The sequence below is a fragment of the Neovison vison genome, chromosome 1, assembly GCF_020171115.1.
Source record: "Neovison vison isolate M4711 chromosome 1, ASM_NN_V1, whole genome shotgun sequence".
Lineage (NCBI taxonomy): Eukaryota > Metazoa > Chordata > Mammalia > Carnivora > Mustelidae > Neogale > Neogale vison.
The window spans coordinates 130,010,175-130,081,770 of record NC_058091.1 but is presented as its reverse complement, the minus strand read 5'-3'; the positions used below and the strand labels follow the sequence as shown (position 1 = coordinate 130,081,770).

At 47.3% G+C, this 71,596-nt stretch overlaps 2 long non-coding RNA genes across 2 annotated transcripts; one reads left to right on the top strand and one right to left on the bottom strand.

The window, feature by feature from the left end:
• Positions 1-38,654: 38,654 nt before the first annotated feature.
• LOC122912528 lies at positions 38,655-55,017 on the bottom strand. Its single transcript, XR_006385647.1, has 4 exons — positions 54,819-55,017; positions 39,801-39,869; positions 39,345-39,475; positions 38,655-38,766 (listed from the first exon to the last, which is right to left on the bottom strand). It is a non-coding gene; the product is annotated as an uncharacterized LOC122912528 (long non-coding RNA).
• Positions 41,447-47,041, top strand: LOC122912527. Its single transcript, XR_006385646.1, has 3 exons — positions 41,447-41,693; positions 45,798-46,096; positions 46,630-47,041. It is a non-coding gene; the product is annotated as an uncharacterized LOC122912527 (long non-coding RNA).
• Positions 55,018-71,596: the final 16,579 nt, after the last annotated feature.

Below are 71,596 nucleotides of genomic sequence, written 5' to 3'. Positions count from 1 at the left end.
GTTTTCTCGGTCTCCCTGATAAGAAGTCTAGTATAAGGAAGTGCATTTACTTTTAGAATAATCCTTTTAATGGTCCTCTTGATGTTTCAATTAGCAATAATCGCGCCTCAGATAACCTCCATTGGCTACGATACTGTCCCTAGTCCTCTGGATGTTCTAGAGTCTTCCCACAACTATTATTTCATTAGATCCTTACCAAAACCCCCAGAATCACATAAGTGAAATTATACCTCAACTGAATTCTTCAGGCGAAGACTGAGAAATTAGAGGACCATGTTGGATACCATACTGGGGCTTCCAACTGGGTATAAAAGGAGTTGTCAAGGTATGTCTTGCTCTATATTAATATATCAAATCTCCCTGTATGTATGAGTCTAGAAAAAAAAGAAGACTTATGTAAGCCTCATATTATATATAAACTATAAAACATTAGATTTATTTGGCATTTTCCTTCAGTACATCCAAATAAGCTACCTAATATTATTCTTTATATTATCTTTTCGTAATAGGTGACCAGGTCCTACTGTTTTAATTTAATTCCTCATTCTTGCCTGGTCTTCAGTTTGTCAACTACCATGAATATATTGCCATCATTTTGCTTTAAAACTGTATTGACAGCTACTGTCTAAGGCTGACATGTTTAAGCTTATTCTTCTTAGTGAGAAAGAAGACATAACAGAACTCCCCATCGTTCTTGCCTTTTCCACATAATTTCTTCTTCTTTTTCTCCTTTAAACTGAGTCATTGGCCACAGCTTTTGTAGGAACACCCCTCCCTGTTGGGTGGGCCATGCTCTTGTGAGATTTTTTTTTTTTTAAAGATTTTATTTATTTATTTGAGAGAGAGAGAGACAGTGAGAGAGAGCACGAGCGAGGAGAAGGTCAGAGAGCGAAGCAGACTCCCCATGGAGCTGGGAGCCCGATGCGGGACTCGATCCCGGGACTCCAGGATCACGCCCTGAGCCGAAGGCAGTCGTCCAACCAACTGAGCCACCCAGGCGTCCCAACTCTTGTGAGATTTGAGGGGAGATAAAGGGAAGGACCTCTGGGCTGGCCATGCTGTTTCCTCAGGGAAAATAGGGGAGTTTATGAAAAGTAGAAGTGTTTTTGAGTCCACCCTTTCCTCGTGGTGGGAAGAGAGGACTTGGTGTGGCTAGAGAATCGAAGAATACATTCATTCCTCTAAGACCCAGGGACTAGATTGTGATGGCGTCCCATCCCTCCCTTGGAACAAGATGAGTGCCTTTGTCATTGGAAGGTACCAGTAGTGTTGAGGTTTCCATGGAGACCGCATTTGCTATCCCTAGCTCTAGACGTTCTTCCCTCAGATGGTGCGAAATTTACCAGCAGACTTTTCAGACATGGACACCTCCTCCCCTAGGTTCAAAGCATCAGTGAGCTCTGGAGGCAAGACCCCCCCAGTCACAGGAACCAGCCCATTCTATGGACACTTTAAAGGGTTCTCTGAATTTTGGGGTCTTCCAGGTCCTATGTAGGGCCTCCCTCATACTAGGAGGAGTTACTCCTGATCTCCTTTGACATAGCAGCTCTAGTTTAAGTTCTTAGAGCAGAGAGAAAAAGCATAAAGTGTTATCGCTGGGGAAAAAAATCTAGAGATCTTTAATGGGAACTAGATTTTCTATATTTTAAATGTCAGGTTTCCTTTCATTGTCAAAAACATTCCTGTGTGATAGTACTTGAGCCTTATTCATTCTGGACTAAAGCTGTCTAGTAGAAAACGTGTGGGAGTTGAAGGCAGGATCTTGAAGAGAGATTTGTACATAGGGGTTCATAGCGACTTTATTCACAATAGTCAAAAATTGGAAGCAACCCAAGTGTCCAATGACAGATGAGTGGACAAACAAAATGTGGTCTGTACATACAATGGGATATGATTCAGCCTTAGGAAGGAGCATCTGACACAGGCTACGACATGGATAGACCTTGAGAACATTATGCTCCATGAAATAAGCCAGTCACAAAAGGACAAATACTGTGTGATTCCACTTATGTGAGGTCCCTAGAGTAGGCAAGTTCATCGAGACCGAAAGTAGAAGGGTGGTTGCCAAGGGCAGTGGGGGTGGGAGGGATGGGAAGTTCGTGTTGAATGGGTACAGAGTTTCAGTTTGGGATATTGAAAAAAATTCTGGAGATGGGTGGAGGTCGTGTTTGCACAACAGTGTGGCTGAACTTAATGCCACTGACCTGCACTTCAGAAAGGCTAAGAGGATAAATTTTATGTTATGTGTATTTTGTAACAATACAGAAGGAACCGGTGAAAATATTTTTTTTTAAAGATTTTATTTATTTGACACACACACACACACAGAGATCTCAAGTAGGCAGAGAGGCAGGCAGACACAGAGGAGGAAGCAGGCTCCCTGCTGAGCAGAGTTTCCCAACTCGGGGCTCCATCCCAGGACCCTGAGGCCATGACCTGAGCTGAAGGCAGTGGCTTAACGCACTGAGCCACTCAGGCGCCCGGTGAGAATAATTTTAATACTATATCTCCTTTTACCCAACAGGACCAAATAACATCAGTTCACATGTAATGGATACTAAAAAATTATTGAGATAGTTTTTATTCTTTTTTTATATGAAGTCTTAGAAAGCACTTCCAGCATATCGCAATGGCCACATGCCAAGTAGTCACGTGTGGTTAGTGGCTGGCATATTGAATATTTTGCTTTAGACAGTATTTGGTGAGAATATGGCTTCAAGAACCCCTTATAGTCACTCACAGACCCCTAGGATTCCTTAAAGCAGGGGCTGGGACCTTACTGACTGTCACACTTCAGGCGTCTTTCTCCTCCACAAAGAAGGAGACAGAGAAACAGATTGTAACCCCGTGTGGGGGATAGCCAGGTGCTCAGCCTGGACTGGGCTGGCTCCTGAATGATCACCCCCAGATGTGGTTTAGTGACTAAGGTTGCTGATATATGAGCAGACAGAAAGAAAGTCCTTGAGAATTGGAAATCAGAAGGCAAAGGATTTGATTTGGGGATAATCAGGGCTTGATAGGAAAAGTCGCATGCAATCGGACATCCTTACCACTGTTAAAGAAAAAATTCTATTATGATCCTTCCTGGATAGCTTAATGAGTCAGTTTCTTTTTTCCCTTCTCTCCCTCCTTCCCTCCATCTTCTCCCTTCCCCCATCCATCCAACCCTTCCTACCCTCTCTCTTTCCCTCCCTCCTTCCCTTTTGAGTGTTCTTGTCTGGGCCTCTCTGACAGGTGTCTCTTTCTCTGGAAGTCTGATAAGAGCTGTTGCCCTACTTTCCCCCCCAGCCCCTTCCCTTTTGTTCCTCAGGCCCGGTAGGCAGAGAACATGGTATGTCTCCAAAGCAGAGCGCCGCAGATCTCTGCACAGTCACCCCGCTGCTGTGGGGAGGCTGTTGGGTTTTGGGAGAGTGCTCACTGAGAATGCTAAGCCTCCTCCCAGACTTTCTGGCTTCTCGCTGGGGGGTGTGGAGGGTCTGCCTGAAGCCTAATCCACCACCCGCAAATTCCTGTGCTTCCAGAAACCACTCCCTCACCTGCGAGAGACTCCAAGGGCCAGGGAAGACAAAGTGGAGCATTGCCACCTGGCCCAGTGAGGGAGCCTCCTGTTAAGCCTGCCTGCCAAGTCCTAGGATGAGCACCGGATTTGATTAAAAGCGGGTTTTCTCACACATAGCCCCACTGATTCCCTAGCCAGCCAAAGTGCAGATGAGCGCCACGCGTGCAGGACGAACGTCCTTGGGAGGGGCGCGCGAGGCTTTGTCCAACCAGCCTCGGCTGGGCGAGTGATGCCACGGAGGTGGGGGTGCGTTTGCGCATGCGCACGTTTGCAGATACGCAGGGTGTGAGGCCGAGGCAGAGAAGGGCCAGTTTCAGTTCCTATCATGGTTTTACGACCTCAGAGTTAATTTCCTCCTCCAGAAAGTCAAGTGAACAGCTGTCACCAGCCATGCACAGCCCCATGGCCTCGGTGTGTTGGCTACTAAAGGCCGCTTGGTGAGCACAGATGCAAGGCTTAGATTTCTCAAGCTCGAGAGGGAACCAGTTGCCAGGAGGGGAAAAGGCGTGGCTGAGGGCCCAGAGGGTCTGCCCCTTCCGAAATCCGTCCACCCCTCTACCCGCCTCCTTGGAATTGCAAAACGCATCCTCCTTGGTGAGGCCTTCCTTGGGCTCCTTGGTCCCCCTGGGTTTTCCACAACACAGCTTGGTTCGGCTGCATGGGCTCCAGAAAGAACCCCTGGGATGATTTGACACCAGAATTCGGGGAAACCAGTGACCTGGTGATTCAGAAAAGTAGTCGAAGGAGCCCTATGGCCCCAGCTCTGTGCTGATCAGAGTACACCCTTTCCCAGGTCGGGCTCTGGGGACCGGGCTCTGTGCAGTGTCCCGACGCTGGGCTGAGGCTGGGAGTCAGAGGTAGCGGGCCGCCCGGCCTCCCTGCCCTCTGACAGCGGTGGAGGACTCTTCGCTCTGCCCACCAGTCTCAGGCCTCATTCGGACAGGTTCTCAACACCCAGGCAGCAGCGTGCCATGACGCGGACACCCCAAAGCAAATAAGGATAATGGTCCCTGCGCTGCTTGGGTTCCCCTTGGGATTAATGTCACATGAATAAACAGTCCACAAAGCCTATATTCATAGAAACGCTTAGGGCGTAGAACTGAAGGCAGACTGGTGCCTGTGGACAGCCTGGGACAGGGGGACATGGAGGACTGGGTGGTCCTCGAGAGGGGCAGAAAGCAGGGGCCTGCCTGCCCAGGGACTGGGAAGGGCCTGAGTGGTGCATAGCCTTGGTAGGCAGGACGTGAGACCAAGCAGGGAGCTCATGTCACAACATCAGTCCCAAGAGCTGAGCCTGGACTAGACGACTAGCCGCTCACAGCCCAGAGACCAGGAAAAATAAACAATACTCATTAACTGAGCTGTCCTGCGGGAATGAGCTGGGCTTTCTTTCATGTTGTATTTGCTCCAGTACTCGTGGCCCTGAAAATCCCTTCAGGGAACTGCCTTGTGCTAGGTTGAGTGATTGCATTTTTTTTTTTTTTTAAAGTCTGAAGCAAATATGGCAACATGAGAAAGTGAATTAACTGGTGGGTACCTGGGGGCTCAGCTATATTATTTCTATACTTTTCTGTGTATTTTGATTATTTTGTGACCAAGAAAGCATATATTTAAAAGGAAGGAACTGGGCATTCTTGCTTTTATCCAGCAGACACTGTTCTGAGATGTGACAGACACTCTCCCTTCTCACCTCTTTTGTGAGGATTCCAGGGGACGCCTGGGTGGCTCAGTTGGCTAAGCGTCTGCCTTCGGCTCTGATCATGATCCCTGGGTCCTGGGATCGAGTCCCATCTGCCCCTCCCCTCACTCATGCACACTCTCTCTCTCTCTCAAAAAAAAAAAAAAAAGATTCCAGGCAGGACCAGGTGTTCTGAACTCACAGGCAGTTATGTTTTATACCCTGCCCCCTGCAACTCCCTCCCACCCCCACCCGAGCAGGACAGGGTCACCGTCCTGGAGCTGGGGCTGGTACACCAGGAAATCCTGGTCCTGGTATCCCCACATCCTTTGAGCTCAGCTGATCCCAAGCCATGTGCTGAAGGGAGGCACCATACCGGCTCCGTTGGGCTCTGTGGCTGGCTGGAAACACCTATGATGATTTATCGGGAGTCAGTAGTAATCTCCTCTGTTTCGCAAAGAGGGGGGGAATGGCAGCACCCCGGGGTGACCTGCCTGAAGCCTCAGAGGGAAGATAGATAACTAGGAGGACACACTGCAGCTGAAAAGCTCTGGCTGAGATGTAAGGCCTGAGGCTCATGAGTTGTTCTGGGAAGGGCTTGGCTCTCCAAGCGAAGGGCCTGTGTGATGCGACCATGGGTCTCCGTGGAGTCCTGCCCATTCGGTGGCTTCTCCAGGCCATGGCGTCTACCACTGTCCGGGCATGCAGAGTTGCCCTCTGGCACAGATCCTTGCCAGTTCCCTGCAGGCCAGCTCCTAGGAGAGGGGCCCACGGTCCAGACAGTTAAAGAAGGTGGCTGGCAGCTCAGAAACTGGTAAGACTGGTTTTCAGTGCTGACAGTCACTAGGCAATGCCAGGAGGACAGGGGGAGGAGAAGCACTTGGGGTGAGCAGAGCTGCTGCTAGCAATTTAAAGGAGACTAGAAAAGCTTCTGGAATTTCCAATTCTACTGGCCATCGCCCCTGGGCATTCTATCCCTAGGACGTGATACTGTAATATGCTGACCTCTTTGTTAAACCGTAGGGGAATAAATTGTGTTGGAAGTAAATTCCAAGGGCCTGGCCTCCCCTTAGAGAATAACCCGGGATCTGATTTTACCCTAAACCACTTGCTTTCATCTCAGAAAAAGTTAAGACCACAAAGTATTTTTAAACAGAGAGTGTGGCTTGGATTAAAAGCCTTCCTTTTATAGTGCCTGACTGGCTCACTTGGTGGAGCATGTGACTCCTGATCTCCAGGTGGCGAGTTCAAGCCCCAGGTCAGGCAGAGAGCTTACTTACAAAAAAAAAAAAAAAAAAAAGGGAAGAGAAAAAGTTCCTTTTATAGAGGAATTTTATTTTTGTTTTCGAGTTATTTACTTTTTAAGTCCAGACTTGAAGTGTAGTTAGTCTAGCATCTTACATAAAATGTTTTCTTTGAGTGTGCTTGTTTCTGGCCCTTGGAAACCAGTGTCATCACTGAGGACGTCACGACTGGAACGGCCTCCCGTTCTCTGAGGGTGTTTAAGGAGTTAGCTGTTTGCTACTCCAGAATGACAGGCATCCCATATTTTTTAGGAGACGCAAAGCTTCATTAGTCTGGACTATTTATCGGTGGTTTTTTAAAATTTTTTTTATTTTTATCGGTGGTTTTTAAAGACAGGGAAATGTTTATTTTATGAGAACATTTGTCCCACCTTAATTTGCAAGGGATTAAAAAAGAAGTCACTGCCACGAAACATAATAGGAAACTATTTGGTTCTTGTGAAACCCATTCGTGTTTGTGATAGAATTTCTTCTACATAAAAACACCCTGGAAATCATCTTCCTATCGTCCCACCTTCCATGTTGTCTTGGCATCGGGGTTTCTCAAGGCCATCAGAGGGGCAACGTTGCAGGTATGGAGGAATCCCACAGTCCCCTTCCCTTGCCTCGCGGAGCTCGAACGATCTGCTGCCTCATTGCGTTGTTCTCGGCTTCCTTGCCCAGAGGAAAGTCCCCATGGCCCATTTTCTGGGCAGTGCTTTTCCACTCTTTCATAATCTATTATTGTGACCTTGAGATGCAAAGAGGAGGCTTTGGCAGGGTGTGCCTCACGTGGGGCCAGCTCTGCTGGCAGCCGGGCCCTGGTCCCACACGCCCATTGCTGTGGCTGCCCTGTGCTCCCTAGAGGACATGCCTCTGCCTGTCGTCCTGCGTCCTGGCACCCCAGTCAGGGGCTGCAGGATCCCGGAGGCCAAAAGGACTCATCATGTTCCCTGAGAAGTACTGTGCTCTTGGGGGGCTGGGTCAGCAAAGAACGTGGGAGAAGGGGAGGGGTTTGTGTGTGTGTGTGTGTGTGTGTGTGTGACAGACAGAGACAAAACAGAGACAGAGAGACAGAACTAAGAGAGAGCTCAAAAATCTACTTCAAAGGTAGATTACAAGTTATTTTTTCCCCCTAGGATTGTCTCTGATGGATTTGATTCTTATCTAAATCAGTCATAGCTATAAGTATAAGCAATAGCTTATAAAAGCTATACACTCGCATTCTTCAGTGAAGACACGAGCCTCAGAGAAGAACGCCGGGCAGCAGGAGGAAGCATGCCGGAGCCCAGGAAGCAGGACAAGGAGGCACAGTGCAGAGGAAAGTGCTGGAAACCCCAGCTGCCCACAGCGCCGGGCTCCACACCGGGTCCCCCGCTCTCTGCCCACAGCTCCGAGCCTCGTCCTTCTCTTCACCCTGGTCCGAGCTGGCAGATGCTCCTGCCAAAGCTGACTTCATCAGATGAAATGAAGGGGAAATCTGATTTGCCACTAATTGGACTTACTGTAGGCAATTAAGGTTAAGCTGACATGAAGGAACTATCAGACAGTGGGATTTTCAGTGTTTTTCTTCATATTCCTGGGAACTTTTTCCAGAATCTAAGTGATGATAAACTGAGATACTGAATGCAGTATCAGGATTTTAAATCCTGGAAATAGCCAGTGTGTGCATCACCATTCTATAAATTAACATATACTGTGTGTGCATAGGGCTCACATAAAGTATATGGGGTGTGTGCGTGTGTGCGTGTGTGCGTGTGTGTGTGTGTGTAGTATGTGATAAATACACGCAGTGTATGTATAAAACCTGGGGTGTATCTATGTGTAGTAGGGGAGACGGATTGCTCCCTCTCTCTAGGTAAACAAGAGCATTTAATAATAAATGCACAGGCTGCTTCCCTTTTATTTTCTAAAATAGCCTAGTCTTTAATTCCTGTCATAATCAGTCATTCTCAGAAGAAGAGGGCCAGGACACACTGTTCCGGGGCATTCCAATTCCTTCCTTCGGATGAATTTACCCTCGGCATTAACCTTCCAAATGTTTTCGACCATCACTTCCCTGAACACTTCCAGTGAAATTTCGGCCACGCCACTTGTCTAGTCTTAGACCTTGTTCTCAAAAGCAGATGCATTTGTCCCCCCGACTGATCCACTCAGTCATTTAATCCTTCATTAAATGAATTAAATCCTTACTCAACAAACACTGACCGGCGGCCCTCTCTGGGCTGCTCATGAGGTGACACACAGACGCACACACACATTCCGCGTAAGTGCCGATTTCGACTCCCCAGTTCTTGGGCCACGTAAGTAATTCCTTAGACCGTGTCCCCCCCAGGTCAGCGCCAGCCACCTCCTCTCATTGCACCACCTGCCATTTGTGTTTCCATTTCTGATGCCCAGGGACCCTCCCCGAACAGAGCTGCGAGGAGAAGGGGATGTGGACACCTCGTCCTCGTCGGCTGGATGAACTCTGCCGGACTGCAGAGAGGGGCGTCTCCAGGGGAGGTGGCAGTGATGGGGGACCGGGACGCTGCGGGACACACATACGCGCTACCCACCCCCAACACACAAGGTTTCTCCTGACAGACGCTGTCTCCTCTGCTCTCTGTGATCCCTTCTGGACACTTCTAGGGGAACGCACATCTTGTAGGGCAAAGCACTGTCTGCATGAGCCTGGTCCGCAACTGGCTGGGGTCTGTGACCCGCCATTGTGCACGCGGTGGGTTGGGGGTGGGGGGCTGCACCTTATTTTTGGAGCTGTGGTCAGAACTTTGCTCCCGTCATCACTCCCAGGCTGCTATGCAAGACCTCTGAAAGTGGCCCAGGTGTGATCAAGGCATCATGGGAATATGTGGGCTAGTGAGTGACGGGGACCGAGAGGCTTGGGAACCCCTCATGGCCTCTTCAGCTCTCTGGGTCCCAGTTTATTCCTCTGACTCAAAGGTTTTGATTAGTGCAGCCCTGGGCCTCCAGCCTTGACCTGTACGGCTCAGCAGAGCACAGTCGCCTTCCTTCTATTCAGCGAAGGTGAGGCCTTCCTCTGGGCCCCGGGCAAGCCCGTGGGTCGGTCTTGCGTGGTCCAACCTGGACAGAGGCCTTGTCAGCCTAGATAATCTGTGCAGGAATGTCCTCGGTTTATAACTGCTGAAGAGGACTGTAAGGAAGAAATGGCCTTCACTGAAAAACCAGGAATACTCCCTGAGCCTCTGCTGGGAGCAGTGCACATTGTGGGGGACACGGGGGAGGGCAGGCTCGGCCCTCCAGGGCTTCCAGCCTAATGGAGCGGCTCCTTGTCCGGCCCTTCCTTGCTCTCTTCCAAGGAGGTGGATCAGCAGAATTTGTCTACACTCCTGTTTCTGGCACCAAGAGAAGCACGGAGGCAGACAGGGGCTTTTCAGCCATTAGCTTTGCTGTGCTAGACCTCCTGTACCCTGTCCTGTGACAGCCCACGTGCTGCTGGGCGCCAACGGCATCCTTCCTTTCCTTCCCACGGCCCCTGGATTCGGGTCTTCCAGACTCACCATCCAAGTGGCCTCTCTCGGTCTTTCTGTTTTCAACCTCCATGACAGCTCTGCCTACACCTTGCTTTTCATAAGACCTAACTTTCTGCTGCCTGTCTCCCATCTGGGGTCATTCACCCACCACACCCAAATTTAGGGTGTTGAGTCATATCACTGCTCATCTTTACCAGATTCTGAATACCATCGGTATGTTTCTTTATTACCCAGTGGTAGCCGATCCAACCAGGGGTAGGAAACAGAATTTAAAGCCATGTAAGGAAAGGGATCACAGATTCCAAGCCTTCATATTTAAAATCAGTGGTTTATCATAACTTGTTAGGATTGCCTCCCTTCCTTCCTGCCTCCCTGCCTTTCTTCCTCCCTCCCCCCCTTCCTTCCTTCCTTCCTTCCTTCCTCCTTCCCTGGCACACCAATTAATGGAGCTCCTGATGGTATTTTAGATTTGCTGGAATATTGCATGTGGGAGCCTGGAGAAATCCTGAACCAGTATTAATGGTTTTAATAACTCCCTTCTCAGAAAGGTAGAGGACACAGACATCCTATTAAAAAACAAACTAACTAAAGGCTTCTCTGCTCTCAGTTCAGGAATCTTCCAAGTTCTGTCTTCCACTCTCCACCAAACTTACCTGACTGTTTTGGCGGCTGTGGCTTCTGTCCTTCTGCCTCTTCCCTTGGTGTGTGTTTCCTGCCTGGGTTTCCACTTATCTGTGTGAGGTCTGTCTGTCCATCTGAATGCTGGTGTTACCACCAGCCTCTGTCCTCTGCTGGCTCTTGGCTCTGTGCTCTGCACCCTGCAGTCACTCTTGCCCCTACGTGCCCAGCTGGGTCTCCCAGACCCTGGTCCAGCAGGGACTGAGGCGGCTTCTGGCTGAGGTGGGGAGTTCTGAAGGAGAGCTCAGACTGTACTTTTTACTTTTCTATCCTCAGAGCTTTGCAGTTACTGGCACATAGTAAGTGCTCAATAAACATTTATACACTAAATCCACAAAATAAGGCATTCATTGTTTTGATCTACATGTGACCTATAGGTACAGAATGTCTACTTCTTGCACACTTTTCCCTTTTTCCCCTGATAAGGTGGGGCTCTTGCACAGAGTCACTCCCAGCATGGCTGAGGCATCTGCGTTCAAGACGTCATTTAGAGGGGGTGGTTTTGTCTTTTTTCTGCCCCTTTGGCTGGGATGGGGGATGGTTAGCTTTGTTGTGGTGGGTGAGAATAGGAATCTGTACCTTATCTGCCTGCATGGCCTCATACCTTGCCTAGCCCTGAAATTTCTAGTTTATCTGGGGCAGGTCCAAGTTGAGGCTGGACCTGGAACCAGATAAGGCTTCAAGGGCCTCTGCTTTCCAGCTCAGACTAGATGAAGGCTGTTTGCATCTTCAGCTGCATGGGATTCAGTCCTGGTGCCTTACAGGGGTCACATCTGGCTTTGACCTAACTCTTTGGTGAAGGTGTGGCTGTTCAGCTGATTACCTCGTTCACCAAGGGCAGCCATCCATCTATTAGAGTGACCGAGCTTTCCTGTGAATCTTTCTGACCATTCTGGAGGGCAAAGGAACATTAAAGAGGTGAGAAACTCTCCCCAAATCCCGAGCTCAGCCCCGTGCGAAGCAGGCTGGGCCATGGAACGTACTTCTCCTGTTGTGAACTGGTTTCGTCATGGTGCTTAGGGAGTCTTCTTTACCAATACCCACCTTGTCCAGATTTTGGTGTACTATTTCAGGTTTCTTTCAGAAAGCGGGTCTGCTGGGGGATGTTCATTTTCTCTACTCAGAGTTCATAACAGGAGGTCAGGTCGCAACCCCCCTGAGATGGGCATGATGGGGAGGCATTTGGCAATGGTGTGCTGCGTGGATTCCTGTGAGCTGATTTGTAATGATTCAGAAGGGTCGCTAGCTGGTCACCCAGGGTAGAAGCATTTTCGCCAGAGGAATGGGCAAGTGCCACCCCAGGGCTCTCTCCTCCTTCCCTCGTGGAATCACTTAACTCATGCTGACTCTGAACGGAGCATCCTGGCCTGTTATGGCTGATTATCTTACTTTCTTGTTTTGTTTGCTTGTTTGTTTTTTAGCTGTGACTCATCAAGGCACTGGTATTCCTAGTGCAACGAGGGGAGTGGCATACGATGAATGTAGAAAACAGTCCACAGTGAGACGAAGCCTCGAGCTGTGAAAAGTGCACCAGCCTCACGATGGGAGTCTGGTACCCAGGTCCTGCAGGAGGTGTTCTTGGGGCGTCCGTTGAAATTCTCCCTCCAACTGCACCCATTCCCTGCTTCTGTGAGCCATGAGCTAACTTTCTTCTACAACCTTCTCCAGAGATTTGCCCTTGACTGAAGTGGGCCTGCTGGCAGCCCCTCCTCCCGTTCCTAAGTCCGCTGTTACTACCTGCTTCCCCCAGGTGAGGTAGCCGCATAAGAGTTATTAGCTCCCAGTGTTGAAGACATTAATGTCTTCCAGTTTTTTTTTTTCATTAAAGACAATCAAGAAAAAGCTCGAGGATAAAAGAAGCCATCAGCGTTCTAGTGAAACCAGACAGTTTGGATGTTTTTCCTTCTGTGTCTTCTGTGGAGCGAACCGAGGAGCACTCATTTCAGGAAGGGAGCTGAAAGCAAAGAAGAGGTATCTCCCCACCTCTTCTGCCAATGCTCAGCGGACAGATCTTGGTATGAGGAAAGGAGAGTTCTTCACACTTTCTTAGCTATTATGATTATGATGATGAGGAGTTCTTTAGCTGATGCGAATTCCATGCTCAAGCCAGACTTGCACCGAATGAGGGGCTCCCCTAGAAAAGTGAGGTAGGGATTGGGACCTTGGGGAGATGACAATGACTTAGGAAGAAACTTCCTCAGCTCACAGGAGGCATGGAAGGAAGGTCCAGTGACAGCCCGCAGTGATGGGATGAGGGCCTATGGGGGACTACCAGAGGAGGCCGGAGACATCTAGGCCCTCACCCCCAGCTCTGTGAACTCTGGCCCACCAAGGTGAGCAGTTTAGGGTGGTTTAAGAAAAAATTATTTATTTGAGACACAGAGAGAGAGAGTGAGCAGAGAGGGAGAGTGAGAGGGAGAAGCAGGCTCCCCACTGGGCAAAGAACCCGGCATGGGACTCCATCCCTGGACCCTGAGATCAGAACCTGAGCCAAAGGCAGATTCTTAAGTACCTGGGCCACCCAGGCGCCCCTAGGTCCTTCCTAAGTATAAAAACCCTCAGGTCCTTTACCTTGATTAGGCAACCACCAATCTAAGTGATGTTCTGGAGGACCTCAGGGCATCCTGACTCACATTTTTCTTCATGTGAGTGACTAAAACTGGTATTTCCTAACACATATGAGAAATGGATCACTCAGATGAATAGTACAAAATGCCACCTGCATGTTACCCTCCCTGGCAACCTGCTCACACATCCAAAAGAGCTCAGGATCTATACAATTGCAACATTCCAGCAAATCACTGTGGTTGAAGTAAATGTGGCAGGACTCCCTCTCTCAGACCCACCCAACCTTGCCTCTCTTAGGCACATCCCTGAAACTGACCCTGAACCTGAAATCTCAGTGTTCCAAGTTCACCATCAGTTCAAAATGGCGCCCAAGTATCAGGTCCATCTGAGGCGAATCCTAGGGTGGCAGGGACACGGCGAGGAGCAAGGAGCATTGCCCTGTCAAGCGGGGTTATTCTCCCCAGCTGGCCAAAGCGAAGATGCAAAACAGAGTTTGTCTTTGAGGCTCCCAGCCTCTGGAAATGGGAGTCTCCCCCAAAAAGGTTGGTTTGATCTAGATGAATTGATTGAGAATGTCTGAAGGAATTGTACTCATCGATTCACTCAGTGGTTGCTGATGAAGTCAGACAATTTTAGGTAATTTTTTTCTATTCATTTTATCCTCTCTTCCATCAGAATTGCTTATCAAATGCCCCCACCCATGCAGTACTATTCCGTACTAGGGAGATATCGTAAAAGATAAACTTTTCTAGGTCAGAGCCAGTAATGGACTGGTGAGCGTTTATTAGCATGTTGATAAAGGGTCGTACAACTCTCAGGAGTATTACCTAACACTTCAAGGATGATCTCTGGCCGAGGGGCCTCCGATATGAAATCACTCTGGCCTGCCGGAGGAAAGAGTCCTTATGTGAGTTCTTGAGAACTGAGGCCAAGAGGCCAGCCCCTAAAAAATCTTGGACATTGTTTTCATGAGATTCACTGTTAGTCTGGAGGTTTTCGAGACCCAGAGAAGAATTTTAAGTCAAAGAATGACATAACACACATTTTGTAAAATATGGCTCTTCCTGTGACTGGAGGAAGTGGGGTGAGGGGTTTAGTTATCATTGTTGTACTATGAATTGCTTCAAAATAGAGTGGCTTAGGACAACAGTACATTTTCTTTTGGGTCAGGAATTCTGGAGGTGCTAAGCTGAGACCTTCTGGCTCAGGGTCTTCTGTGAGTTGCTGTTACGATGCTGGCTGAGGCTATAGGTACTGCACGCCAAGCTGGCTGACTGTCATGGCTGCCAATTTGGTGCTTGACATTGACAGACTGTCGTTTCCTCTCCACGTCAACCTTGCCACAGGCCCTGTCAGTGTCCTTGTGACATGGCTGTGGGCTTACCCCAGAACTGGTGATCCAGGGGAGTGAAGCCAACGTGGGGTCATGAACTGCCTACTTGTGTTTCCCTCAAGTTTACATGTTGTGACCCCCAACTCCCCATGTTATGCTATTTGGAGATGGGGATTGGAAGGTAATTGAAGTTAAGCGAAGTTATGAGCGTGGGACCCTCATCTGACAGGACTGGTGCCTTTCTTTATAAGAGGAAGGGACCAGAGCCCTTTCTCTCTCTGCCATGTGAGGACACAGGGAGAGGGCAGCCATCATACAAGCCAGGAAGAGAGCTCTCACTAAACACCGAATCTACTGGCACCTTAGTCTTGGGCTGCCCGGCCTCCAGAACTGTGAGAAATAAAGTTATATTATTTAAGCCACCTGGTCTATGGTATTTTGTGATAGCAGCCTGAGCCAACTAAATAGTGGCAATGTCTTCCATGACCTGACCTCAAACTATCACTTCAGGCACATTCTATTTGCTGGGAGCAAGCTACTCAGTCTAGCCACTCAGTCTAGTAAAGGAGTTAGATCCTGTCTTTTAAAGGAAGGTATGTTACAGAACATGGGGATATACTTTTGCTATCCCTTTGTGAAGGTTTTACAATAAGAGGTTATTTTGTGACCCAGATGAGAAAGGACAGTGGACTGTCGTCTAGCTCCAAAGCAGGGAGAACAAGGCACAGACTCAGAGATGGTACATTAGTAGGACTAACAGAATTTGGAAATGTACTGTAATGAGACTGAGCTGGTACAATGAAGGGACATGATGTGGAGGAGGAATTGTGGAGTCAGGACATGCTAAATGTGAGATGCTTGGGGTATGGTGAGATGGATGTTTCAAATAGGCAGTTGTGCTTATGGGTCTGGGGCATTAATCTGGGGACTGTAAGCATGAAGCCTGTGGATATAGATGAGATCACCTAGGCAAAGAGCATAAAATCAAGGAGGCAAAGGGCCCAGGGCAGAGCTCATGTAACTCCTACATGTGGGGTTCTTCTGGCCAAGGGGATGGAGAATGGGGAGATCAGAGAGAGGGGAGAAAATCCAGAAACTATGGCCTCAGGGAATCAAGAGGAGACAGTGGGTTCCTGCATCGAACACAGCTAAGAGGCCTGGTGGGTGGCTGGAATCAGTGATATGGGGACCGTCAGTGACCTTGGCCTAAATGTCTTAGTGAAGTAAGAGTAGTCAAGTTGGATTGGGTTGAGGAATGAATATTCAGAAGGTGAGAAAGTAAACCAACGGTGCTGATATCTTTCAAGAAGGTTGGCTTAATAGAAGAGGGCAGTACACTACATGGCATTTATACAAAATGTGTGTGTGAACACCTCTGGGAGGGCTGCATTGGAGACAGAGTGGTCAGTGAGGTCCTTGAGAAGTTACCTGCCTTTGATCTTTGGTGGAACACTTTCTTCTTCCTCATTGGAAGATGGGACTGGGTGCCCATGACAAGTACTTCTAAAGTTGGGGTTTCCCTTGGATAAGGCACCCAATTAACGTTGTTTGTCTGATGACAAATAAGTCTAGGTTAGGGGTATTCAACTTTGGTCATGCATTAGAATCACCTGGGGGAGCTGTTAAGTGTCTTTTATGTGCAAGCTCACCTCTCAGACCTGTGACATCAGAACCTCTGGTTTGGAGAGTGGCGTCAGTAGTTTTATAAGTTCCCCATGTGAGACAAGAGTGCGGCCCTGGGGGTGCAGGGTCACTGCTGAAGGTGAACTTGGGGGGTATATATAGGGATGGCGGTGAGTGGTCATGAGATTAAACTGTGGGAGCAGACACCAGTCCTGCCAGGCAACACGAGGCCCTTTTGAGGTAGGAGACTCTGCATCTTCATGGTGACTGTCCACCTGGCTATGTGGTTACCTCTAGCATGACTACCTGCTTGGTTTCAGGTTTGCTGACGGGAGGAGGTAGCCGACTTTAACTTTTGTACCTCTGTTTCCTCATCAGAGAAACGGACATAGTAGTACCCACCTTCTAGGATTGATGTAGGATGAAGGGAGATAAGGAGAACTCATAGCATATAGTAAGTGCTCAACAAAAGGCCACTATTAACATTAGCAAATAACACTCTTGATTCGAATTTTTCCTGGGAGTGGGAGAGTAGCAAGAGCTATAAAAAGCAAATTTGTAGAGAAGAGCTTGTTTCATAGGCCCTGAGGACTTCACAGGAGCTTTGAGCTAGGGTGGCTTATCGTGTGCTTTGGGAATCTTGGAGAGAGCGGATTGGAGACCTGTGGGCAGAAGTGGCTGCTTTGGTGGTCCTTATGAGGCTACGGTGCTGTGTTCAGCTTAGATTTTGTTTTGCTTGCTTTCTGTCCTGCCCCATTTGGGCCAGCGCCTAGTTTGAGATGATGATTACTGCTCCCATCAATGCATCTGAACAAGCAGAGCCATACGTTCCGATTAGAGAGTGGGAGACCCACTGGCTCTGTTCACTGCAGGGGCCTTTCTTCAAGGGGACCTGTCTCTGGTTGCTCTGATCGTCCTCCTGGCATATTACCTTGACTGCTATGGATTGCTCGGGCAAGGAGGGGTGCATTTTTCTTTTTCTTTTTTTTTATTTAAGAATTTATTTATTTATTTGACAGGCAGAGATCACAAGTAGGCAGGGAGGCGGGCAGAGAGAGAGGAGGAAGCAGACTCCCCGCTGAGTCTGAGCAGAGAGCCCAATGCGGGGCTTGATCCCAGGACTTTGGGATCATGACCTGAGCTGAAGGCAGAGGCTTTAACCCACTGAGCCATCCAAGCACCCCAGGGCGGTGCATTTTTCTAAACTGGCTCCAGTGTGGCATTCTCCATCAGATGAAAGGAAAGTCCATTGTCGTGAGGCGGGTGCTGCTTGAGCCAGGTTGGATAGGAGATAAGCAACAACCAGAAAGATGCATGCAGCAAATCAGAGTGGCTCCTTATCTTTGGCTTACATTCTCCCAGTGTGACCTTTGAGCCACCATGGTTATCATTATTTGGGTAGGTCCTGTCCCAGATTATGGTGATAAGTGGTGAAAAGGAGCTTTATAACCTGTGCTATGACCTGCAGACTACAAGTCCCATCATGCATTGCACATGAGTCCTGGCTATAGCCCCCTTTCACAGGGAGGCCCCGGAGGCTCTCCCTCGCTTCTCCCAGAAATGTCCTTCCTCGTTTTCCCGCAAGCTGGCAGGTTGCCACCGGAGTCTTGATTCCAGCAAATGCTTTCTTTCAATGCAGCGGTGGTGATCTTTTCATTTCTGGTAGTTTCTTTACACCATGATGAGACAGGAAAAGCAAGACGTCTAGCTGAATGCCACCTCACTGCTCATTCATTCAGCCAGCGACCAGAACCCTGGCAAGATCCAGGGTTTTGTCAGATGGGAGCTGTGGTAGTGAATAAAAAAAAGTGAAACCAGATGTTCTTTCCCTCCAGTTGCTTCATATCCATACAGGGGCTTGGAGGAGGAGGCTGTAAAAATGTCACAGTCCTTGATTCCTGGGGCCCAGATTTATGCACCGTGTAACCTTGCACCATAAATCCACCGCCCTTGCTGGAGCATCAGCTTCCGAAGGGGCAGAGCCCAGCTGTGGCGTTGACCAGAGGCAACCAATGGTGCAGGAGGGACATGGGTGGGGAGCACCGGGCCAGGGAGCCTGGCTATGGACCAGCCATTGCTTTTCAAGAATTTTAAAGAAGTCAAAAGATTTTTACAAGATTGGCTTGGAGTTTGGCCTTCTTAGGAGATAAGCCAAACCCTCTTTTGCATTTTAGTCTGAAAGGGAATGTGATTTCTCTCTGGAATGTGTTTGCAGATGCAGGAGAATTCAGTGGGAATGAAACACGCATAGGCAGAGAGTCCTCTCTGTTTGGCTGAAGGGCCGGCAGGAGAGAGGAGAGGAAGGCAGGGGCCTGAAACCACCTGCCAGAGAAGGCCATCTTCCGGAAGCCAGAACGTACCCTGAGTGCTGTAGGAAGCCATCCATTTTGGCTTTAAAATGGTGATTCTGTCTGATGTGTGAAGAACCAGTTAGGGGTTCCGGGGCAAGAATGGAAGCAAGGAGACAACCTAGGAGGCTTTTCTAGAAATCCAGGAAAGAGATGATGGTGACTTGGAAGCAGTAGAACCGTGAACACAGAAATGGGCTCTGGGGTCTAGTAGTGACGTAGGGGGAAGAATCAAGGCTGCTTGCTAGAGGTTGGTGTCAGCGGCTGAGTGGGCTTTGGTGGTACCACTGAGACAGGGAGGGTGGAGCGGGGTCAAGTCTAATGAGAAGATTCAGAGCTCGGTTTTTGATGCATTGGATTGGAAATGCCTGTAGACATCTACGGGGATGTTTTAAGGAGACAGTTGAATAAACGGGGGTGGAGATTCGAAGAGAGGCCAGGCCGGGGATAGCCGTCTGGGAGTCATATTATAGACAACAATTAGCTGCCCGTGTTATTAACACTAACTAACATGTGATCATTTTCTGACCTGTGTGTGGATGCCCACTAGTGCTGGGAGAACTTGGGTCATGGATGCATTGTCCCTTTGTCTGTACCCTGCATCTGCCGTCTGTCTGTCATCTTTCCGTCTGAGCCCAGAGCAGCTCCACAGTTTCCCTCAGGCTCCCCTCGTAGCTGCCTGTAGTTGTCGGGAGTTCACACGTGCTACAAAACCCGCTTACCATCTTGACCCTAGACCAGCAGCAGTCTCCCCAACTTCCCCATTTCCGTCTTTTTCTTCATCTGGCTCAAATTTTCTGCTCTCAGAGAACGTTTTCCCGGCTTGTTGACATTTTTACAGTAGGTAGAACCTTATTATCTTATTATTAGTCACTAAACCGGAATGATTTGTTTTTCTATTTAGGCCCTGTTGCCTCAAGTGTTACATTCGTTTCTAGCACATTCTAAATGATGAAGTTCTGAGAGCTGACTTTACACAGTGCTTCTAGGTATATGTGTATATGTCTGACCAGTGGACGGTCCGGTTGTCACTCAGTGATGCTCGTTTACAAGGAGGCAGGTTGCAGAAGACCGTTTTGTTCGTGCTTATGGTGTTTCATGAAGTTTCTATTCTGCACAGCAACCGTGGTTTTTATTTGTTCTAATTAAAGAGTGACATTGTGCAGTTCAGTGGATGTTTCATATAAAATGCCTCAAATAGCCTCCCCCTTCCCCTGTCCCCAAATAAGCTGAAAACAGATGCATGTTTGCACTGTAGAGTTTAAAACTGTGCTTGGGTGACTGAAGCCAGAACATATGTGCAGAACAGCTGGGGGTGTTTATTGTGGTCTGATGTGGAGCCCGTGGGCCAAGCAAGGAAGGCCTGTGGCAACTCAATTTACCATCTGGGAGAGCCCAAAACTAGAACTACATGGAACCCAGGATGGAACCGTCCTCTCTCCACACCTGTGAGCTCCAAACCCCACTGATTGTGTGAGGCTCACAGAAGTCTCCTGAAGGAAACCGAGGGAGCCCACAGCTCCAGGCCCTGTGTCCAACAGTGCGATCCAAAACCCTTCTTATTCTTCCTGAGTATTTGGCCTTTGCTGGTACCTAGAACACTCCCTGGACTGGAGCCTCAGATTTCATCCCCTTTCGGGAAACTTGTTGTAGATAACTGGGACAAAATACAGCCTGGGGAGCCATGAGGGTATGTGGGGAATATGAAAGTGTGTTGAAGGTCAGTGTTCACAAGAGTGTGTACAGTGAGACACAGAGACAACCAACAAGAAGCCCTGGGGACAATCCAACAGATAAGAGCGGTAAGTGAGCTCTTGAAGCTGACTGAGAAGGCAAGGTCATTGTTGGGGGGTGGGGAGGCAAGAGCCAGGGGTGAGGGGGTTATGGAAGTCAGGAGAAGCAAATTCCAAGCAGGAAGAGTGATGAGTCAACACAGAGCAGATAGTTATAAAGATGAGAAGAAAAGTGCCCATTGGATTTGGAAACCCAGCACTAACTGGTGAATTTAATTGGAGCTGGTATGGGGACAGGGGGCAGAAGCTAGCCCACAGGAGCTAGAAAGGGAACAACAGAGACACTAAGTGAAGCTGGTCTGAGAATTTGGCAAAGACAGAGACAGCGGGCCGAAGGAGAGGGAGCCCACGGGTGGAGGAGGAGTTTGGTCTGCTTGTTTCTGTTTGCTTGGTTTTGCTGGAGGTTGGAGTGCGGGATTGTCATGGGATTCGCTTTAAGAAGATGACTTGTTTCTCTAGAGGTGTGTCAGGAGGGAGGTCAGGAGTGCCGGGAACAGACTGGGGAGTAACACACCAAAAGAGGGCGGACTCTTCAAATCCAGCCTCACCCCTGTGCCCGCATGACTCACCCCCATCGCTCAGTGAAAGTCATCTCGGTGTCATGGCCCCACCTGGGGGACTATTTGTGTGATTCCTACTATGGCCAGGAGAACATGTTGTTTGTGTTGATTGCCATTTTGGTTTTAATTAGGAAGAATCTAGATGATGAGACCTAGGGAGAAGGGGAGGAAGAATATGAGAAAACAGGGAGGGGGTTCTCTAGGAGGGAGGGCAGGTATGCAGGTATGCGGGTGAGCCCACAGCAAGGCAGGAGAGGTAGAACTCATCCTTTGAGCCTGGGGAGAAGGCAAGGGTGGGCGAGTCAACATCCTGGGAATTCATGCCTGGTGAGCCCTACTTTTGCACTTAAATAGGCAACAAGGCCACCACCTGTTGTAGGGGATGACAAGGGTGGGCTTGATGACAATATCTGGTCAGCTGTTGGGACTGAGGGAGATGAGCTTGCTGGGCCCAGGTGGATGGTGGACTGAGGTGTTTCTGGCACAGTTTGGTCCAGAGTTGTCTTCATTGGTGCCCTCTGGGTAAAGGAAAGAGGGATGTGTATGGGGATTCGAAGGGCAGATGTGTATGGGAATTCGAAGAAGGGTCAAGATCCTAAGGCATCTGTTCCACTGATGCATTTCTTCATTCTTTTGCCAATACCACACTCTCTTGATTATAGTGCTATTTTTGATTTATCAATTATAGTCCAGGCCTATTGACTTCCTCTTAGGATTAATGAGAAGTCAGCCCTCTTACTCTTTGCAATTCATCTCCTCCCATTCTCCTCATAGAGCCATATCACTGTTTTTAATTAAATCAGTCATCACTGTTTATACAACCAAAGCTGTTGCTATTGTTTATAGCAAATCTGAGTGGTGTGTTATAATTACATTTTTCTGTGGCCTTTTGTCTTCCTTTTAGTTACCTATTTGTCTCATTCATCACTTACATGCTCTTTTTATAGACATGTCTGTGGCAGTTTAAAAATACGTCCAATACCTTTGACCCTCCTCCCTTCAATATGGAGGCCACTTGCGGCATGTGTGGGCTGTACTTAGTGAACTGCTTCTAACTAATGGAATAAGTTGGAAGTGATAGTGTGAAACTTCTCAGACCAGGTCATAAAAAGCATTACAGCCTCCTCCTTGGTCTTTCCCATGGATTGCTCGCTCTAGGGAAAACCAAGAGCCATGTTGTCAGGTCACATGATCAACCTTATGGACAGGTCCATGTGGAAAGAGGCTGAAGCCTATTGCCCACAGCCGGAAAGAACTGAGGCCTCCTCCGACAGCTGTGTGAGTGAGCCGTGCTGGAAGCTGAGCCCATAGTCCCAGCCATGCTTGTAGACGGGAGCCCCAGCTGACATCTTGTTTGCAACCTCAGCAGAGAATCGGAGCCAGAATCTCTTAGCTAAGCTGCTCCCAGATTCCTGACCCTCAGAACCTGTGAGATAATAAATGTTTATTATCTGTAAGTCTTGGGGTAATTTGTCATGCAGCCATAAATCATTAATATTATATCTCTAACTTCTTGATTATCACTTTGTCACTAGGATCTGCCACATCATCTACTCTGTCAAGCCTGATTACTTTTCTCCTGGATCTCTCCATCTTTCTGCTCCCACTGGACTGGTTATTCTCGAGACCTGCAGCATACTTGGCATCCTTCCCACCCTACTGATTGGGGTCACTGCTTCCTAGATCCCTATCCTGTCTTATTCTTCCTTTTTGTTCTTTTCTTCCCTTGAAGCCCATCAACTACTAGTCCTAGGAAAAGGTGCATGGGAGATAGTTTTCTTAATCCTTGAATGTCTAAAAATGCTTCTACCTGGTTTCATTCTCGACTAGTAGTTTGGACGCTTATAGAATTTAAGGTAGAAAATGGTTTTCTTTTAGAATCTTGAAGTCATTGATTATTCTTCTAGCATCCAATGGTGTACTTGCTGTCCCAAACCATTTTCATTCTTATTTTTGTGTGCGTTACCTGTCTTTCCCCCTTCTTGGAAGTTCGAAGCTCCTCTTTGTCCCTAGTGTTCTAGAATTTTACAGTGATGTGCCTTGGAGTGTTAGTTGGGATGTTTTGCTGATACTAAAGAAAGCCCAACTAAAAGTGGCTCATATATGAGTGGATTTATTATCTTGCATAAGTAGAAGTCCTGGAGTCAGGTTCCTCTGATGACATATCATTAGGGGTCCAGGACTTAAACTTACCCTCCTCCCCCCAAAATTCTGCCAGAGTACATGGGGTAACTCCTAGAATCAGTCCCTTTCCTTGGCAGACTTTCCTCCATAGTCCCAAATTAGGTGTTACACCCTTTCTGAAACAAATCACCCTTCAAGGGGAATAAAATGAATATAATTGCCCTTCACTCATCGAGATCTATGCCCTGGAATTGAAGATGAGGTTGGTCTTCTCTGACAACCTGGCTTTGCAGTAGAATGTAAGAATTTTAAAAACAATTTGAATCCTATTAAAAGGAACAATAAGGCAAGGGCCATTGGTAGACAACCAAAATGTCTGCTGTAGCAATATGGGTTTTTCCACGATTCACTGTGATGGAAACCTCATGCTCTGTCTTCTAGAAACTTGTTTAAGTCTCCTACCTGCTGATATCCTTCTCTGCTCTTTGTCCTTGTGGGCTCATGCAATTTTGTTCCTTTAGTACCGTTTTCATAGGATCTCCTAAGGGAAAGGTGATCCACGTGTACATTCAGTCTGCCGTCTTGATTTGGAAGCCCCCTCGTCAATGTTTTTCGGGCTGTGAATTGTCACATGTGAGTAAGTTACATCCAGTACTTAAACAATGAAATAGTGGAAAATCCCAGACCTGTGTCCCCATATTGTCAGTGAAATAAAATGTTTCAGCTACGTGCGCACGGGTGTGCATCTGTTCTAGACAAAGATGTAAAAAGTGGCTTTTTGCTCTGTGTTGCACACAAAAACATTGAGGGAGTATTGCTCTAAAGAAATGGCTTCTGAACATTTGGTGCTCTGTAATACTCTTATTTTGGTTGATTTTACAGATCTGTGAGGTGGATCTAGCGAGCATATCAAACTTCAGTGAGTATGACCTAAGGAGTGGTACACATATAAGGAAACGGCCTTGCTTTCACAGTGCAACCAAATCTCATGGGAATGAATGTGTTACTGTTATCCTCTTATTTATTTCCATTTTCCAGAGGAAAGCAGACAGACACGTAATGCCCACGCGAGGCAGCAGGCATTTCTGGCCAGTGAATGTGGCATGTAGCTAAGATTCCCCCCTGCCCCGATTGTTGGGACTGGTTCACAGACCACGCAGAGCTCTGCTTCCAAGTGAACCTGTCTATTCAGTAAGCAACCAACCAAAAGCTGCATTCCACAAATGTTTGGAGAGCCTCAGACAGGACGAGGTGCAGTGCTTGGGCCGAGTTATACAACGTAGTAGGATCCATGTTTGTTTTCAAGGCTGATTTTCACTCCAGGACTTCCTTCCCAGGAGGGGGCTTTCAGCGAAGACTGGTGTGTCTATTTCTTACACCCAGAGACCTCTGAGAAGTGCAAACGTGCAGCTTTGCAACCAGTGTTTAGATCAAAATGCGTCCTGGCTGGGAAGCTCTTGCCTTTGTCTGAAGGCGGTCGCCATCCGCGGTGCTGAGAGCAGGAATGGGAAGCCTGTGCTCAATTCCCATTGCTGGGCAGGAGGGCCAGCCTGGAGGACGTCTTGATCTGGCAGCACTGGCCCTATGACAAGCATGATAGTCTGCCTTTTCTGTGGCCCTTCCTCATCTCTGTCTTGTTGGTCTTGTTACACTGCGCTTTCTGCTTGTCATTTTTTAAATTCTTTTTTAAAACAGCTTCAGGGGATATTGCTGATGTACAAAAAGTGTGTATATGTTTTGTTATATGTATATATTGTAAAAAGACCACTGCAGTCAAGCTAATGAACGTATCTACCCCCCCATGTAGTCACCATTGTGTGTGTGTGAGCGAGCATGGAGTGCAAAGATTTTATTTAAGACCTCTCCTCTTCACCACTTTTAAATACTGTTAACTCTAGTCACCATGCTGTGCATTGGATCTCTAGAACTTATCTCTGGAACATACTCATCATCTTACATAACTGAAACCCTTTGACTAACATCGTCCCATTTCTGTCTTCCCTCTGCCCCTGGCAACCACTGTTCTACCCTCTGATTCTATGAATTTGACTATTTTACATTCCATGTAGAAATGAGATCATAGACTGTCTCTCTCAATGTCTGGCTTACTTCATGTAGCACAGTCCATCCCCCAAGTCCATCCATATTTTCGCAAAAGGCAGGTTCTCCTTCTTTGTCTTGTTTTGTTTTTAAGATTTTATTTATTTATTTGAGAGAGAGAGCATGAATGGGGTGGAGGGAGAAGCAGGCTCCCCACTGAGCAGGGAGCCTGACATGGGGCTTGATCCCAGCACCCTGGGATCATGACCTGAGCCAAAGGCAGACACTTAATGACTGAGCCACCCAGGCGCCACTGGATCTCCTTATTTCAAAGGCCTGATCATATTTCATCACCCACATGCATCACCTTTGCTTTATCCACTCATCTGCCAGAGGACACTTTGGTTGTTTCCAAGTCTTGCCTGTTATGAATAAATCATGGGAATGCTGATAACTCTTCATGAACCTAATTTATTTCCTTTGGGTATATACCCAGAAGTGGGATTGCTAGGTCACATGTTAGTTCTATTTTTAATTTTTTAAGGAAGCTTCATATTGTTTTCCATAGTAGCTGCACTTAAAATTCTTTGTTAATCTTTCTCTACTTCCTCCAACATTTTCTCCTTCTTCCCTTTTTAACTTAGCCAATTATTTGTCTTAATTTGTTTTTTTTTTCCTTCTTCATTGTCCCTGCTTTGCTCACTCTTTTTGTTGTTGTTTTCGTTCTACTACACTTGTGTGCTTCAGTTTTTTCTTCTTTTTCTTCCTTCCTCCCATGAATGTTTTCCTACCCCTTCTCCCAAAGGCTTTTGATGTCCTCCTTACCACTGACTTAGAATCCCTAGAGTGGGCAGAAGGTGGCTCAGAGACAGGAGACAGTGGGTATTTTTTCTCCCTGGAGGAGAGAATTATTGGGCAAGGTTCACAATATCATAGCTGACCACCCCCCACCCCAGAAGAGAGGGCTCACCAGCTGCGGCTTGTCCAACCCTTTCATCGCATGTCACCCATATGAAATTATAAAGGTCACTCTACCAAATTTGTTGGCTTCTCAATAAGACCTGAACATGTCTTGGAAGGCTTGCAGATGTGCTGAATCTAAGAAGAAAGTATGTCCCTTTTTTCACTTGGGTGAGAAAATAAATGGCCCAAGACCAGGATGGGGAGAAGTGGTTAGAGCAGTGAAGAAGACTTAAAAGGATTTTAACCAAGAATAGAGTATGAAGGAGCTGCCACTAGGTGTGGTCCCTTGAGGTTGCATCAGAGAAACTCAGGGTCTGCGGGGAACATCACGCTTAAGAGGGAGACAGCCACCATCCATGTTTGCCAAGAGCAACTGGGATGGTGAAGGACTTAAGACCACACTGTGCCAGAAGGGGTTAAAGAGATAGGGATAGATGGGGAGGTGAAAAAAAGATGTGATAACCATATTCAAATATTGAAAAAGAGAGATTAGAGTTTGGCTCCAACAAGGAAGACTAAGTCCCTAGAGTTGGACTTCACTTTTTCTTTTCTTTTTTTAGAAAAGACTGTTATTTATTTTATTTTATTTTTATTTATTATTTTTAAAAAACTATTTAAGAGACTATTTATTTATTTGGGGGCGAAAGGGCAGAGGGAGAGGAAGAGACTGACTCCCCACTGGGAAGGGAGTCTGACACAGTATGATTCCAGACCCTGAGACCATGACTCAAGCTGAAGGCGGATAATCAAGAGAGCTATCCAGGTGCCCTGGACTTCATTTTGAACATATGAGGAAGGAACTTTGGATCAGTCAAAGGTGTCCAAAGATGGACTGGACTGCTTCATGCAGAAGAAGGTCCCTCTCACTAGAAAAGTTCAAGTGCTTGGTAGAATGTTTCAGAAGAGATTCAGACATTGGATTTTTGGTTGATGCCGGAGATAACCTTTTCTGGTTGATACTAACACTAATAACAATAGTAACAATTAACACAAATTGGCTGGGTATAAGGTGTCTGATTATTTATCTGCATTATCTTATTTAATTCTTCCAACAGTATGAGGTTCTTGCTATGATTACTACCATTTTAGAGGAAACAGGCTCAGGGAGCTGAAGAATGTGTCCCAAATCTAGACAGAGGGTCTAGGATAAGATCTCATTGGTGAGTGGGACTAAAAATGTAACATTTGAAGTCAAAAGAGTATCTACTGAGGGTCTGTACAGACATGGGCTGGAGGTTGGAGTGGAGTTGGATGGTTTCCTCCATTGGTTGCAAATAAAGGTGGGCGGTTTCTACAGAGGTCTCTGTACAGGAACGGTACAGCAACGAGGTGGACCAGAAGAGCCCCCGAAGGGTTGGAACAGAGCTGTCTTCTCTAAGTTGGTAGACTTAGTCTTAAACAGAAGAAATGAATCACACCAGTACTCAAGCAACATAATTTTTGTCTGGCTGGTGTTTTCGATAACCTGTAAAAGCAATTTTGTGAAAACTGCAAGGACTGGTTTAATGGTTGAATCACAGCCCCAGTAAGTTTGTTTCTGATGCTGATATTGTTGGAGAGGAATGGTTGACCGTCATCATTCCCAGCACCAATGGCCAGTGTTCTACTTCTCCATGTTGAAGAAATAAAACAGAAGACTTGGAGTTCTTTCCCATTTTATCCAGCTCTTGACACTGTTTTTAGTGGGAAAGTGAGTCTGAATACCTAGCCCAACACTGTTGGAAATTGGAAGCCCTCCCAGCAACGTGAAGTTCCCCATTGAGTTCCAAGTGCATTCTATTCTAGATTGTGTTACTTCTATTATTAGCATGTCCCCAGTGTAGAGGTTCTCTCGTCCTTTTCACTTGAAACCACTAGATTGAATGAAGAAGGAGGAGGAAGGCCCAGAGGCAGACCCCAATGGCCAAGCCTACAGAACGGAGGGTGCTCAGAGGTCCTGGAACCGTCAGTCATGCTACCCTGCCGGCTCTGGTCCTGAGCCTGGATTTCTGTGGGCAGGATTCAAAAAAGAACCATTTGTGAATGATGCTCAATCAACAGTAACCTCTCCATAGGGAAATATCAGACATAGCGTCAGGCAGAAGGAACCAAAGTGCAGGGACTAGTGAGGGCCATGCCTGCTGCATTCTGAGGCCAGGGTGGATGGATCTCAGGAAGGAGAGGAAATGAAAGGGAGTCTGGGGGGTTGGGGGATGGGTGGATGATGGGAGGGGAAGGGAATGAGGACCCTGAGGCCTGTGCACATAGTGAGAGCTCAGTGCTGGGCGTCTGGTCACCTGTGACCTTCAGCTCGACCCTCGAATCTGCCCTCCTTTGGAGGCATGGTCATTCAAAGGTCTCCAAGTCCCAAGGCATCCCAAATCAGTGCTGTCCTGAAGAGCTCGTGGGAAGAAATGAGAAAGACTGTCCAAGCTCCGCGGCTCTCTGTCTCTGGGGACCTGGACGCAGGCTAGGCCTGCCCCACAGCTCCAGTTTCTTTCCTTCCAGCATGCCCGAGCTCTCCCCTTGGGTGGGACCCTTGGTGAATCAGAAAGGTGTGCTGTGGGAGGAGGACAAAGGCCAATCCTCGTTGCCGGGAGCCCTTCGAGATGTAGAGCTGTTCCTACAGGAGGCATCCGCCCCGGTGCCAGCTGCCAGCTCGCGTTTGTCTTGTGGAAGGATGCCACCTTCTTACCTCTCTGGCAAGGCCCGAGGTGTTTGAGCTGGGAGCGTGATACACATCGGTTCAGAGCCAAGTGCTGGTCACAGAACTGGGTCACCCCATAGACAGGCAACGATGATCTATCCCGATTGGAGAGATCGGATTTCATCCTTCCTTGTAAAACCCAGCCGTGCCCCCCAGTGTCTGCCAGCATCAATCAAGGAGCTCCTTTGTCCTCTCGTTCCAGAAGGCTGAAGGGTGAAGTGACGAGGGGCATTTCGCCCACATCCCCCCACACTCTGCTCTGTTCTCAGCTCTGGGCACTCACGCTGGCTTCTCTGCCTGGAGGCCAAGGAGCCCGTCAGATACTGTTTAGTGGGGCAGCAGGAGTCGGCTTCTCTCAGAAGCCTGTACGTCTATAGTTTTGTATTTCCAGCATGTGCCAAGACACGCCGCCCGGCTCTTTCCAGAGCAGTGTCTCACTGGCACAGCTTTGGGCTCCGAGGGATGTTTCTCTGTCTCCCACCCCGCCCCTCCCCTCGTGTCTTTCTAACTTGTTTTTCTGCTGACTCTGGAGCCCTAGTGCTGGTGCTCTGGGAGGCACCCTGTAATTGCAAAAAGGAGCTGCTCTGAGTTATGAGTTAGCACATGCCGCCCCCTAACGGCCCCTGCCTCTGAGTCTTCAGGCTCTATTGGGAACAGATGCCCCGGGGCCTTCCAGGAGGGTCTCCAGCTGGTCTCCTTCTGAGCAAGCTGGCTCCTCACCCCCCCCCCCCCCCCCCGCAGACAGCTCAGAGGACTGATCTCCGCTCTTGGCCCAGGTGAGCGGAGGTGGGGAACGTCCAAAGTCAGGCAGCTTCGGTATGCCTGGCTATGAACGAAATTCTCCAACGTTTCACTGCCAGAGATGGAATAACTGGGCTCTTCTGGTCCAGGAATGTTCCTTGGACTGCCCTCACCTAGCAGCTGAGGAAAGGTTCACCCGACCTTTCTACCTGCTCCCTTGACGTCTCCTTTCTGTGTCGAGAGAGGTGAGCACAGCACCCATGAGCTGTACACACCGAGGGGCTTCCTTCTCCTGGACTTCTGGTGAGGACAGAGCTGAGTCTGCTGATCTGACCCTCAGAGTCCCCGGTGAGCTTTGAGAGCCAACCCAAAAGCAGAAAGAAAGGGAAGGAGAGTACACGAGCCTCTTGGAATCCTAGAAATTGGTTGGACATGGTCCAGTTCTGTTTCGAGGGGAATCTGGGGCTTCATCACGGAACGAAGTTCGTAGGTGTGGGAGGAGAACTTGGGAAACTTTTTGTTTTGGTAGCTGGAAAGCTTGTCTCCCGAAGTGATGGAAAGCAGTTAAAAGAGGAACTCGCTATTTCCTTCCAATAGGCCCCAGTCAGGCCCAAGCCCGTGCTTGGAGTTCTGCTGCTTGGCAGGAAGCAGGACTCAAGTTAGTGTTCACAAGTCTAGAATGTTTGCTACAGTGGAGCTTCTGGGGGGCGGGGTGTGGAGGGATAGTGTAAAAGAGAGGGCAGGCCTGGTCTTCTCCAGCTCTTCTTAAACTGGGGCCAGCAGTCCCAGAGATGGTGCACTGAGTCCTGGGGAATCGCAGCTGGCTAGTGGGGGCAAGCCGTGGCTCTCCCCTGTCCTGTCCAGGGGTGAGGAGACCAGGAAGTGGGGAAGGTAGGATGGAGTTAACGGGGTAGGTTTTCATGGGACATGGAAGTAGGCGGACCATTTTCCCTCCCTTGCAGAAATGGAAAAGAAGCACTTAAAATTTTTTTAAAATTTTATTTGGCTCTCCAGTTGCCCAGGCTTGTCTTCATTAGGAAACAGATCTTTCCCCCATTTAACTGTAAAGAATGGAGCCCCCCCCGCCGCCTTCTGAAAATCTGGAGCAAATTCTGAAACATGAAAGTAAAGAAAGTGTCCTCTCATTTGAAAGAACTGACCTGAAATTTTGGCCTTATTTGTCTCTGGGTGCCTGATGGTGCTGACTCAGCCCCAGATGTCGGCAGTGGCTTTGTAAAGGCCCTTGTGCCATCCAGCGCAGGCCCAACAGAGACAGCTGCTCCTGCTTCAGAGCCCAGAGCCCCAGGCACGTAAAGGGTAAAGCTCGCTCTTACTGCTGGTTTCCTCTGGGGAACAGAGCTGGATTGGAGATAATTTCAAGTTATTCTGTTCTACCTCAAGATTGGGTTCCCCACCCCACGTTCCGTCCCTGACGTTCCGTGATCCCCTGTTAATGTTCTAACAGTGGTTGGAGGAAGCTGGCAAGTTCCAAACATCTTGGCATTTCCTGAGGGAAAATGGCAGAAGTACTCAACTGTAGGACTGCAGCTCATCAGAATGTAGGAGAGGCTCCCAGTACAGCCCAGATAACAGAGTCCAATGCCAAACCCAGGCCTGCACTTTGGCTTTGTTGATGCCTTCTGTAGGGCCAGTGACAAAGGACCTCTCTGAGCCTCAGCATCCTCCTTGATGACTGAAGAGGGCATGAGCATTATTTCAAGAGTTTGGTGCTTAGTGTATTGTAAAACATCAATATCATTATTACTATTATTTTTTTAAAAGATTGGATCAAAAGGCCCGAAAGGAAATGAACTGTAGAATTGGCTTCTGTGACACCCCCTATGCCTTCTCGGGACTTAGGTTTTGGTAAGTGAAGGGATTTGGGTGAAAAGTACAAATAAAAGTTTTGGGAGAAAGGCGAGGAAGCAGAGTGGCAGTCTGGGCCCTCTTATGGAGAAACCCGTTCAGATCACAACCTGAGACTTGAGAATAGTGTGGGGGAGCAGACCTTGGAGAAAGTGTGGAAATACACACACACACACACACACACACACGCACACGCACATACACGCACAGAGGGAGAAGAAACCTGAGATGTCAACTCTGCTTGGGGAATCCAGTGGTGAATAGAATCTGACAGAACCCTAGGGTTTATGGTCAGGATACCTGCAGGGAGAAGTTTTGGCTGGAGTGGAAAAGGGGACCTGGCAGAGGAGCCCCAAACTGGGAACCAATCCAAAGCCACCAGCCTGGCAGGCCGAGAGGGAACTTGGAGCGCCTGCCTGGTAAGCACCTGATTAATGAGTAAGCGGCTGGCTGGTTCAGGTAAGGGTGCACCTGTGATTTGCCTAATCCCGACAAAGCTCACACCATGAGCTCCCCACACACCCTAGTCATTTTTCACTCTGACTGCCTGACTAAGCCTGGATTTCGTCTGAGCAGCCTTTGTGCGTAGGGGCTCCTGAAAGAAAATAAAAAAAAAAAATCTGCTTAACATCGGGTGGTCTTGGCCATTAATAGAAGTGGCAATGAAAACAAAAATAGAAGTTGCTGCAAGAACTTGGGAGCTCCAGAAGCTGTGATTGAACAAAATGTGAGCAAAAGCTCATGGTCCATACTATGCTACTACAGAATTTAGACTATCTTGGTGTTTTTGTGGCCTTCCTCGTAGAGTTGGGTTTTTATTTTTATTAATGCACTTTTTAACTTTTAATTTAAGGGTAACAAGCTTAAGAAAAGTTCCAAAAGCCTAAATGTGTAATTTGCTGAAAGTCCACAAATTGATCAGCACTTCGATCAAGAAACAGAGCATGACCGGTGCCCAGGAGCCCACCCTGTGTCCTTTTTTCCACCATGAGCCTGCATCTCACACCATGGTTTGGTTTGCCTGACTTCTCTCTCTCACTCTCTCTCTCTTTTTGTAAAAAATACTATTAATTGTGGTAACGTGCAAAAGACAGAAAAATCTATCATCTTAACCATGTTTAAGTGTAGAGGTCAGTGACTTTCCATACTTTCGCGTGGCCGTGTAACCATTACTATCATCTGTCTCCAGAACTGTCTTCATCTTGCAAAGCTGAAATTCTGCACTAACACCCCCTTCCTAGTTCCCTGCGCCCCCTCTTCCCGGCCATCAGCCCCAGGCAGCTGTCTTTTGACTTTCTGCTCTACAATTTGACCCCTCTTGGACTTAGGTACGAGTGGAATAATACAGTATTTGCTCTATGGTGACTGGTGTCTATCACTCAGCATAATGTCCTCCAGGTCTATCTATGTTGTTGCCTGTGTCAGAGCTTCCTTCCTTCTTAAGGTTGAATAATATTGCATTGTATACATAAACCACATTTTATTTATCACTCATCCCTGGATGAACACTGGGGTAACAGCCATCTTTGAGTATTGTGAATGCTGCTTCCATAAACATTTAGTGTAAAGGACCTCTTCGAGATCCTGCTTTTAATCGTTAGGATATACACCCAAAGCGGAATTGTTGGGTCATGTGATAATTCCATTTTTAATTTTTTGGGGTGGGGAACCTCTAAACTGCTTTCCACAGCTAATTTTGCCTGTTTTTAACTTTATATGTGTAGGACTGTTCAATAAGCACTCTTTTGTCTGGCTTTTTCATTCAAACTTGTGTTTGTGAAACTCAGTTTTTATTGATACAATTTTTAACAGGCACCCGGTGTTGTCAGGAGTGACCGTGTACTTGATTTTTATTTTCTTGGATTGGATATTCTCTCATATTTTAAGCTGTGTTTTCTATAAGTAGATCCTCAGTTATTTTTACTGGTGTAGCATTTTCTAGGAGTATTCAGTAAAATGTTTCAAAAGAACCCATTTATAGGGTCTGTGGGTCTGGTTCCTTGTGGGGACATAAGCCACCACTCTCCATTTCTGTTGCCTTAATAGACTTCATGGCCTAGAGAGACAGATACCCAAGTGAATATGCCTGCGCGACCCATGAGTTGGGCCTACTCACATGGCGAACTTCTTTTCCAATTTTAAGATTGGCTCTATCGTTTTATGATAGAGAACTTTGATCAGCCATTCAATTACCATGGCTGATTACCACTGCATAAGGTAATAAAGCTCTGCATTTCCACTCTTCCCCTAAATTGGCTTTTTCTAATGAATTCTTCCTTCCACAGTGACCCAATTAAAAAAACTAACAAACAAAAAATAACCAAGTGCAGTTGAAATCACCTATTGGTAGACTCCCTGAAACATCTAGGGGTTTCACTGAATACTTTCTTTTTTTAACCATTTCTGTAGAGAGCTGGGAGAAACATTTTGAAAATCAGATGATCTAATTAGCTATGTGTTAACCTCAGCTTAAAAAAAAAAAAAATCTGCCTTTAGTATTTTAAATAAATCTTCCCCACCCCCAAAGTCTGCCTTTATTTACTTTAAGTGAACCCAACCCCCAACATGGGGCTTGAACTCATGACCCTGAGATCAAGAGTGGTGTACTTGACCCACTGAGCCAGCCAGGCGCTCCATCATCTCTTAACCAAGTCTTAAGTTTAAGTGTTCCAGAGAATCCCGGTTATGCTCAAGAAGTAAGGGAAGTGTGTTCTGACTTGGTCAGCGGGAGTGTGGTAACCGCATAATCATAAGAATGTCCTTTGAGGACAGTGCTTCCGGGAATAGAGATGGGGACCTTGAGGTCCAGCTGCCCCTCCATAGGGTCATCAGCCTGTGGTTACAAAGAGCTGGCAGGTCTGCTTCCATGCTCCCTGGTCCTCTGGGGATAAAGCACGGAGGAGGGAGGGCAGGACATGGTATATTTAGGTGGAGTCAGGGGTCCTGGGTTTGAGTCCCTCCTCTGACACTTACCAGAAATGTGATATGGAGCAAGTCACTTGACCCCACTGAATCTTGCTTTCTCCACTTGTGGAAACCGCCTAATTTATAGATTTTAATTGTGTTGTGTCTGTTGTCTTTTTCTTAAAGCCTCCATTCCCAGAAAAATCAGGTCTTTGAGGTCCTTCTTTTGCTGGGAGGTTTGTGGTGCAGGACTGAAAGCAGAGTTTTCCTGAATCCAAACCCACCCTCTGGGCTTTGTTTTGAAAGCTTAAAGTCATTTAGCAGATAATGCTAGCCTATGCCCAGAAGATGGGGTGTGTGTGCAGGGTGTGGGGTGGGGAGGGAATGGAGGCTGCCATTCTTTGTTCTGTTTTTGTTTTGCTTTTCAGTGAGAGGAGAATGCCTCAGAACAGAGAAAATGCTTTCCAGTAGCTAGGAAAGAGTTGGTGGGTTGGGGATTCTAGAAGGAGCCTCAAGAATTTGAGTCCTGTGTTGTCACAGTCCAGCTCTCAAGAAAGCGGCCAAACCTGGGAAGGGAATGGCTGCTCGGCTCCGTAGAGGCAGCAGACAGACTTTCCAAGGTCCCCAGTGGGCCGTTGCAATGGCATGTCAGGGATTATGAGTTGAGGGACAGAAAAGTAGAGGGGTCCCACCTCCAATGTTCTCCTTTGTTTGTGACCCTGGAACCTCTCTGCCTTTTGAACAGCTGCGGGGACTGGAATGAGAAGTGAGAGTGACAAGAAGTTAAGGTTGGATCCATTCAATAGAAGTGAAGAAACTAACATTTCTAACGGCCTTAATTTCTGGAGCAAAGTTCCTACTGGCCACCTGCCTTTAATGGGAACATCCTAGCAACGTCCAGCTAACAGAACTCCTGCGGGAATTAAGAGAGGTAGAGAGGTGGCTTGTAGGACAAGTAAGCTCTCCATACCGGTGGCTTTAGGACCCAGCTTGCCCGGTTACAGAGAGAGCGCACTGACCCCAGTCTCCTCTGAGGGTTGGAGGAAGCGGAAAGTTCCCCCTGGGGAGGCAGGCTTCCCTGGGTTTCTGTGTGGGTGTCGGGCTCTGCTGCATCCATCAGCAGCCCAGAGCAGGATGCTGACAGCCGGGGCTGCTTCCGCTGTGGGATGAAGCAGGGCGCGGCCTCTCAATGCAGACACTGCAGATTTTGCTTAGTTTTTTGAGGCGAAGAGAGAGACTCAAATGCATCTCAGGCCAAGCATCGGAGATGCTCTGACAGGCTTCTGTGTCCGCCCTCTGACATGCCTCCACCGTCTGGTCCCTCGCAATGGCAGATGGTGCTGGAAAATGATTGCTTTGTTCCTGAGGTACTAAGTCATTTGCACGGAATTTGGGCTACTGATCAGGGAGGGTCTTGGTCAGCAGTGTTCAATAGAAATTCTACCTCCAAAAGCTGAGCCATTATTTTCAATTTTTTTTGGTAGCCACATTATAAAAAAAGAAAGACGGTAAAAAAAGAAAAAGAAAAGGTAAAATTCATGTTTACAATTTTAAAAAAAAATTTTTTTTAAAAATCTGTTTGAAAGAGAGAGAGAGAGCATGAGCAGGGTGGGGAGGGGGAGGGAGAAGCAGACTCCCCAGTGAGCAAAGAGTATGATGTGGGACTCCATTCCAGGACCCTGGGATCATGACCTGAGCCCAAGGCAGAGGCTTAACCCACTGAGCCACCCAGGCATGCCCATGCTTATAATTTTTATCCTCTATCACTCAGTGTATTAAAAATGCTACCACAGCAACATGGAATCAATACAAAATATAAAAATATATTACTATAAAAATATTCACGGGATAGTTTACATTCTTTTTTTGTTTTTCATTGGAATGTCTGAATTCCAGTGTACATTTTCTACTTACAGTGCATCTCAGTTGAAACTAGCCACCTTTCATGTGCTCCATGATCATGTCTGGCTTCTGGCTTAGACGGTGCTGGTCTCTACCCATGTTTTCCACTGGAGATAATCCTCCCCCCTAACGATAAATGCAGATGCGTTTGACTGTTGCAGCTGGAGGGAATCTATTGGCATCTACTGGGGAGGTTGTCAGACATCCCACAACGCACAGGACAGCCCCCACAGCAAGGAACGTTCTGTCCCAAGACACAGTGTCAAGGCCAAGAGACCCTAGTCTGAACACATCCCTTCTCCCTGCTTTTTTCCCACAGCAGTGAGAATGAGGCACCAAGAGCCACGGGGTGTCAGGACAGGGTGTGACACCCAGGTCCCCTCAATCCATCCCTCGCCCACGGCCACCTTCAGCTGTGTGATGGTAGCCGTTGTCCCCAGCCCTTTCTCCAGTGCAGCTCAGCAGATGAATACAAGTAACAGGTCCCAAGCCCCAGGCAACAACCGCCTCCCCCCCGCCCCCACCCGGCCAAGTTACATGAAAATTTCGGGAAAATTCATACACTTGTCGGAACCTGAAGACTAGAAGAGACAAAGGAAACGCCGAGGTCAGCAAGAATCCTGCAGCTGATCTGGGCCAGCTCTGGATGAGGCCCTCGGAGCCTGGGTGTCAGAGGGGAGCATCTTCCAATCAGATCGAATTTCTTACTTCACTGTAAGAGGACCGTTTTCTGAATGTCTGGGTCAACGTTTATTCTCATCAGGCAAAAGTACTTTTCAGTGACGGGAAGCCACAGCCTAGAATTAAAATGACCAAGCATGTTTCCCTTCCCTTTGTCTCCTCTGAGGTCGTACTCGCGTGCAGGTGCACAGACTGGGAACTTGCTGGAATGTCTGTGCGAACCCACGGGGGAAGGAGTGAGCGAGAGAGTGAAGGAGTTGCATAGACCAGCTTCGGATAGAAACTAACCTTTCTCCCTGTTTGCTTCAGGGTTAAGTAACCTGTTGAGTAAGTGTCACCTTTCACGGTCCTTCTTTCCTGACCCTCGGCCTCCTCTGGCAGTGCTACGGCTCCCAGCCTTCTGTGTGCACCCAGCCCCGCCCTGTACTCCCACTTTTGTTTGTGGATGGCCCGATTCCACGCTGGGAAGTGACGTGGGAAGGGAGAACCCCCGGGCGCCTTCCTCCCCAGCCCTGAGCCTGGCCGAGGGGCTTCCTGTGAGAACCTCCCTTTCCCTCTGCCCCACGCTCCTGGAGACGTTCAGACCTCAATTCCTGCCTCGGAGACCTCTGCACCCTCCTGGAGCCTGTCCACGCTCTACAGGGAGAAGGCGCCCTTCCTGCATGTTTCTGCCGACCAGGAGCCCTTGAGCCCCTGCCAGAGCATACTCGGATACTCCCGCAGCTTGATGAGCTCCAGGAATCCATTTGTACCACCCGTGTGGGGTTTCCTTCCAAGACTCTTGCTGGGTTTTGCTCACCTTTCTGCCTTTTGCTGCTCACCGACTTGGTAGAGGATGAGTAAACAGCACTCAGACTGGCTCCTGCCATTTTGTGGTTAGAAGGAGCTCAGAGCTGTTTGCGAATGAGATTGGCAGAGAAGCATGTGGCTGTCACATGTGGCTCCCTCCCGGAGCCCCGGTATGACCCCCAAAGACACAGATGTCAAGAGGCTGAATCACATGGGGGAATTCCCAGCCCTCTGACCCAAGGTCGTGTCCTGGGCCTTTTTCCCCCCCTTCCATGGTCCCTGTTTTTCCCATGCCTTCAGTAGGAGATTGAGAGGTCTCTAACTCCACGGCATGGGCTGGGTGCAGGGTCATTAGGACGACAGGCCCTGCTCTGGGACTTGGGCTGAGAACAAGAGGCTCGTTTCGGAACAGAGGGAGAGCGTGTTACCTGGCTACGGATTCGTTCATTTAACCCACTGCCAATGGTGGGGACAAATCCCTGGTCACACAGAGCAGCTAGTTTCAAGGGCACCGTACCCACCCCTGTCCTGTGTGGTTGCCCAGTGTGCTCACATGGTCAGTACCTCCGCAGAGAGGGGACTATTCTGTCTGCAGATCAAGTACAAACTAAGCCCTTTCCAGACCCTGAGAGATGCCCTCTTCAGAGAATTAAACCAGAACTATTTCTCTTTCCTTTTTTCTCATCCCACGATTTTATTTATTTTGCACAATGTACACAGATGTCTTTCTTAAATGAGATGAAGCCCAGAATCCAGGGATCTGGTCGAAGTGGGTTTCTCTACATCACTCACAAGAACTGGCCTTCCTCTTGCCTGAGTCCCAGCTTTCATTAGCGGGAACGCCAGCCCTGTGTGGGGAGGGAGGGCGGCCGCTCCATTGCCCTCAGCATCTCGGGGGCAGCTGGGCTGGGGCCGGAAGTGGTGGACACAGCATGTTTCCGTGATCCCGCGGGGCTGTCTGCAAACCGCCTCCCCGGGCAGGCAGCTTCGGCAGCTGGACCAGGTTGCACGCCTTTGCGCTGCAGACAGATGCCAGGACCCATGTCAATGTCGTGATGCAAACACGGAAATGTACAGGAGAAAGCGTTGTTTTGCACCCAGGTTCTGGTTTCATGGTCGTCTTTGCTGACCCAGCCCATCACTTTGGCTGAATCTGAATGAAAATACGTTGGACAGGGATGAGTGCCATCGGTGCTTTCATTAAAGTGATTTCAGAGCACCATTGACCCAGGTTCTCAGTGGGACATGAGGCTTCCTCCCATGGGTGTGGACCGGCCCGTGTCAAGGCAATGCCGCCTTTCACTTTTTTTGCTCCATCTGCTCACTCTGCTGGCTTTATTTTTATTTTACAAGACAACGCAATGTTTTGGTGGAGGGTGAGTACCCAGGGGAGTCATTTTCAGGGAGAGGATATGAGGACATTGGCACAAGGAAAAATTTATATTCTAACTGCATTTATTTTTCTGCCCCCCCCCCATGATGGCTTACAAAGTTGGAATTTCAGAAACCCTTAGAAAGACAGGCAGTTTGATTTAATGGTGCACAAATGGATCCTAAAACCATCCGTCCCCAAGCTTGTCTATGTTGGAGAGCTGTCAGGCCAAACAGAGCTATAAAAACTGTTCTGTGCTGTCCAGTGGCTCAGCCTCAGATGCAGCGGCCAGCTGCCCCCCTCCCCCGCGCCCCCCCTTTGGAAGGGTGTTTGTTGAATCCTGGCGCTGGCAGAGTTACCGCAAGTCATTGCTGCTCACTCCTGCAGCATCTCCCGAAAAGAAAACACACTCAGAGGCTGGGTCTGGCCTTTCTCTCCCGTGCAGTTTCCAGGCCTCTGCTTGGCTGTCACGTCCATTGTCCCCTAGAGCCTGGGGCAGTGGCAGAAAGCAGGGCATCACCAGTGTGTGGGAAGATGGCTTTGTCATCCTACCCCACTGCCCTCATCCCTCAGGTCTCTCTTGTTGGTACGCATCTCATTTCCCAGCAGATTTCCAAACAAGAGACTACATTCAGATCATCAAAGAGACCTTGCTTTGGGAAGGCATATGCTAATGAAGCTGGACCCTGGACCCTGCTGATCTCTTACAGTTGCCCCCTTTCCTGCTGGGCCTGGGCCTTTGAGTCCCACCCCCCTCACCCCTCCCACTTGCTCGTCCATCTGCAGGGCAAGGGGAGAGCAAGCTGCCTGTTTACCTTTCTCTTTCAACACTGCCACTGATCAGAAATCCAGAAGGGTTCAGATGGTCAGAAAGCTTCAGCCTGCTTAGGACACATGTGGAATGGAAGAATTAGAACTTCTGTGGCCCCAAGAGGTGGTACAGATGGAAAGTATAATTAAGTGCAAAAAAAAAAAAAAGTTTTCAATGGATTCATAAGTGACCAATTTTTAGAATTTTCAAAGGGATCTGGAGGTTACTTATATGTCAGCCTCTGCTATGTACAAAAGAGACAGAAGGATGAAGCAAATGTCCTTGCATTCAAAGCCCTCACAGTCTAGAAAGGAGGTGAGCTACCTGCCCACAGAGCAGGTAGGTGGGAGATCCCCACCCACACACAATGAGAGGAGCCTTCCTGGTCCCTCAGCTGCAAGACCTTTCTCAGCAGGGGGTGAACACAAAGGAACACAGATCAGAGTGACGAATGCATTTACTAAAAAATGCTCGAGGGGGCCCTGAATCCCTGAGGGATAGGGTATTACATAGAACAAGGTGAAGACTTAATGGGGGAAAGGTCCCCTTACCTTCCCAGGTTCCCAGGTTCCATATCTCATGATGATGGCTGAAAACCTCTTCTCTCATAGAGTCAGGCCTCCTGCTATCTCATTTCCTCCTCTCCTTTGTCTACTTCACACCACATCGCCCCCCCATGGCCAGCCCCACAGACACTGTTCTCCTTCTCTGCATTCTGTTGGCTGCCCCTCTCCATTTCTATACCCACTTCCCCAACAGCCAATGGAGGTGTTAGGGGGCAGAGCAAAGGAAGGGGGTCCTTTCTGATAGTGCTGAAGGGGACCTGAGTCTCGGGCTCCTGAAAAGCAGGGAAGGTTAACCTCCCCAAACTTTGTGACTGAAATCTCCCAATCCTTTTTTGTTCTGGGAAATGACTTACTACAGGGAACCATCCTTCTGCACATGACTTACATAAGACCCACTGTTACCAGCTGAACGTATCCATCCCCTCAAAATTCCTAAGTGGAAATCTTGAGTTCCCAATCCCTGGTAACTCAGAATGTGACTACATTTGGAGACAGGGTTTTAAAGAGGTGATTAATTTAAAATGAGGTCATGAGAATGGGGCCCTAATCCATTATGACTTGTATCCTTATAAGAACAAAAGGTCAGGACACAGACACAGGACACAGACAGCAGGACAGCCATGTGAGCTGTCCACAGGGAGAAGATGGTCATCTACATGCCAGGAGAGGGGCCTCGGAAGGAACCAACCCTGACGACACCTTGACCTCAGACTTCCGGCCTCCAGAACTGTGAGAAATACATTTCTGTTGTTTCAGCTCCCCAGTCTGTGGTGTTTGTTACGGCAGCCTTAGCGGACGAAGACACCCAATGTCCAATCTTTCTTGGGACCCCCCATATGACTCACGATGACTCCTGTGACAAGGCCAGACACAGACCTCCAAATCCCTATCTTCATTTCATAAATGATTAGCTGAACTGTTTGTTCCCCCCTGCTTGCTAGACACAGAAGTAGATCTATCTTATTAGCTGACAGACCCCTTCTGATTACGAAATCACCCCAACTGTGAAACGACCCACCTGTGGCTTGTGTACTCTTCCCTGAAATATCTAGACAAGACCACTGGTGAGACACTCTGGTCTTTGGATCTGGGGTGCTTCTGCCACTGCAACAGCCTGAATAAAATCAATGCCTTTACCTCCTTGTGTTTTGTACTTGACAGTTCAGTGCTGTGGCTGGACGGGGCTGGGAGTCCATCTGGATCCCCGCTTCTCCATCCAGATGCTGAAGCCCCTCCAGCCTGTCGTGTTCCTTTCTCATCTGGCTTTCCAGGGATCCCACGCGAGTCCCGCTCCTGGTCCTCTGCTCTGAACATTTGTCTGTCGTAGCATGGTAAGGACTGAAGTTTGATTCTTGGTTTGGTTGCTCTTTTGGTTTTTGTCCTTTTGCTGGTTTCTGTTCAGCCCTGATGCTATGGGAACTCTGAATCTCCTTCTCCGCCCTTTCTGAAAATCTCCTCTATTCATACGCTTCACTGCTATGGCGACAATTCTGTTTCTTATCTCAAAAAATGGCACGATTTTACTGAGAACCACTTAGAACTGCAGTGGTCTCTTTGGGGCCCCTAAACTCTCCCAAAACTGGTCCATCTAAGAGGCACCCTCAAATCTCAGGGCTTTAAGATCTCTCCTTCTCCATGGTCAGGTCATTGTGCTTTGCAAGGAGGGGAACAAATGTACTTAAGAACGTCTCTCTCAATGTCTCTCTCATGAGTAGCTCTCTGCTTCCCAGCTCCCCATCATAACCCATACGATTGGCGCTTCCTACCTGTTATGGAAAGCTTGTGACCAAAATGCCCACCTGAGCAAGGACTTACTCAGATTTTCATGCTCTTGGTAAAGAATTTCCAGACAATAAGAGTAGGGAAGAGCTCACAATTAATTCAGACTGGTCCCCTAAGGCATATTCACCTGTGATTCCTGATTTATAACATTGGCTGGCCGGTCCCAAAGCTGCCACTGTATGATTTGAAAAAGCCAAATGGGCTTCATGAGGACTTTCCAAAAAAATCAGAACACCCCCGAGGCTTACAGGCCAAAACCACTGGGGGAGGAACTTTAGAATCCATTCCTACTGTTTTCTCTCAAAAATTGATGGCCAACAACACAAGATTGCAGGTGACAAAGAGATGAACCCACCTCTATAGACACAGACTAGAAAATGCTGGCAAGAACTACTTCAGTCTTGCTCCTGACTACTAACTGCTCTTTGTTACTAATTTCGTAAATAGCTTACAACCAGAACTTAGAGATATTATCCAAAAGTGTATTGTTAAAAAACAAAATACTCCTCTCTCTGAAAATGTACACTCACTCAGCGCCATGGAGACACCACTGCAGAAAAGGTCAAATCAACACAGAGCAAACTGAAGCCTTTACAACTTAACTAATTAGGAGAAGCAAGTCAGGGCAGTCTGCTTCCTCCAAAACTCCCCATAGAGACTCTTACAGATAATATCAATAAAAAGGATGTTGGACTTGGGATTGTCTGCCTTTAAAATGTAGAAGAAAACAAGAATCCAAATTCCATCTCTCTGATGACTTTCTGAGGAACCCTCCTCCTGTGTCTACACTAACATGCAAAAGGAGACAGTCATTCATTCCCATCAAGGGGCACCCCACTCCCTTCTGGTGGACAACGTACAGCACATCCTACCGTTAACACATCTCATTTCCCACCCCCATCCCTTGTACAAAAACCATCCTGTGGAGGGACTTGATAACTGTTCATATGACTGCCTTTCTCTGAACCTCTTCCAGTCTTACTAGGATCCCTCACTACCCAGAATGGCCTTCTGATTAACTTCACTACTCAGTGAACCTTCTGGAAAGGTTTCCAGCTAGAGTATCCGTATTCTCGGCTCCTGCAACAACCTCATCATTGAGGTCCTTGGTTCCCTGCTCACAACTTTTCCCTTCCATGACTCTCATTGACCATCAGATTTTTCTTTCTCCTGTCAAAATTCTGAACCCCATTTAAAGCCTCAAGTACCAACTATGTTCTTGCTTTTCTTTGAGCTGCTCACTCCACTGACATAGACCATAGGAACCTGAACCTCTCCAAGTAGAAAAAAGAATTTTCTGTATCACACTCAGCATAGTACCCTCTACCATAATACCCTTCAAAACAAGAATCCTTTAAGGTCTTGAGCCTATAACTCAAGGCCTTTTTAACAAGTGATTCTCAGCTGCCACATCCGATAATAGCCCCATCTTCCCCTTGAAGAAGTCAAGTGGGATACCACCTAGTCTAAGACTTGAGGCCAATCAACAAAATAATTGCTTTCCGGTTTCTTGTAGTTCTGAAGGACCCCAGCCACTCTCCCCACCCACCCCACTTGCTTCATATTTATCAGCTTATGTTCTGTTTTTTTTTGAGTATATTTTTTCAATCCTGATGCATAGTATCTTTTTTTTTTTAAAGATTTTATGTATTTATTTGAGAGAGAGAGACAGTGAGAGAGAACATGAGCGAGGATAAGGTCAGAGAGAGAAGCAGACTCCCCGTGGAGCTGGGAGACCCATGCGGGACTCGATCCCGGGACTCTGGGATCATGACCTGAGCTGAAGACAGTCGTCCAAACAACTGAGCCACCCAGGTGTCCCGCATAGTATCTTTTGACTTCATACAGAAAAGTCAACAATACACATGGTCCATCTTGTCTCAGGGGTTTACTGAGGTTCCTACTTATTTGGCAAGGGCCATAAATACAGACTTGAGAGAGTGAACTCTTCTCTTCAGTTCTGTCTTTATCCAGTATGTAGTTGACATTTTTTTCTGCTCACCTGATTTTGACAGCTCATTTATCATCACCCATCTCTTATTCCAAGCTCTTGCCTGAAAAGGTCATAAGCTCTCCAAAAACAGAATGCAGTGATGCAGTCCTCAAGTGCATTATCTTAGGGCATGAGATTTTTAAAAGGAAGATTTTATTCCCTCAATGAATTAAGACTTTTATCAATTTCCTTCTTCCTGAGACCAAAAGATGACTCCAAGTGTTTCCATAATTAGTTGACTATTCCAGAAACTGGACTCCTAATTTTTCCACTATAGTATCTCCTTTATGTGCCGCGGCTAAGGAGATCATCCCCAAAACCCTTTAGTTACTCTCCTTCCATACCTGCATTTCAAAGCCTCACATCATCTCTATCTTCCCTTTCCACGTTTTGATTCCCTGTTTTGGACTCATTTTCCTTTTCCCTTTTTATAAACAAAGGGAAAGAACATGCTTTGGGGTCTTCACCCTATGTGCTTATAGTCAATGTGCTTTTGGAGTTGTCCATGATTGTGTCATATCATGGAAATAAAGTGGTTCACCTACCAAAACTGCAGCCCAAGTCACTGGCCAATTGGAAGCTTTACCCAGGGAATTAAATAGTCTCAAAATTGAAGCTCATAATAGTAGCCGCACCTTCAACATTAAAGGAAACTCCTCATGTGACAAATACGCTATAATAGCTGCTTCCCAAGAAAAATTTCCTTGGTTACCTGCATATTTCCCATTGCTCAACCTTCTATAGAGATGGAAACTCTACTTAGGAAGCTTACAGCACATTGACTGCTAACACCGCAGCATAATAAAACTAATTGGAAATATGTTGGATATTTGATCCACTCAGATGAGCTTTGAGGAGGCCCAGATGGTTACTGGGTCTTTTTTCTGTCCCTTAGATGACCACAGCCTCTGTAACATTGCTCATCATGGCAAAGGTAATCTTAAAGGTCTCCTCCATATTGGTGAGGTGGCTTCTGCAACCTTCACATTGAGCACGTAACATCAAATTGTCCCATGGGTCAGAAACATAATTGTGGTGAAAATGTAAATGTAGGACAAAGATAAGAACCAGGCCCCTCTGTCCCTGTCTTCATTGACAAATGGGTCATATCCAGTTCCCAAAGTCTCATGAGCATGAACATGTTCTAATATTAGTCTTATGTTTTTAAGATAATTAGAAGTGTGTTTTTTTAAAAAAACTGTTTTTGTTTCCAAACTACTGAGCTACTGTACCATACATAGTAGCTTCTACAAAGAATATTGGTCATTTGGGGGAATCCCTTTGTTCTTCTCCAGTGATAGAAGAACTCATTTCATTGCTGAGGTCATGTGGGACAATCAATGAATATTCCCTTTCTCACAAAAATTGCGCTGTCCTTATCACCTTCAATCCTCTAGAAAAATGAAATGGTTTGATGGCACTCTAAAACTTGAATTCATCAAGCTCACTAAGGAAGTCAACCTGCTTTGGCCCAAAGTCTTGTCTTGAGTCCTGATGAGTCTTTCCTCCTCCTTATGAAACAATTACCAGCCCAATGAAGATCCCTTTGCTCCTCCTGGACCTTAGAAGATCCTAACCTGACATAATCCAATGTCCTTAAATACTGCCAATGTCTTATTAAATACTTATTACTAACAGGCTACATCTACTTTTCTCCTAGAGGCTCAATGGCATCCCTTTTCTGATCTTCAGATTTGAGACCTAATTTTCTGGAAAGATACCACTGAACACTGATCTTGAACCAGGAGAAACAGACCTTATACTGCTCTCTGAACCACCATATTGCCGCAAAACTACGTGGAGTACAACCTTGTGTTTATGTTTCACAACTAAAAAAATTAAAAGCCTTGTTTTGAATGGAAATCCATTCTAGTGGGAGGTTTTAAACTGAGGGTCCATGAAAGCCCCCAGAAGCAGATGACACCACAAAGGATACTGCTTTCACAAGACTCAGAACAGGTAAATGACATCCCCATGTGTTGGGTGTGCATCCTGTCCAGAGTCGCACAGGTAGACCTTGTTTTACTGTGCTCTCAAATAATGCAATTTTTTGCAGATTGAAGGTTAGTGACAACCTTTCATTGAACAAGTCTATGGGTGCCATTTTTCTAACACATTTGCTTACTTTGTGTCTCGGCATCCTATTGTGGTCATTCTCAGGATAGTTCAAACTTTTTCATTGCTATTATATTTGTTATGATGATATGTGGTCAGTGATAAGATTCTAAAAGCTCAGATGGTATTTACCATTTTTTAGCAATAAGGTATTTTTTAAATTAAGATATGACTTTTTTAAAGACATAATGCTATGCCATACTTAACATAGTGTAAACATAACTTTTATATGCACTGGGGAGGAAATTTTCAGTTGCCTTGCTTTTTCATGATACTCGGTTTATTGCAGTGGCCTGACCCTGAACTCACCATGTCTCTTAGATTGGTCTGTAAATGTTACTCTGCAGCCATTGACTTAACAAATGATTCACTTGTAGAACGTGATCCAGCAGCCCCAGGAAAAACTGCCTCCAGCTGAATTTGTGCACAGGGTCAAATCTGAGCCAACGACTTTACATGTGGACTAATGGTGGCGCGGATCTGGATCCCCATCGCCTCATTTCCAGACAGAGTTTTTCCAGCACAACCTCATGATGGTATTGAGTAAGAGGAGGGACTGGCGGCAATGTTGAACTTTACCTGAGCCGTGGTCGTTCCAGAAAACCGTGAAGGTTAATCCCCTAACCTTTTGTTCTCCAAAATCTCTTACCCTATCCTTTTGTGTTCTGGGAAACAGCTTATTGCAAAGAACAGCCCTGCCCCATGACTTAGATAAAACCGTTGTCCACTTGTCTTTGTGACCCCACAAGAATCACGAGTGACCACATAATTTGCCGGTGACCAGGCCAAACACAAACCCTCCAAATTCTATCTTTTTCTTATAAATGATTACTGAACTCTTTGTCTTCCAAAACCAGGTGGACACAGAGATAGACCTCTCTTGTTCAGCTGACTGAATGACTTCTGATTACAAAATCATCCTCACTATGAAATGACCCACGTGTGACTTGTTGACTCCTCCCTTTATAAACATGTGGGCAAAACCACTGCTGAGACACTACCCTGGTCTGTGGACCTGGGGTGCTCTCCCTACTGCAATGAGGAACTAACTTTTATTGAGCACTTAGTATGGGTAAGGCACTCTTCTGAGGGGTATATTGCCTCATCTAACCCTCACAACAATTCTGTGAGGAAGGTATTATGTTTCCCCCCAGTTTTCAGAAGGAGGAAGCCAAGTTACGTAACTGGCCTTGCGTCCCATGAAAGAAAATGGCAGATTTGAGGTTCAATGCCAGCGTTCTTTCTTTACAGTCTGAGTTACGGCCATGAGTTCTCATACATTAAATATGTTCTGCCATACTAGTGATAGAAACCGACAGTGCTCTGCAAAGCCAATAATTAAGAGATGGAGGAAGGCTTCTAAGAAGGTGGCATGTGAGCATCATAAGGAAGTCTGGAAAAGCCTTTGTTGAGCAGGGATGGAGAAAGGATGCTGCAGGCCATGAACAGGCTCTTGTTCAAGAGACAACAAATCAGGGTCAGGACTCAGGTGAGCTTTTCTGGAACCAAGCTGCAGGTTTAGGAATCATCCACGTGGGACTGCTGGAGGCATTGAGAGAAGTTTTTCTGAGCGTCAGTGGGGCTAGCGGTCACATGGCTGTCTGTTGATGAGGTAGCAGGAAAAGTCAGAAAGTATCAAACACTTTTTCAAGAAGTGTAGTGGCGAAAAAAAATGGAGAAAATATAAAAACAACTGAAGGGCCAGCAGGGTCTGGCAAGTGCTTAAAACACACATAGCATGGTGACGTCTGTAAGCCACAGAAGTAGGTCTCGAGCTTTACTCTTTTCCAGGTACTGGACTGAGCTCAGCGTTATTTGACCCCTCCCCGGATCCTGCGAAGTGGATACTGTAGCCATCTCTGTATTATGAACGAGGATAGTGAAGCTCAGAGAGGTTAATTGGAACTCGAGGGACGTGGAGCCCCTGGAACTCTCATCCATATGCTGCCTGTGCGAATGCCAGCTGGTACAACTGCCTTTGGAAACGGTCGGGCATTTTTTATAAGGGCAAACATGCACTTATCATAAACCCTAGCATTTGCTCTCTGAGGAACTGGTTCTCTCCAAGAGAAGTGAAAACACATCCATACAGACACTTGCCCACTAGCGTTCATAACAGTATTATGCAGAGAAGCACCACGTTGGCAAATATCCAATCGCCCATGAATAGGTGATGGATAAACGAGCCAGGACATAGCCATACAAGGGTCACGACTCAGCAATGAGAAAGGCATGACCTACTGATATAAGCAGCCACTGGGGATGAATTGCAAAAGCATTATATTAAGAGAAAGAAGCCAGACACAAAGAGAGCACAGACAGCACGATTTTGTTTATAACAAACTCTTAAAAAAGACAAATCTAATCTGTAGTGACAGAAATCAGATCAGGAGCTAAGTGTACACACTTGTCACGGACGAGCATTCTGTCCTATGTGGATTGTATTTCAATGAAATGGATATTTCACCACCACCTGGGTGGTGCAGTGAGCCTCCGGCTCTTGGTTTCATCTCAGGCTATGATCTCAGGGTCCTGAGATCGAGCCCCGTGGCAGGCTCCATGCTCAGCATGGACCCTGCTTGAGATTCGCTCTCCTTTCCCCTTTGCCCCTCCCCCACCCAGCACTCGCTCATGCACGCGCGCTCTCTCTCTCTCAAATAGATAAATAAATCTTAAAAATACTGATACAGGTTTAAAAACAAAAAAGAAAATATCATACGTGCTGACATGGAATACTTTAAAAATAAGTCACAGAAATATAAGCCTAGAATTACATTAAAAAGTAATACAATGTTAGTATTTATTTATTATTATTTATAATGTTACCTATGTAAACACATGGGAAAGGATCCAGAAAAATCGCAACAAAATGTTAAGTGAAGGCCACTCCAGGGTGAAGGAGCAAGATGAAAAGAGCTTTTCCCTCCCAATAAATATATGTTCACTCTGTATTATTGGGTCTTTATAATAGTATGTATGTATTGTTTGTATACTAGTTTAAAAAATGAAAAAAAAAAAAGAAAAACACAGACATACACACAGACACAGACACAAAGGGGCACCTGTTCCAAATCACATGAATCTGGGTCCAGTTTTGACTATAGAGCCAGCATCTGAGCACCCTTGGGCACAGAGGCTTGGCTCTGAAGGGGGAAGCCAGTGGCCTCTCCATCCGCTCCAGGCACAGGACATAAGGCTGAAGGAACAGATGTTCCAGGGGCCACCTTGCATGCTCTCCTGGGCTCTGGCTGTTGTTGTAGCTCTGTAGATCTGATGAAACCACTAAGCCGGACTGGAGAATGCTTCAGTTTCTCTCACTTTCACATAATATTTGGCTATGGAGCCAGAGTAATTGTAAGTATTTTTTTTTTCTTGATCAAGTGTTTTCTAATGACAACCAAGAATGAGGTTTCTTCTAGATTTGTGGTTCCTAATAAGGGGGTCATTCTGCCTCTTTGAGGACATCTGCCAATGTCAGGAGACCCTTTTGGATGCCACAGGTGAGGGGAGAGGGTGCTGCTGGCATCTAGTGGGCAGAGGCCAGGGATGAAGTTTGATCCATGTCCTGCAGAGCCCAGGGCAGCCCCCACAGCGAAGGATTATCCTTCTCAAACTGTCAGCAGTGCTGAGGCTGAGAAGCCCGGATGCAGACCACACTCCTTCTAGGACATCCTTCAACCTTATCTAAGAAATAAAAACTTTGCTTCCATGGAACTTCCATGGAAGTTGATTCTTACAGTTGTGTTCTGTCTTTAAATGTTATAGGAACTGTAATGTGGAAATAGAAACAGAATAGTGGTCTTCCTGTTTCTGGACAAAAGCTGGTCTTGGACAAATACATGAAGGGTAACTCTGGGAAGTTAGCAAATGTGTTGGAAGGGAACTTGGCATTGATGGTGCCCTGGGCTCTAGCTTTGGCTCCTGCATGCACCTGCTCTGTGCCGCTGTCGGGGGTGGCTAGTGCATCTTCAGCTCTCCCTCTGGGTCCAGTCTTTACTCTCCAACAAGTTCATGCATGAGCTGGTGGGGAGGGGTGCAGAAGCACAACAGCATACAATGGAAGAAGGAAGAAGGAAGAAGGAAGAAGGAAGAAGGAAGAAGGAAGAAGGAAGAAGGAAGAAGGAAGAAGGAAGAAGGAAGAAGGAAGGATTCCCGTGCTGCCCCACCACTCCCAGCATGTGCTTCCCCTGTGACCCGCTTCCTCTCTTGTGCAGAGAAAGGAGGAGATCAGGCAGGCAGGAAGGCTGGCCAGGGGTGAGTTCCCCGCTTGGGGACTGGTCATGTGACAATGGGCTGGACAGAGGTAACTGTGGTGCTTGTGTTCACAGCAGGTGCTGGTGAAGAAGTTGCTTGCCAGTATTTTCAAAGAAACTTTCAGGGAAGTGGTGACCAGCCTTGGACATTGCAATGTCACTCGTTGCAAAGAGCTGTGGGGCCCTGGCTGGCACCGTCATTTCAGTGCCCGACTCTTGGTTTCAGCTCAGGTCATGATCTCAGGGTTGTGAGACTGAGCCCAGCATCTATCGGGCTCTGAGCTCAGTGGGCAGTCTGCTTGAGATTCTCTCTCCCTCTTTCTTTGTCCCTTCTGCTCATGCTTGCTCTCGCTCTCTCTCTTAAATACCTAAATAAATCTCTGAAAAAAAAGAAAAGAGCTGTATTTTTTTTCCAGGATGCATTCTATCTCACTTATGGTATTTCTTATTAGAGTAATTCCAGAAGCTAATATTTTTTTAAATTTTAATGAAAGGTTTGCTTTTGTCCTTTTGTTTTGTTTTCAGAGGCAAGTAAGAGCAAGTGTTTTTTTTTTTAATATACATTTTAAATTATTTTTGTAGGCAATCCATGCACGTGGTAAGACATTTAAATGTTACAAAGGGCATACAGTGAAAAATAGGTCTTCCTTCCAGCTTTGGGGCAGATGCTCCTGTTTTCATCACAAAATGATCTTTGGGGGACAGACAGAGTTGGAGGGCAGTTGCTCTAGTGTTGTTTTAGGGAACAACAAGGACACCAGCCAGCCAGCCAGCCAGTGGCTGGATGGAATGCTTCTAGGAGGAGGATATTCTATTCTGGACAGACATCTCCAGGGCAATAAACAATTGCACACAACTCAGGTAGTTTCCCTGCTGCTTGTTGATAAAAGAAAGTGGGCTGTGGTGGGGGGAGTCAAGGGATAGGAACAAGGCAAGAAATTGAGGCTTTTGGAGTTACAGGCTGGGGTTTTACTGGGTTTTCTTCTGGAATAGTCTGCACAGGTATATTAGTCAACCACTTCTGTCTTCCTTTCTATGTCATCATTTTCAGAGTAAGTGGTTGACCAGTACAGGGAAGTCACGTGAGTCAGAAGGATTGCCTAGGGTTCCTTGGCCTTTCATGTTTTCTTAGAACTCTGCTGTCTTCTTTCTGTGTTCAAAGCAAGTTCTGGTTTGTACAGAAAGCCTGGTCTCCTAGGTGCCCATGGGCTTATCATGTTTACCTGACACTGGTTTTGAGTCTCACTGGACTCCCACGCATGTGGGTCCCCCGGGATTTTCTGCTCACGGGCATCACAGACGCCACATGTGAATGGGGCAGCAGCGGGGGTGGTGTGCATACTATGTCTCCTCTGCCCTTGGGCATGCTCCACTGCCCTACAGGGCTTCACTCACAGAATCCGAGTTCAAAGATGAAATTAGTAAGATTTTCAAAATGGCGACAGCAAAGCGTAAAGCAAGCGTGGGGCCCGTCGGAGTCCAGGTTCCTGGGCAGCATCACAGACTGATGGCCCTGTGGTGTGATGTGAAACCAGGACTGCTGAAGTGTCTTGAAACCATGAGACGAGCTGCCTGAGGCCAACACCAACACCCCAAGGACAGTAGAGCCACAAGCTGGAAGGACCCAGGGTTCCTGATGACATTGCCAAGCCACAGCTTTAATCCCCTTAGAGTTTGCAGGGCTTCTTATCATCTGAGATAAAAATATCCTTGTTTTTTTTTTTTTTTAAGATTTTTTATTTATTTTATTTGAGAGAGAGAGACAGTGAGAGAGAGCATGAGCGAGGAGAAGGTCAGAGAGCGAAGCAGACTCCCCATGGAGCTGGGACCCTGATGTGGGACTCGATCCCGGGACTCCAGGATCACGCCCCGAGCCGAAGGCAGTCGTCCAACCAACTGAGCCACCCAGGCGTCCCAAAATATCCTTGTTTTTAAAGCTGGTTGGAGCTGAGCAGTTGAAAGTATGCTAACGTATAGGGGTGCATTCCGTCCATAAAGAGGGAGTGCGGGACTGCCTTACCCCCTTCTTTCAGGGCGCATGTCTCTGCTCCCCACTGTTGACAAAGCTGGATACATGAAACCGGGGACCCCCTTGTTAGTCCTGATAAAGGCTTGGAACTGAAAAGCTGCAGGAGATGAAAGGGACCAAGCTGGCCATCAGATTCCAGATGGAATGCCATTCCAAACAATTACCTAGCCAAGACACGTGCTCTCCTTAAAGACACTGCCTGTACCTTTACTGCCTCCTTGGGGTAAGTGGTCAACGTGTGAGTCTCCTGTGACCTGAAGAAGCCTCATCCTGTCCCACCCGGGGTTAAGTAAGGGCATTGAGTTTTCCTGCCTCTATGTGTTGGTTCCTCTTTCTTTCAACTTCTCAGTCATTTGGGTTAGGAGGTCAGAAAAAAAGAAAGAAAGAAAGAAAGAAAGAAAGAAAGAAAGAAAGAAAAGAGAGATAAAAAAAGAGTAATAGTATAAACATAACAAATCTGAGCCCCTCAGAGTGTGATCTCAGAAAGCATTAGCCAAGCAACAGAACCATAGCAAATCCTTGGACATAATTAGATAATTCTCGCAGCCTGCATGGGTTTATCTGCCTTTCCTGGACGCGGTAAGTGCCCACGTATGCCGAGATCGCTTGACCCATAACGCCAAGGCCTCTCAGAGGTGTTGTACAGATGGGTCCTACAGATTCAAAGCCATCCCCTTTTCTTTCCATGCAGACCCCAAGCCCTGACGGTGGCCTCAGACAGGTTACTGGTGTCACGGTTGAAGACTAGGGGTATCGAACACAAGTAGATGGAAAATGCTAACAATGACAGCATTGTTATCAACACTCTAAGTGCCTGCAATTCTTTGCAGGAGTTTATGGCTGGAAAAGTCCCCTCAAGGTGGCCCGGTCTAGCCCTACCATGGAGGTAATTGAGACACAGGTGTGACTTGCTCAAGGTCAGCAGTTGATGCCTACCTGGGAGTGGGGGTTTTGATTTCCTGTCTCGTGCTCTTTCCCCTGAGCCCCACCCCTCTCTTATTGCTTGCTAATTTACTGCTGGCTCTATTTCTCCCCTCTCTTCTAAATGCTTTACGTTCACAGGACGCTCTCTTCAGGATAAGATTACACTTTTTTCCATGTTACTTCCCCATGCTCTCTCCTCTCCCCCAGGGCTGTAAAGTCACGGCTGCGGAGTCTCCAGCTGAAACCAGTTAAGAGGGACTTCCTGCCCAGTGACCGATTCCCGGTGCTCGGGTCTGAGCAGCTGGGTTTGGAGGGGTCTCGGTTGTGTTCCTTCAGATACGTGTTACAGATCAGCCTTGATCTGACTTTGTCAGACTCAAAAATGTGCCTGAATTACTCTGGGCATGGTCACAAAACGTCATATTTAGAATATACATGGGATTTATTTAGAACATAAAATGTGATTCTCTAACTGTGCTCCACAGAGCCCTAGGGGTTCCTTGGTGGGGTGGGGGTGGGGGCCTTCCCTTCAACCTTTGATGGCAGGTGAGCTGGGGAGCTGAGCAGACTCAGGTTAGGCCTCTGTCCCCTGCCCTGAGTTATTTTATTCAGTTGAGGTTCTGTGTAAAGTTTCTTATGAAGAAAGGGGTTTGATGCTACAAAATGGCTTTCAACTCTGGATCTACTTCACGCTCTCCTTTTCAATGTGGAGAACATGGAGGTTCAGAAGGAAGGAAAAGGAGACTCTAACAGTCCCATGCAAAGCTGCACAACTAGTTAGTGACCGAAGCAGGGCTGCAGCACTGGGTGGAGATGGCCTTGGCCCCTCCAACAAGCTGTCTTTTCGGCTCGATCGGAAGACCGAGCTATCAGAACCTGCGTCATGGCAGCCGGTCCTTTGAAAAAGGGGAGGGACAAAATCAACACTTATCAAGTGACAACTGTTGACCAGACACTGAGAAGACATACATTTGTTCTCTCGGAGCAGAATGATGGGGCCTCTCTTCTGTGCCCACCGCTTGGCCCAGATCCTACCCCTGCCCGCCCCATGCATGGACTCTTTCCTTGAAGCTGCCCATCGAGGCAGCCGGGGCCCCGGAGCCGCGGAGAGGGGACGTGACAGACGGGTAGCATGACGAGGAAGTGGCAGCTTGATGTCTGAGCTGACATCTGTTGAACTCCGCATCTGCTGTGCCGGGCCTTAGTGCTCCTTACACTTGGTGTGAGTGTGTGTTTTTACAAGCTCAGGAAGTCAGCAGCTGCCAGCGGCATGGGAGCCTTCCAGAGACTTGAAACTCAGCAAAAAGAAAAGAGAGAGAGAGAGAGAGGGAGAGAAAGAACAACTTGAGTTTTCCCTTACCTATCTGAGAAGGGGTAGGTCTCCTTTCCAGGACTGCTCTTGAGGGGACGTGGGGGACACAGCCTTTATTAAGTGGAGTTCCCTTCTAGTCCGAATCTGTCTCCGTTCAGGCTCTCATGATTCACCCCCATGCAGCTTAGCCTGTCTCCTGCTCGCAGTGGAAAACATTGCTCATTCCGCTGCTCAGCCCCAGGGTGGGTCTCGGAGCAGCTGTCCCTCGGGATCTGGGCATGGGCGAGGCGGAGTGTGGTGCTTGTGAGTGACGGGGCCCTAACAGTCATGAACTGCGGAGCGAGAAAGTGTTTGCCTTCAAGGCAGGGGGGCGGGGGACCTTTGGTGGTGTAAGATGTTCCCAACTGTCCCTGTCTTTCAAAAGACAGTGTGTCTCAATAGAGTGCCAGCAACTTCTGAAGACATTTCAGGCCTTTTTTGTTTGGTTCTTTTTGAGGTTTCATCCTGCTCTACTCTGTCCGACCTCTGCAACTCCGAATATTTTTTGGAGAGACCAGGAGTCATTTTGAATAATTGACTGGATGCTGGGAGGGGAGAGGCTGTTGGAAAAAGGATGGGAAGGAAGCATAGGGGTTGTGCTGTTGATACTGGGAAATGTGGTGGCTGTCAACCCTTCGAACGCTGGCCTTTCCGGCCTGGTAACCAGGATCTTTTTTCCCTGCTCTTATAGGATGCTGTAAAAAGTTGTTGGCGATGATGGCTTGGTGGGAAATTGGACATGGCCATGTGGCTTGACTTTTAAAGCTTGTGCTCAAGGTTTGCTTTGCAAGCTAGGTAGGTAAATGCACTGTCCCTTAATTTAAAAATTATAAATCTTTATAAAAAAGTTTGAACTTAAATAATAAGCGGAATAAAGTATTCCAAGTGAGCACAAAAGTTTTGAAGGAATGAAAACCACAGCATCTTTTTTTAAAAAATATTTTATTTATTTATTTGACAGATATCCCAAGTAGGCAGAGAGGCAGGCAGGAGAGAGGAGGAAGCAGGCTCCCCACGGAGCAGAGAGCCCGACGTGGGGCTCGATCCCAGGACCCTGGGATCACGACCTGAGTTGAAGGCAGAGGCTCTAACCCACTGAGCCACCCAGGCGTCCCTCCACAGCATCTTTTGACACCTTTCTCATTCATGTTTAACTCGTGATTAACTTATGATCATGTTCTCTCCCGTATGAAGAGATCATTTTCTATACTCCTTATAAAGAAGAAGGAACCACCTTGCTCCCCAAGGCAGCCCCACCAGAATATGCCATTCTTTTTTAGCAACTCCATAGCAGAGACATGGCAACTCTCAGCAAAGTACTTCTGGATCCATTAATGCCAAAAATGAGATTTAGGGTGGGGGTGGGAATGGTAGCGGTGGCTCAGTGGCCCAGGACATCGGAAGGTGGCTGTGACAGCTAGGGTTTGACCAGCAGAAGTGGCCTCTACCCCCCCCCCCCATGCCATCCCTTCTCACTGGTGAACACCGTTAGCACCGCCCTGCAACCCTACCCACCCCCAGGCAGGGCTCGCTAACAATGGGGCACAAATCCTGGGCTGGGGGCCAGCCTATCTTCCTTGCTTTGTGAGTAGTGGAAAAGGAAAACAATATTCTACATTTTTGTGCTGTTTTCTGACCTCTAGAATGCCCTGTATGAATTTTCCCCACTAGAGGATTCCAGGTAGAATCCCTAGCAGGATAAAACAGGTTGTCCACCCCTAAGGGACGGATGTTACTTGGTAGTGTTGGAATTCACTGCGAACCCTTAAGATATTCTCCTCGTTTGTAATTACAGTGAACACAAGCATTAGGCCAACACTATCACCCAGGGAACAGCTGTGCATTTAGGACGTCACACAGGGAAAGGTTTTCCTTTGTTTTTAAAGCAATTACATCTCTAGTCTCTGCATGCTTCTTCGCCTCCCCTACCATGGATTACTTTTTTCTGGGATGGCTGGTTTAGGTCTTGGGACACTCCAGAGCATCAGGACTAGGCCAGGGCTGGACCTCTTGGGGCAACATTCCTCACGATTCTCTTAAGAGCTAAGAGATTTGGAACTGGAGGCAACTGGTAGAGTTTTTAATATTTGGTAAACAGCCAGGGTCCTGAGCTCTGGGAACAGCCTTATTTAGCTCTTTAAAATTTGGGTTAGAGGCTCCCAAGAAGCTGGTGTGGGCAGAGAAATGAACAATTGCTTCTCGGTCACACATGACAGCCAATGGACAGCTCTGAAAGACTCAGCCCACAGTGGAGAGAGAGACCAAGGACAGCCTTGGACCAGCTCTCAGAGAAGAACGTTTTCTTCCCCAATGGATCTGCATCTGCCTGGATGTCGGCCAACATCTGTGGAAACCACCGTGCTGGTATGCTCTGGGCGAGGCTTGTGGCCATAGCAACCGGACGGGAGAGACCCGGTCCTGGAGAATGAGAACAGCGGATCAAGATGAGATATGAATCAGGCAGGAGAGGCTAGGGAGGTGAGGTTAAGGTTGGACTTGCCTGAGGAACGGAGCCATTTTCTGGTTGTGTTTGAAGCCCCCGTGGATGGTAGTGCTTAAGGTCTGTATGAGACTCCGATTGTAGCTCAGATGCACACTCCTTCCCTCTGATGAGCAGGTGTAGCTCAAGCTGAGATCTGGGAGCTTCAGAGACTCTAATCACCCCAGTGCTCATCAAATGGAGTAGCTTATGTGCTGGTGATATGCCGTTGGCCTACGGTGGGCTCACCCTTGTTGAAACCTTTTGTGAAAGATGCTGTCCAACGACGTGGAGTCCCATAAAAGAATGCACGTTCTTTCCCGTCGGGCAATTCCTGAGTGACTCTCATTCTCACACTGGTGTAAAGGAGGAGGAATAAAACCCACCCCAACCAGAGAGAAGGACTGTTTCTGGGAAGCCGGTGATTTAAACACTAGGCTCAGGTTCAAAGATGTGAGTTCAAATCCTGGCAATGCTATGACCTCTCTCTGTGCCTCTTGCTTCTTCACACACGAGTGAGGGTGGGGAGGGAACCTACAGGACATCTCCAGTTCTGAATTTCTGTGTATCTGTAGACTGTAGAATAAAAGATTATGAGGCTCTTCTTGCAAGTGTCATGGTAGCCTCATGATTTGATGGAAGTTTTGTTAAGGTAGTGGCTGTAGAAACTCATTTATCTCTGTCAGTCTTATCTCTTCATCTCTAAGATAGTCCCAGCACTCCTTAAGGCCTAGATCCCCAGGCTCACTTTTCCTGTCAACCCATTCCCCAGCAGGTCAGCCATCAGAGTTCTAAACTATGGGGCCCCACGCCTTCTTTCGTCCCAGTGACCTTGACCCCAGCCCTGGTACTGTGGCATTTGAAATTGTTCATCTGAGACAGAAATTTCAAACCATCTCTGCAATGGAACCAGCTGAGAAGTTAAAAAAAAAAAAAATCGATCCTGGAGATTCTGACTCCATTGATCTTCATTGGTATTTTGTAATGTTTCATAAGTGAGGCTGATACGGAATCACTTTTAAAACTACTGTTAAAAGGGAACAGACCTCCTGCTGTCGGGTGTCAGTCACCTTTACCACTTGACCTTGGAGGTTTTTTTTTCTTGTGTTCTGATATGGTTGGCCCTGTGAGGGCATGCCCTCTAGATGTGAGGTTGGCAACCTCTAGGATTATCCCCAATGGTTCCCACTTCCTTGTATTCACACTCTTGTGTAATCCCTTCCCCTGAAGCCTGGGGCAGTCTAGGGACTTGCCTTCCAGCCAGCAATATAAAGTGGCAAAAGCTATGAAATGTCACTTCCAAGATATGGTTACGAAAGATGGTGAATCGCCTTGCTTGCCCTGTCTGGCCGTCTGTCTGTCTCTCTCTGTCCCCTCCTTTTCCCCTTACCAAGCTCTTGCTCTGAGGGGAGCAAGCTGATATGTTGTGATTAACCCTATGGAGAGAACCATGTGGCAGGAAGTTAATGGCTCTGGTCGACAGCCAGCGGGGACTGGAGACCTGCTGACGCTCTGATAGGAATGAGCTTGAAAGTGAAAATACCCCCCAGGGGAGCCTTGTGATGACCGCTGACACTTTACAGCAGTGTGAGAGAGACCTTATGTGTCACAGTCACGGAGCTAAACCATGCCCGGATACCTAGTGCACAGAAACCATAAGATAACAAATGTTAATGGCTTTAAACTAACATTGAGGGTCATTTGTTACACAGCCATAGTAGTTAATACACTCCCTGAAAGAAGAAGTGTGGATCCACAAACAGGAAGCTGTATCATGGGGATGGCTGGGAGTGAAGGGCTCTAGGAGAGGGTTTCTGGAGTTGGGTGTTGAGCACACGGATCCAGGTGGCCAAGGCGAGGAAGACAGGTGTCCAATAAGTAGAACCTTGCCAACTAGACCACTGCCCCTCAAATAGCCAGTGTGCATTTAAATCACCTGAGGCATCTTGTAAAATGCTGATTCTGATTCAGTAGGTCTGGATGGGGCCCGGGAATCATCTGTGTTCCCAGGTGACATTGATGCTACTGGTCTGGGGGCCACATTTTAGGGGACAGGGAGCTGTACTGTTCAGATTTGTGTGGCTCTCTGTGGTTGCTTCCTTCTAAAATAGGCTTCTCTGTTCCAACCCTGACTTGGTGGTGTTTCGGGAAGCCAAGGAAGAGGCCTTTACCCCTTGGGGCAGACTTTAGAAGGAGGAGCAGTGCCCCCTTGAGGCCGCACGGTGGTGAAGGAGAAACACCTACCACGTGAATCTCCGAATTAGGTTGAATCCCATGAAGTAGTCATGCACATAAGCAAAAATTGTCAACGATTAGCAATTTCTTGAAGTTCCAGGAAGTTTGACTGCCTGTCCTTACTGGGAGATCCTCCTTACAGGGATGGTCCTGGAGCTTTTAAGTGTACAGATTCCTCAGCCGTCTTTCTCAAAATCCCCCGAACCCAGAGGGGCACCAACCCTGGGCGTGCAGCCCGAGGCAGCCCGAGAAAAGTCTTTGAAGTATTTCTTTTTTTAATCTTACTATTCCATGCACATTAATGGAATGTGTTCATTGTAGTATAAAAATCATTTTCTCCCCAAATAAATGTGAAAAACTGCTGTATCAGGAAGTTGTACTCAGTCTAATGGGTGAGCTGGGAATATGCCTCTCCAGGTGAGCAGCTCTGCCTAGACCCAAAGACCCCTTGTCCAGTTCTGAAATTCCCATCTCCCCCTCAAACCACTCCCATTCCTCACCCTCTCTGACTGCCTGAACTTGAGCCCATTCCCTCCTCTTTTCTCAGGGTATACCAGTTCCCTCTGGCCATCATTCTGGTCTCTGCCAAGTTCCGGTTGAAGGTCAAGCGTTTCAATTGTGTTCAATAAATCCCCACGCCCTGGACCTCCCACCACACCTACCTGGATAAGCCCTTTCCCTTTGGATAAACCTGAACCTTCTGGATAAACCGCATCCTTCTGGATAGACTCACTCACGGGGCAAAACCCCACTCTCAGTTTTATCCCCAGGGACTTGGGGGCAGCAGTGTTTTGCTGTGAAAAGGATGCTAAATTGATAACGCCATGTTATCCAGCCTCTCACGCGCTCTCCACGCTGCTCAACAGAGCTTTTATCCATCGTTTCTCCGAACTTCCCAGGTGTTAAGTGTGTAGGCAGGCTGTCCTAACGATGTAGATTTTTGGTCCCAGCCCAGGTCCACTGAATCAGCCTCCAGGGGAGGAGCTGGGGAATCTGCCTTTTGACACTCCCTTCCTGAGATTCTTCTCCCAAGGCAAGCTTGAGAACCACTGCTGTTATTCACCCAGGATGCCCTATTCTTGGCCCCTCTGCGGCCACAGGGGAATTGTCCAGCCTCCCTGCTCAGCCCTGCCTCCCATCACCACCCCAGCCAAATCTGATGTTGCCTCCTTTCCCACTTAGAAGATTAAGGCCATCTGCTCTGTGCTTCCGGAGTCACCCTCCCTCTACCTTCCAACAGACTCCACATTTCCTTTCCCTTTCTCTCTGGTCTCTTAGGGAAGAGACGCTGTCCTGTGGCTACTTCTCTCTCTGGGTCTGGGCACCTACTTGTCCATGTCCTCTGGCCCATCATCATCCCCCCCTCCTGTACATTTAGTATGGCCCTCGCCAAAGAGAATTTTTTGGTTTTGTTTTGTTTTTTTTGAGTGGGACTTCTTGTCTTCCCCTTAAGACACAAACTATCTCACAGTAACTTTACTTAATCTCAAGCTCATCCCCCAGTTCCCCGCCATGGCTGTTGCCTCACGGCCCATGTGAAATGCCCCAGCTGGTCATTCTTCCCCTTCTCCTCTCTCTGGCCTCACTGAGTGCCCTGCACTGTGTGGGTAGGGCCTTTGTGAGGCCTCGGGCTTAAAACCGGAGCGGGGGTGGTGCGGCTGTATCTCTTAAGGTGAGATTATGGTGAGAAAACGGAGGAGCCCTGGCTCACCCTTAGACTGAATGGCCACATGGATTTTGCTCTCCCTGATACAGCTGCTCTGATCCAAGTCCACATCTTGGGTGTTTCCCTGCAGATGCACAGGGCCTCTGCATCGAGCTGGCTGTACGGCTGCTGTGCATTGATCTGGCAGATGGAAAGTTGCTGAGGCCCACAGGTGGGTTTCTTTGCACAGACGGTGGTCCAGAGAGAAGACCTTCTGGAGCTGGGGGGAATCTGGGCCAAATGGCACCTCCAGATGGGCTCCAGGTACGTGAAGACTGATTATTTTTACTCCTACCTGCACCCGCCAGCCTGACAGGCAATTTTTTTTTTTTTTTACTTCAAAAAAAGTGATTACAGGTGAAATTCACATTACATAAACTTACTATATATGAACCATTCTGTAATATTTAACACGTTCATGGTGTTGTGCAAACACTACCCTATCTAGTTCCGAAACATTTTCATCGCTCCAGAAGGAAGCCCATTAATCTGTTTTTTCCTTAATTCCACCTCCCCGAAGCCATGGCAACTACAGATTTATCCATTCCGGATGTTTTATGTACGTGAAATCATACAATGTGTGACCTTTGCGACTGGCTTCTTCCCCTTAGTGGAATGTTTTCAAGGTTCATCCGTGCTATAGCATGCATGAACACATGCTTCATTCCTCTTTTTTTTTTTTTTTTGTACTCTCAAATATTTTCACTGAAGTGAAATAAACATACAAATTTGCCATCTAAATTACTTTTAAGTGTCCAGTTCAAGGGTATTAAATACATTTGTAATGGCAACCATCCCCATTACCCATCTCCATAAGTCTTACCATTTTGTACAACTGAAATTCTGTTAAAGGCTAACTCCCCAGTCCTTTATCCCCAGCCCCTGGCAACCACCTTCCACTTTCTCCACGATTTTGACTACTCTAGGTAACCTCATACAAGTGGGATGCTAGGAAATTCTTAAAGTAAAAATGGGCTCTCTGTGCCCATTTTGGGGCAGTCTTGTGTGTTTCATACAGCCCTGTAGCTCACTATTCCTCAGGTTTTACCTGATGATGAGAATCTGGGGGTTTATATGGCCAAGGACAAGACACGGGCTGGAAATCCCATGGTCGTGAAGGTGCCCAGCTGATTCTGACCAGAAACCAAAGGAAAAAACCCAGAAGAACCCAGTGTCTTCTTCTTTCCCCCTTTGTATTTTCTACTGAAAGAACTCCATTTCTAGGCGGTATTTCCTCTGTGATCTATGTTTTGTAGTTGGGGAGCATTCTTTCATAGGCTGTAATTGTTGCACCCAGATTCTGAAAGTAGAACAAGCATGGAAGATCCCACTTAGTGTCCAGGTGCCATTTCTTTCTGTTCAGGTCCCGAAACAATCCCTTTGTACGCACGTGGGTGTGTCTTTTAAATCTTGGCTAATTGTGTATCTCCCATGCATCGTCATTATTATTCATAATGTCACGGCTCTTGTGGATGTGTTTGGATTGAAGCAACATATATCTTGTTGCCTCTGAAGTTCCCTAACACCATATGTTCATGGTGGTTTCATCATCACTCACTAGGATGCTCCTTCTAGTGGCTACGTTGACTCTCTAAAAGTTGTTACTGTGCTTTGTTGGTAATTCTATAGCAGGCAGAAAAATGTGGATGATAATTCATCCTCTGGTCATGAAATGTATCATCCTGAATTTTATAGTATAGGGCGTCCATAGGTACAAATCTCCAGTTGAAAACGAATAAATCATGGGATGTTATGTACAACCTGGTGACTATAGCTAAAAATACAGTGTTGCATATTTGAAAGTAGCTAGGAGAATGGATCTTAGAAATTCTCATCAGAAGAAAAACAACCTTTATAACTCTGTATGGTGAAAAAATATTATTTATTACTGAAAAAAAGGTGAATTTTAGAGTATACAGGTAGGAGAACGTATCTTCCAACCATGTCTTCTCTGAACTCTTTATATTATAATCCTACATTCTTGGAATGTGTTGTCTTTCTATGTTGACTCCATCCCTGCTTTCTACATACTTCTACCAATGGGAAGGACAGACCAGGGGCCCTGGGTGCAATAACCAGAGTGTCCTGTTTGGCAAGGAATGTCCAGCCCTCCAGTTTGAGCCCCTGAAGAGTATGACATCATCACATTGATTCGAATCAAGAAAGGCCTGGATTGGAACAATCCATTGGTAAGGCAGAATGTCAGCTAGAAAGTCCTCAGAGGCCTTTTCAGAGCCCCAAGGAGACTGCTTGACATGAACATGGGGGAGGTGAAGCTATTGTGTGAGCCACCAATGTTGCTCAAGCCAAGGGTTTGTGATAGATGGTTGTTTGCTGAGAGCACTGAACTTCTCTCATATCTGAAATGAGTAAGCCTCATCCAAAGTCAGCATCTGAGCATTACCCTGATGGCTCAATCTCATGCAATCCAGAGGAAATAACATGGAGGCCAGCTGGAGCCTACTCTGGCCATTCCCCTGCTGGAACTGTGGCTGAATTTGGGGCCCCAGAACAACCTCAAAGGTACTCGTCTAAGAGGTCTTCAGAGCATTTGCTTGAACCTGTGCACAGGCTGGGGTTGGAGAACATTTCTAAAGGGGAGATGGAGACTGGCATGCACCCAGGTCTCAGTCAGGTCAGAACCCCACCTGAGTGGCACCATCAGCCTGGACCATTCCAGGTACCAGAGAGGGGCTTGGAAAGTTTGGGGAAGGCTCTCCAAAGCACAGGGCCTCCTGAGGTATAGGGCCAGGGCCCAGAACTCTGCTTGCCTAGATTTAAGGGGTACTAGTGGATGACCCAGGTGTCAGCTCACATTCTCCTAGAAGGATATCAAGATGAATTAGAGAGATTAGATGTGTTGAGAAACACTCAGGGCATGTGCTGGTAGGGAAAATGGGAAGTATATAGGCTGAATAACGCCACGAAGATGTCTATGTCCTACTCCTTAGAACTTGTGAATATGTTACCACATGGGACAAAAAGCACTTTAAAGATGTGATCAAGTTAAGAATTGAGAGATGGGGGGCACCTGGGTGGCTCACTAAGTTAAAGCCTCTGCCTTCAGCTTGGGTCATGATCCCAGATCCAGGGATCAAGCCCCGCATGGAGCTTTCTGCTTGGCGGGGAGCCTGCTTCCTGCTCTCTCTGATCTGCTCTCTCCTGATCTCTGTCTGTCAAATAAATAAATAAAATCTTAAAAAAAAAAAAAAAGAATTGAGAGATGGGAAGATTATCCTGGATTGATGGGTTGGGCCCATTGTGATCGCAGATCCTATGTGGAAGACATAAGAGGAAGACAGGAGGGCAGAGTCAGAGAAGGGGTCATGATGACAAAGCAGGGTCTGAGTGACATGAGGAAGGGGCCAGGAGCCAAGGGCTACGGGCGGCCTCTCAAAGCTACAGAACACAGAGAGTATAGATTCTGTCCTAGAGCATACAGAATGAATGCAGCCCCAAGGGGCCATTTCAGACCTCTGACCTCCAGGACCGTAAGATAATGAATTTGTGTTGTTTTGAGCCCATAAGCTTACGGAGATTTGTTGCAGCAGCTGCAGGAAGTTAAGATCAGTAGGAAGCCACAGGAGGCTGGGGAGTTTTTGGGAAGCAGGTCTAACCCTTCCAAGAAGAGAGGGATGGCTGGAGGGCTGGGAGGAAACAGTTTTAAGGAAGTTTTGGCAGGAGGATGACAGGTCCTTGAGCTCAAGTTGCTTGAGAGAGGAGCCCTGACTGCTGTCCCTGACGGGGAGAGGTAGATTTCAGAGTGCTGGGGCTGGCCCATGGCCCCCATACTGTGCGATGTATTAAATCCACACATATTCTGGGAACAGCTCCTCAGTATATCCCGTGGCCTCTTCTCTAAGGAGGAGCGCATCAGGACCATGATTCCTATTCATTCTCCCTTTCCTCGACTCTCCATCGGATGGACCCCTCCCTTCATCTCTCATCTTGGCAGATCATGGTGATTTACCTGGTGGTATGACCCAGACCTCATTCCTGAAGGGACCTGATCACCTTTACAATGTGGGGTTGTTGGGAGTGCCTATTCACAGTTACTATGGGGAGGGGGTTGCCCGGAGCCACCCGAGGGGATGCCTGGGCTCCACACCAATTCTCCTGCCGCACTGTGTAAAAGGAGCCCTTCCTCTTCCTACTGGTCAGGATCACTAGCTCCTGCTCAGATGGCAGGTCCTTGAAACTCCATAGGGACCTTCTTTACTTCCTATCCTCTCTAGTGCATGCATTTTATCCAGTCAACTATCCACCTACTATTTCTTCTGTCCAGTCATCATGGTGTCATTATGTTCTGTAGGATGTTCAGATCATCCACATTATCTGTAGACTGTTTTATGACAGAAGGCAGGAGAATTCATCTAGCCCTGAGGCAAAGTTCTAATGGAATTTTTTTCCATCCTACGTTAGTATGAACTGTTTCTAATCCTCTTTCTTGATTGGAGATGAAAAGAATACAACTTCTAGGTCAGTGAACACATGCCATAGACCATGTCCAGCACAGTACCTGTGATCAGGGTTACTATTTGTCTAATTTTTGTAGATTATAGTTATTTCCCAATATCTAGTCAGTTTCCACAGGGGCCACACTGAATTAAATGGAGGTATGATTGGTACTATGACTTTACATCCTTGAGAACATTAATAGTGGTACAAATTTCCACCATCATTTTCAGAATGCCATATTGTTTTTGACTTACTACTTTGGCCAGTGGAGGTATTTTCAGATGTGGTGTTGTGCAGTGAAAGGTTTTGTCCCAAGGGCCAGTGTTGAAGCTAATTTAACTCCCAAGTAAGCCAACTAGAATTGTGCACTTAGGAAACAAGGAAATGACCACAGACATGTCAGTGGAGCCAGTAGGGCCACTGTGAGCTGGGCATTAATGAGGATTCCACTTACTTATAGGACTTATAGGTCCCTATTCTAAGGAGTGGGGGCATGATGATACTTCAGGTCTCCAGGTATCAATGTCAACTCAGACCCTGTGCCCAGTAATCCTTGAATGGTTTGGGTTTTCCCCTTTCCCCAGTGATTAGTCATCTAGTACGTGACTTTCTGGGGAGAAATATTGTTAAGAGATGAATTGTGTTCCCCCAAAAGAACATATGTTGAAGTCCTATCCCCCATTATCTGTGAATGTGGGCTTACTTAAGCATAGGATCTTTGCAGATTTATCCACATTAAGATGAGTTTAGTTCATTAGGGTGGATCTTAACCCGATATGACTGAAGTCTTTGAAAAATGGGGAAATTTGAACACAGAGACAGGCACAGAAGAGAGGCAATATGAAGACACAGGGAGCAAGCCTTGGAGTGACACATGTACAAGCCAAGAAATACTAGAGATTGCAACAATCACCAGACAGGAGGAGGAGGCAAAGAAGGATTGCCCTCCAAGTTTTGGAGGGAGCCCAGCCCTACCAACACCTTGATTTTGGACTTCTGGAATCCAGAACTGTGAGAGACTGAATTTCTATTGAGTTACGCCACCTACTCATTACACTTTGCTACGGCAGCCCCAGGAAATAGAACTATCTTCACAGCATAGCTTGCTATGGCATTGCAGGCTTCTGCCTCTTTGGCGAATGAATTCCAAATCTGAAAGTTGGCTCAGATCTAGAAGCTCAATAATGAGACAGCCCCGCAGTCCTCCCCGCCTCTATTCCTACCTTTGTTGTTGTAGATATTAAGCACCACCCTTCTCGGTTGCTTGTTTATTTTGCCCTTGGGACACCACATTGTGTAACAGCTCCCTGACAGGCATGCCCCTTTGACTGTCTCTCTGACCTTCCCAGTCAGTAGGGTGGTTGTGGCCCCATGTCTTCTGGTGGTTAATCAGACTCCTGGTTGTGAGTGTTTCCAGGCCTTCCCTTATGCTAACCATGGATCTTCTTAAACCATCCACTCCTCCTGTGGTCAGCCCTGGCCTGCAGAGCAGAGCCACCACTGGGCATATTGGTGATGTTGGCCGCCCTCACCAGCACAGCTCCAATGGCTCTGACGAAAGGTGTGCCATCTGCGCCTTTGGTGGGGCATCATCTTCTGGTGGGTTTTTGCCTCACCTTACATACCCATTCCAACATGCACACTGCTTCTTCATCCCTCCCTTGGCCGCCTGTCAGGGCAGCTTGGGTATTTTTACTTCACCCAGCATTTCTGCAAGAGAAAATTTGTCCATTCCCTGGGATCCTTGCCAGGATGTTAAATCCTGACTCTAGAGAAATTGCCTTCGAGTCAATGACTCCTGCTTTGTTGAGTCCTACACTCTGATCCCTCTGGCCAAGGCCCCTAGCTCTTGCTAGTAAGTATGGCTAATTCTTACAGCAACTTTGGTGTGTAATTTCTTTGTTTCCTTATCAGGACCAGCATATTCCCCAACCAGGTTATGCTGGACTTGACTGTAGTTTTCACCTAGGAGGGAAGGGGAGAGGAGAGAGTTCCCAAAGGGCACAGATTACCTGCAAGAGAGAGCAGGAGAACCTCTGCATGAGAGGCAGGTGTGACCCCAGTGGAAGACAGAAGGAAGGAAATCACATGTGTGCAGATTTAAGAAAGTTCTGGCAGGGCCAATGGGGAGTTTCAAGGTCAGAGTCATTCATCTGAAATTAGAGGAATCCATGCCTCCCCCAAAACAAGGCATCCTCCCTCCCCCTGAGTGCAAGCCACCCAGATGCCTTGTTTATGCAATGAGACTGACATCTATTGTACAGGAAACTGTGAGGATGGAATAAAAGAATGCCTGAGATGTACCCCATCCAGGATGCCAAACACATGCCCCCCTCCCTTTCCATACCCAGTGCAGATGTCACCAATTCTTGCTAGCATTTTCTTCCTCCAGGGGGCCTGGTTCAGCTCCTTAAGCATTCACTCTCAATACCATGTAGCAAATGGTCTCTTACAAAATTTTGTTCCCAGACAAGACCTAGACACTGACCTGACTGCTCTGTCCCCATTGAAGAGAAAACTCTTCAATGGGAGTCCTAAGACATTTCTAGGGCTTATTAACTGGTAGTTGTGTTTAAAGAGCATGCTCTGTAACTTCCAGGTATTCTGTTAGAATACTATTATCCAAATAGTGCATAGCAAAACTCTGGCTCATTAGGAGGACATTCATTTCCTTGGGTTCTTTGCCAGTTTTCAGTTTAGGGAAGTTGAGGGTGGAGGTTCCTGTAACCATGGTGAAGAGAGGAGGGAAGAGAACTGGATGGGTGTGTGTGCAGAAATAGAGTGGGTGGGGCTCGAGGCATGTGTTGTAAAGGGCGAACTTCTCTATGGGGTGTGGGTGAAGGCGTGGGCTTCTCTGAGGGCCCCCATGGGGTCACAGGTCTGTGTCAACTGAATGACAGGAAATACTGTATCACATGTTCAACTCCAAAGTCTCCAGTATTCAGGAGCAGAGGGAAGAGTGACAGTGGGTCTGCTTCTTTCTCTTTCACTCTCCCAGCTAATCAGACTTCCCTTGGGCAGCTCCAGGTGCAATGGAAATGGATTCTCCTCAAAGCCACTGTGCTGGGTTCTACTGAGACATACGCTCACACACATGCTCACCACTGATGCCTTCAATGGCGTTCACATGAGAGGCTCAGCTACAAGGAGCCCTACATATTTCCGTGGTCAGCAAAGCTCCTGGCTGTGCTGTGTGCTAATAGCTTACCAGCCATACACACACTCAGCATCTGGTGATGACCCCATCTTCTCAGTGTTCTATTTAATTTTTTTCTTTTTGCCTGAGGGAGAATATGGGCCATACTCCTTTCCCTTTTTCTTTCCTCTAATTACTGTCTGCAAGTACATTTTTTTCAGTTGAACTCCTTGGTGTCAAAGAAAGAGAACCTTCATACATTTAAAGCATATACACTTCTGTCTCTAGGCCTGTTGCCCTTGAAGAAGAATCTTCCTTGCCTTTGGACAGCCTCATGAAAGTCTCTTGCTGGCCCAGATGCATCCCTCTGAGGGAGAATTTGTTATGGATGCCTCTGTTAGTGTGGGCTGTAAGAGGTCAGGATGGTTATTGGTTCAACCTTGGGATTTCCATATTTTCCTTACATTTTTTTTTCTCCCCCTGTGCTCCCAGTACAACATGTGCATTATTCTTGATTTTTGTTGATTATTTCAGATAAGTGTCCTTCTGTATTTAAAGATGTAATTGTTTTGCATGTGCATGTGACACATGTGTTTGTGTGTATGTGTTGGGAAGAGAAGGGAAGGGAAGGAAGAAAGGAAAGAAAGGAAGGCAAATATAGAGCAAGAAATATGGCACAATCCCTGCTGGGCTGGTAACTTCTGGTGCTTGTTATGAATGAAGCAACCTGGGCAGGATTTTCTAAGGCAGGACTTTGTTGGAATAGGCAGGTATGGCCATTTGGCTATGTGGAGAGCAGAGTTGTCCAGTTACAGAGGACTCTGAATGGCAGGAGAAGAGGTTTGCTTTTAATGGATAGTGAAGAGCAATTGAAGCCTTGTGTGCCAGGGAGTGCCATGTGCAGACTGGACTAGAGCAGAAGGAGCCTGGGTGTGGGAGGTTCATGGGCGGCTGTTGGAATTCCTCACTCAAAGGCAGATAGGCTTGTACTGTGGGCAGGGGGACAGCAGGAATGCTGCAGATCAGCTAGAGGCGAAGGACACTTCAGAGGTCTCTGCACAGCCACTGATTGGATCAGGAGTCAAGGAATAGTAAGGAAACAGAGATGGACCCTCCGGAGTCAGGAGAGTGAGGTCTGGAAGGTGGCAGGACCTTGGGGAAGGAGGAAGGTCATGGGGAAGAAGAGATTTTGTGCAGATGGGGATGAGTTTTATTTTGGACACACAGAGTTGAAAGTGTCCGCAGAATGCCTTGGAGGAAACATCCAGTCTGTCATGGCAAATGCGGGTCAGACCTTCAGCAGAGGAATGTAGATTTAAGATGCACATACATGGGACATTGGCTTAGAGGTGATGACAATGATTGTAAGAGGAAAATAGACCCTTGAGGGATCATGATTAATTACAAAATTTGGATCTCTGAAATCCATCTTGACATTTTCATTTATGGGACATAGATCGGTGTCTTAAGCTACAGATTTCATTTGTTGGATATCTATCCATCTATCTAATCTGTTTTGAGCTGAATTGTGTCCCCCATCAAATTCATATGTTGGACTCCTGACCCCTATAGACTCAGAATGTGACCATATTTAGAGTTGGGGTCCTAAAAACATACTTAAATTAATGGAAAGCTGTTAGAGTGGGCCCCAATCTAGATTACTTGTGTCCTTATGAGAAAGGAAACTTTGGATGAGCAAAGAGACACCAAGAGCACACTGTCCAGAGGGAAGACTGCGTGAAGACACAGGAAGAAGGAGGAATCTGCAAATCAAGGAGAGAGGCCTTAGAAGACACCAACCTTGCCCACGCCTTGATCTTGGACTCCCAGCCCCCAGAACTCTAAGGAGATCAGTGTCTATTTTCAGGCCACTCTGTCTGTGGTGTTTGTTATGACCGTCCGAGAAAATGAATGTCATATATACCCATATCCATATGTGTGTGCGTGTATGTACATATCTAGAAAATCTTTTAATTTTTTTTAAAGAGTTTATTTATTTATTTGACAGACAGAGATCCCAAGTAGGCAGAGAGGCAGGCAGAGAGAGAGGGGGAAGCAGGCTCCCTGCTGAGCAGAGAGCCCGATGTGGGGCTCGACACCAGGACCCTGAGATCATGACCTGAGCCGAAGGCAGAGGCTTGACCCACTGAGCCACCCAGGCACCCCTAGAAAATCTTTTTTGCCTATAGCAAAACAAGACCACCTAGTAGTATAGTTGGAAAGGACCCCAAATAGCACAGTCTGGAGGGACTGCTGGGAGGCAAGTGAGCGAACAAGGACACATCATATTAGCACTGATTATTTTCTTTTTCTAAGATTTTATTTATTTATTTATTTATTTATTTATTTATAGCTTGAATGGGGGAAGTGGCAGAGGAAAAGGCAGGGAAAATCTCTAGCCGACTCCTTGCTGAGTGTAGAGCCTGACATGGGGCTTGATCTCATGACCTTGAGATCATGACCTGAGTCGAAATCAAGAGTCAGACATTTAATGTGAAAGCGCAGTGGTTGCCATCTTCCCTCCACATCCTGATGGCGACTGCTGTGGTGATTGCCCATCCAAACTGCCCCGACTTGTGCCTCCCATCCTCCTGGGGGCATGCTGTGGGGGCCTCTAAATATAAAAAAGAAATATGGGTGCTGAGCTACTGACCAGGCCTATCTTGACACATGAACATGTGCAGACACTGAGCTCAAAAGGGTGACATCTTCCTTGTCCCTGAAGGCCTCACTGCTCCTCCTTCTCCTTTGAGCCATCAGAGCTCATACTAAGT